Genomic DNA, 68,443 nt, shown 5'->3' with positions numbered 1-68,443 from the left:
AGCTACCCGGCCAGGGCTAAGCCCATTTTTACAGATGGACAACTGAGGCTCAGAGAGCTTGAGTAACTTGCGTCTAAATTCACACAGCCAGGGATGGGAGAGCTGGGATTCAAACCTTGATCTGAGTGTGAAGCTCCCTGTTTTCTCCCACGAAAAGAAGTAAGAGTTTGTAAAGGAAAAGGAATTCTAAGCATTGCATCTCAGGTTGACAGGAATCATGACTTTGCCAGCTGAAGACTCAGAGGAGCCCTGAGCACCGGCCTTTCAGCTCTAGGCAGGGCACATGTGTCAGCCAGCAGGCTGAGCTGATAGCGGTGACATCGTGGCCTGACCACCCTCCCATGCCGAGTCAGCCATATAGAAGCTGGCACTACCTCAGACGAGATAAGCAAGGAGTGCAAAAGGGAAACTTGCACACACACACAAAAATGCATCTGGCTCAGGCTGTTGCAAACTCCCAGAGGCATAAAAGCCAAATTAATTAACGGGAAATGCAAAAAAGAACAGCTCCTTGGAGCTGCCCTAAGTTCATTTATTGTGCCAGAGCTTGTGACAGTGATCCAGGTGACTTCCAGTTGTGGTCGAGTGGGGCTCACCTTCTCCCTCGAAGAATGTGACCTACGTGACCAGGAGACTTAGACTGTCTGTTCTGTTCCAGCGTGTTTCTTCTTTCTCCCTGGAATCCAGAAAATCCTGGCGATGAGCAGTGTGAGAAGGCAGCTGGCCAGGCAAGGCTGCTGGAGCCAGGTCCCGGGGCCTCTCCCTGGTGGGGAAAAGATGCCTCTCAGGTTGCAGCTGCAGAAAAAGGGAAGAGACTGAGGGGACAGGAGGTGAGCTGTGGAGCCAGTGGATTGGACATCAGCTCCCTGAGTCACGCCCCGGGGCAGCTTTTTCCAGGAGTTGCAAATTCCAGTAATAGCAGATCAGGGATATCTCTCGGGGGACTTTCGGCCAATCACAGGTGCCTCTTGCTCCATCCTGGCAGTTCAGTGTCCGAATCTGAATGGCTTATCTTCCAAACCAAATCCTGAAGGATTTCCTTGCTATGGTCCCTGGGCCTCCTGAAACCAGGAGGCTACTCAGCCCTGAAGTTGGAAGAATCTCATGATATCCATTGTCCTGGACACTACACCCGGGCATGGTCCCCAGTCCAAATAGGGGTGTGATTTGCCTTTCCTGAGTCGCGGAGGTGAGCCTGGTATCTAACTTCCCTCTGCCCCCCCAGTCTGCTCTCTGGCCTTTCCCCCTGTTCCCTCCCTGGGCAGGGTGACCCGTGGTCTCCATCAGTGGGCTCCCTCCGCTTTGGCGTCTCATTGGACCCGGCCCCTGGGAAACTCAGCAGAAGATAAGAGGGCAGGGAGAAAGTGAGGCCGTTCCCCCAGCTCTCTCTTTGGGGGTCCCACCAGCTGCCTTATAGGAAGAGCAGGGTTCTCTCCCAACAGTCTCTCTAGCCCCAGGCTGCGGTCTCCACTCCCTGCCCCGTTCCTGGCCCGTGGGAGGCCCAGCTGTCCCTGGGTACTGCACCATCCTAGAGGCGTCTGGACCCTGCTCGGCCCCTTTAGTAAACCCTCCTCAAGTGACCCAGTGGGAGCGCACCACCTCCCGTCCTGGGCCCCTGGGCGATAGTGAGCATTTAGGTAGGAGCCACCCTACCTGCCTCTCTCCCCCCCTGCTGTTCCTGCCACCCGAGCCCCCCCTAACCTCCCCTTGAGCTGTCCACAAGCCTTGGTCAGGAGCCTTTGCAGGTGTCTAGCGGAACCCACATCAAGCCACTTCGAATTAAATAAAACCCAAGCTCCTTTCCACGGCCTCAAAGACCTGAGCCAGCTCTCGTCGCCCTGCACGCGCCCTGTCGTCTGTCCCCGCCACCAGGGCGCCTGCCCGGTCTTCAGCATGCCAGGCTCGCTCCTGCTCTGCGGCGGCTCCTCCCCTCCCCCTGCGGGCCACCAGGCCCCCTGGGGGCAGGAGGGGGGCTCCGGAGGTTGTCAGGTTCAGTCCGCACTCCTGTGAACTCCCCGAGGAGGGCACCGCTTTTTGCTTTTTTGGCACCATCATGTCCCGGGAGCTGCAAAGCCAAGTGCCTGGGGAACACGTCAGGTAACGTAAACAAGGCCAGTGGCCAAGGCTAATAAAAATCATTCAGGCCTCCCGGTCTGGCTTTTGTTTCCCTACTTTTGACAGCAACGTGGAAGCAGAGAAATGTTTCCTTACTATAAACACACAGGCACACAGCTCCGAAGGAGTCAATGATGGTGGCAAGTGACAATTGTCCTTGGTGTTGGGGAGTGATGGGATGTGGGTGGAGACTGTAACAAACCTACCAGCCAATCTGCTGTTTTGCAAAAATCTGGCCCATTGTGGCCCGATAGTGCCATTTTTTTCAAGAGAAGCTGCAAATCCAGAGTTTTATGTGCTGTCTCCTCATTTTTACATGTTGACAATTTTTTAAATCCCTGTAAAGGCCACACTGAACATGTCTGGATTTTGCTGGACTTAACAGAGGCTGCCAATACTCATCCACTGTTCGGTGGGTACATATGTATGTTCAACAGTTACGTGCTGAAATGAATGAACAGTCCTCCCAGCTGACTTCTCAGGCTTTAGGAGTAGTTGACAAGCAGTGCGACCCCCTGTGTGGGGAATGCAGAGAAAGTGAGTTCAGAATGGGAGGAAGCGCCTCCATGCTAGCTGGGAGCTTGAAGATATGTCTGCTCCTGGGCTCAGACATAGCCTGTATGAAATGTCATTCAGGTGAGATCTCTATACCCCTTGGTCTGGGGCTGATGTGGGTCAGCAGGCACTGAAATGGCCATGCCTGTTTTTTATAGTCTGCATCCATTCTGATGTTCGGTGCCATGATGTAGTGGTTATTAAATAATTTTTTAATATATTTTTTATTGATTTTAGAGGGAGGGAGGGAGAGGGAAACATTGATGAGTGAAACATCACTCGGCTGCCTCATGCACGCCCCCTGCTGGGGATAGAGCCAGCAACCTGGGCATCTGCCCTGTTTGGGAATTGAACCGGTGACCTATCAGTGCACTGGACAATGCTTAACTGAGCCACACCAGCCAGGGCTGATTATTTAATAATTTTAATACCATCCCCAAACAGATGCAAAAATGGAAAGCTATCATGGCTACAGTCTGCTGCCACCAAGAAAGGCTCTTGGAAGTGAGAAATGAATGTGTTGTCACAATTCGACCTAGTTCCTTCAGGGGTGGAGTCCTATTCCAGGGTTAGTGGAGGGCTGATCCTCTTAAAGATCTCGGGAACCTGGCCATGCCTCTCATGTCTGTTTTCCCAACAGAGAGACTTAGAGGTTCTCACACCCACCTTCCATGCCTGGTTCAAAGCTATTGCAAAGCTTCTAGAGAACATGGAATGAGTGGAGTGGTCCAGATAAAGGTAATGAGCCAGATCAAGTGCGGGGGATGGGGGCGGGGGTAACCCAGTGGAAGGCAGTGGCAGAAACAGGTGATGGCTTTGGGAGACCGCTCTAATTAATTCACTTGCTCGAATGTATAAAGCAAGCTCTCCTGGGCTTCACAAGCAGCAGGCTCGCGTCTGGTTCTGCCTATTTGCACGGTAAGCAGGAAGTTCGTCGTCTGTTCAAATGCTGAGTAGTTGCTAGCAGCACTTTATTGGATCAGCTCAAGGTGATTCAGGTCCACTCTTGAAACACATTCAACGTTCGATAACACGCGAGCGCGGCTCTGCTTTCTGGATAGAATTACGCATCTGTATGTGCTAACCAACCGAAGTGCGTTATCCAACGTGATACATCCATTTGGAGAAATATGCCAGCTTATTCCTTAGACTATCTGACTCAGGCTTACCCTGATATATCCCAGAGAAAAGCTTCCCAATTTTTATTTGGTTTACAAACTTATTTTAGCCTTAGGATCTTTTTACCACCCATTTTAGTCAAATGCGTTTGTGTGGGTTCTTTACAAATGTTGTTGTTAGAACCAATACTGCCAAACTGCTCCGTAGTGACTGTACCAGGTTCTTTTCGCACGCCAATCAAGCATCTTCTCAAGGGTCTACGCGCTTTGCCTGCTGACTTGCTGTGACTTGGACTGAGCCTCGCAGGCTTTCTGTTTGGACCCCCCCCCCCCCCCCCGTGACTCCATCTGCAGGAGGAGGAAGCTGGGTGGCCCCCAGGAGCCCCTGAGATGGCACAATGACAGGCTGTACAGCCTCAGGGCGGGTGGGCATCGGCTGCCCTAGGGAAGGCAGCAAGGGGGGGGCAGCTGAGCTGCAGGCAGACAATGCAGATGCACGTGGCCCTGATCTCAAACCCTCCCTCCGTGCGTGATCATTTATCTGGAGCTCTCACCCCAAAGCCCCTCTGCAATGCGCGGGTTCCTTTCTCCGGGGGTACCCACCTCCTAGACTCTCCCAGAAGAAAAAAAAAAATGACAAGCCAGGCTGGCAAAATGTGTGTATGGGAACACGGCCCCTGAACAAATAAATACTTCTGACAAGTACAGAGCGATTTAATTGCGCGGCTCAAAGATAATTACAGGAGTTGGAGAGACAAGATTAATTCATAGCGGGTTACAGGCGGCGGTCCAGGGTGGAGCACTTTACGCCTGCGCGGAGAGCGGGTCCCTCTCGGTCCGGGTCAGTGCGGCGCCGGGGCCGAGGCCGAGCGCCTTTGGCGAAGTCGCCGCCCAGCAGCCTCGGGGTGCGGGGCCGCCCCCGCCCCGCTGCGCCCGCCGGCTCACCGCCGAGGCCGAGGAGACCGTCGAACCCCACGCCTGCGGGTTACCCGTGCTTTGCGCAAACCGGGGTGCACTTTGTGGTTTCTCGATGCATTATTTGTACGCATTCGGGCTTATTTCAGCAGCAGAAGAGAAAACACAGTTCTGCCCCCTTCGGGTTGAGAAGAGGGATGAAGTCACGGGACAGGGAGACTCTCGACCACCTGAGACGTGGATTCCGAGCCGTAACGGAGGTGGGTTCTGGGTCCTGGTAAAAGCGGGCGCTGCGACGGGGTGAGGCGGGTTCTGGGACCTGGGATAGGGGGGGTTCTGGGACGGGGGCGCGGTGGATTCTGGGACAGACGAGATGGGTTCTGGGACAGGGGCGCGGTGGATTCTGGGACAGCGACACGGTGGATTCTGGGACAGGGACCAGGTGGATTCTGGGACAGGGATGAGGTGAGTTTTTGGATCAGGGACCAGGTGGATTCTGGGACAGGGACCAGGTGGATTCTGGGACAGGGATGAGGTGAGTTCTTGGATCAGGGACCAGGTGGCTTCTGGGACAGGGACGAGGTTGGTTCTTGGATCAGGGACGAGGTGGATTCTGGGACAGGGACGAAGTGGGTTCTTGGACCCGGGACCAGGTGGCTTCTGGGACAGGGACGAGGCGGGTTCTGGGAAAGCAACAAGTGGCATGTGAGACAGGAACAGGTGGGTGGTGGGCCGGCTGTCGCCCTCCGTGCTCCCAGAAGCTGCGTGGGCCTAGTTCCGCAGGGGCCCTTGACACGTCCCAGGGCCGCTCTTAGCTTATTTCTCTCGCATAGGCCTCAGCTCAAGCCTCACGTCCTCAGAGCGGCCTCCCTGGTCCCCGTTACACACTCTCCTCCTGGCCTGTCCAGGTACTTTCTCGTCCTCCTGGGGCAGCCGATTGTCGATTTATACCGGTGATTGCCTGGGCATCGCCTCCTCCTGCAGGGACAGCGACTCCCTGCCCGCGGGGCCTCGTCGGAAGCGCTCAGCCCGGCGCACAGGGCCAGGCACACGCAGGTAGCCTCATCATCATTTGTATTGAACAAACGCGTCTTCCGTGACACTTAAGGACCCTGCGTGACTGGCGGTTTCCTTCCAAGTGCCCGAGAGGCCTTATGAGTGTATGTTGATCAGTCGTAAAGGAAGAAGGATGTTAGGGCGGGAGGCAGGGAAGCAGGAAAGATGGGGGAGAGAAAGTGAAAGAGACTGAAAGGAGGAAACGGAGGCGGGAGAGACCCAGGGAGCCCGAGCTGGCTGAGGAGCGAGAGGAGGAGAGACGGAGGCTCCGAGGCAAAGGCGGAGCGAGTGAGTTAAGGCCCGCGAACGAATGAATCCCTGATTAGGCTGCAGCGGGAAGCGGCCGCTCCGGCAAAAGCCACCTGGGCGGGCGGCAAGAGCCCGTCCTCGGGTCACCTGCGCAGGACCAGCGAAGACGCGCGTGGGGGTCGGGATCCCAGCGGGCGCCCCCGCCCCCCGCGCCGGCCCCGCCCCGCCGCGCGCGGCATTGTGGGAGTTGTGGTCCCCGCGGAGCGCAGCGCCGCGTCGGCACCGCCGGGGTTCCAGCTCGGCTCCCGCTCGGGCTCCCGCGGCGTGGGCCGGGCAGCGGCCGGGCGGTGGCTCCGCGGCGCGGGCAGGGGCGTCCGCGCGTCCGCGCCCTCGGGCGGCGGAGTCGCCCCGGGCCGCAGCCGTCGCCCCTGCCGCCCGCGCTCCGGGGCGCAGGTAAGCGGCGTCTCTGGGGGACGGGAGGGCGGCGCGGCCGGGCGGACCCCGCTGCAGGGGGGGAGGCGGGGGCCGGGCGGCTGCAGGCCCGCGGTCCCCACGCCCGGCGGCGCGGCCGCTGAGGATGCTCTGAGACGCCGGCGCCCGCCCGCGCCCCGCATCCCGGCCCGGCGAGGGGCCCAGCCGCCCGGCGCTCCCCCGTGCCGAGCGCCACCGCCTGGTCTGTGGTCGCGGCCGGGGTCGGGCATCACTCCTCCTGGCCCCTGCCTCATCGCCGGCCCCTCGTTAGGGTTGATGCCCTCCCATATCACCCTCCTCTCCCGGTGGCCGTCTTCCTCGATCCCTTTCCTTGCCACCCCCTCCCCCCCAGCCCTGAGCATCACCCACTTCCCATATTTTCCATGGTGACCCTCCTCCTCTGTCCCTTGAGTTATCACCATAAGCCTCATTCCCTACTCTTAGCTGATCGCCTACTTTTCCTGTCAATAGTCACCTTTCTCTCGTCCCATCCCCCTCTTCCCCTGACCTCCTGGTGGTCACCATCTGTATTAACCCATCCTCTGCCCTCCCCTTAACCCCACTCTGCGGAGTGAGTGGATGCTGAGAAAGCTGGCCAAGAAAGTGAGGAGGGAAGGTCTCCAGATCCCCACGGGGGTGCGCTGGCCCCAGAGCGGCTCCTGGCTGCTGGCTCCTGGGTGGAGAGGGCAGCTTGCATTACTCACCTTGCTCAGCACTCCCTGGGGGGTTTCTGGGGTGACCTGGCCTCACCCTGAGAATGGTCAGAAGCTTTTGAGCGTTGGGCAGCCCTTTGGTAGTGTGAACGAGACTAACCAGGTTAGAGCTATAAGTCTGGCCCCCAGGTGGGTGTTCATTGTATAAGAAGCTGTATTTGATTGGACTTGCTCACCAGTTGGCCATGAATTTGGACTTCATTCCCCAAGCTGACTAACCTTTAAGATCTGGAATTGGATTGTGCAGAGCTGCATTGAGATGCCCCCATCCCTAATGAGGACAGGAGTGAAACAGATGAACCTGAGCAGATGTGTGAAGGAAGCTGGAAGTTACTGTGGTCCCTGAGACTGGGGGTGGGGTGGGGGAATTCACCCCCCCACACACACACACACACTGGCTGTCACTGGGTACAATAGGCCAAATATTTGAAACAGCATTTAATAAACTGCCAATCACCCTGCAAATGTAAGGGTTACTTTTCCTGTCTTATATCAGCTGTGAGCTTGTTAAGCCACCTCTGGGCTCAGGAGCCATATCAGCTATGAGCTTGTTAAGCCACCTCTGGGCTCAGGCACCTGCCTGCATATTTTGGCTAAAAGTAACTGACAGGTCCGAAAAGTCCTGACTTCAGCTCTCAGTGGTGTTTATGATCTTGTGAACAGGGTCCAAACCTGGAGCTCTGGGGTTCAGGATCTTTTGTTGCCTTTTGTTTATAGCTCAGTCTAGGGAGCGCTCATGGCTGTCATTGCACAGGATGACGCTTCCCGGAGGAGGGGGTAAGCTGCAGGGGTGTTCAGTGGAGCGATTCCTTCATCTTCTATGCTGTCCTCCATGCCTTCATTTGATTGAGTTGAACTCTAGCGCTTAGCAGGGCTCAGGGGAACTAACACTTAACAGGTGTCTGGCAAATTATCACCATCTCACTCTTAGAACATTTAAGGCAACCTCTCCTCCTGAGAGAGGGAGTTTAAAAGTTCCAGCTGGGAATTTAGCTCAGTGATGGGGGAAATCCTTTTAGTGAAAGTGCTTGTTATTATGAAGGTGATTGTTTCACACTGAAGTTCGGGAATCCTGGGATTTTGCTTGGGAGCTGGCTTGCAAATAAAACACCCTTCACTCAAATTTTCTTTCTCTTCTCAAGAGGAAACAGCTGCCAGTTACGGTAGGACTGAGAGAGAACCAGAGGGGTCTGTTTCCATCCAGTGGGGCCCAGCCTTTTCCTCTTCTCCCAAATCTGTGAAGAAATTGAGAGCATGTGAGAAAAAATTTAGCTTCTCACCTCCCCACTCTTGTATTTTTCCTTGAAACATAAAAACCATGCATGAATATTCAGCATGTGCGCTTTGGATTTACTGGACACAATAGTCAGGCGATTCCTTATTCACTGTAAACTGGAAATATGCAAAGAGGCAGTTAATGATCACCTAAAGTTTCCCTTTCGTTTTTAGCTCTGCAAGTCTGGGGGCCAAAAAACAAACAAACAACCACTTGAGAGGTGTGGCAACAAAAGTGTCCAGAACCTACCTTTGGTTTGCTGATCAAGGAGGGATGCCACACGTCATAGCAGTCACCAGCACATATTGAATGCTTATCATGACCTGATCGTAAGGGCTTGACAGCTGTTGCTCACCCTCATTGAGTGAGATGAGCGTTACCCCATGTTATAGATGAAACTGAGACTTAAGACGGGAAGTGACCTGTCCAGGGTCGGGATTAATACTCAGTCTAGCCCATCTCCAGTTTGGATTCTTAATCTCTCTGCTCCACTGCAAGAATTTTCAGGCCACATTTAGTCCTGAAAGGTGAGGGTCCAGCTTTCCCACTTCTTTCGTTTCCTTCTTATATTCCTGAGAGAGAAGAGAGGGCAGAGTACAAAATGAATTGTCTGAATTATTTTGCTCCTTGAGATGAGGGGATGTATTAGAATTATAGTAGAACATAGGCCTGGCTGTTCTCAGCAGGCTAGAAAAAGCAGGGTGGGCAGAGGGTTCCAGCTGGGAAATGGCAGGGGCTTTATAGAATGGGTAGTATGACCACTGAGCTACGATCATACCTTAAGTTATTACGATAATCAGGATGCTGGACAGTGGCCCTGACCATCAATAAAATACACGGGAAAGCACATGTGTCTGTTTGGAAGACAGTCAGAACCTGAAAGGGCTTTTATTTCCATTCTGTCTCATCATGTCACTTTCATAACCTCATGACAGAGGCCAGTAAGTAGTCTCCCAAGGGGGCAGATGGAAGTGCCCACTGTCTGCCATTGCTGTGGCCACAGGGAACCCACTTTCTTTTCCGGTTTGATGTAAGCCCAATCCACGTCAGAAGGGCAAGAGAGATTCAGTAAGAATGATGGAGGGCTATAAAAACAAAGTAAAACAGTTTTAAAGTTCCCTTGCCATTTTTAAAATGCGTTTGAACCACCCCCCCCCCTTTAAATCAGGGGTGGGGAACCTTTTTTTCTGCCAAGGGCCATTTGGATGTTTGTAACATCATTCTCGGGCCATACAAAATTATCAACTTAAAAATTAGCTATGATAAAAGCTCCTAGATTTATTGAATTTCGGACCTACAGTTTCCTTAGCAGGACCAGACCAAATGATTTTGCAGGCCGTATACGCAGGCCAGACATTCCCCATTCCTGCTTTAAAGGTACAGAGATTGAAGGAGAGTAAGCATTTTTTAAGTATCTGGTATGAAAGAGGATTGCAAAATGGGTATCACTTTGAAGTCAGATGGGATTTGTGTCCCTGCTGTGGCTGCATGAACTTGGGGGAGTTATAGGGCCTCCCTGAGCCTCAGTTTCCTCATTTGTGAAATGGGAACTAGAGCAGCGCCTAAGGATGGCATCAGATGGCTGGGATTACTGCAATTAGCAAACAGTACTTGATGCTGATGAGACACCGCTGGTCTTTTAGGAAATGGAGGTGGTGGTAAAGTGGAGAGAGAATACACAAGATTGAGAAGTGTGTCCCCTACCAGCAAGGACCTTACAAAATGATCTGGGACTTTCCATTTCAGCTGAGGACTTCTCCAGGTATAAAAATTTATGCTGGTTTGTGTGTTGTTTTTCCATCTCAGGTTTGGACTTCCTAAAAAATCATTTCAGTGACCAACAGCACTTGCTAACGTGACATAAAGCAGCTCCTTCTGCTTTGCCCACGGTGACTTTTGCCTAGAGTGGAGTGGTGGGCACAGGCGGCCGCACTGTTCGTCAATGCCACCCCTGGCAGGACCTGAGGACCAGGGGCAGCCATGCCTCCCCCCGTCCCAGCTGCCCCATGCTAACCTACAAGGTGTTTGGGGCCCCAGAGGACTGACTGACTGAGCTCGCTTCACACCCAAAACAACTCCCCCAAGATGTCGCTCGAGTGGCTGGTGGGCTGGAGCTGGTCGCTGGATGGCCTGCGGGACTGCATCGCCACGGGCATCCAGTCCGTGCGGGACTGCGACACCACCGCCGTGGTCACCGTGGCCTGCCTGCTGGTCCTGTTCGTGTGGTATTGTTACCACGTGGGCCGGGAGCAGCCGAGGCCCTACGTCTCCGTGAACTCCCTCATGCAGGCCGCAGACGCCAACGGGCTGCAGAATGGGTACGTGTACTGCCAGTCCCCCGAGTGCGTGCGCTGCACCCACAACGAGGGCCTCAACCAGAAGCTCTACCACAACCTGCAGGAGTACGCCAAGCGCTACTCCTGGTCCGGCATGGGCCGCATCCACAAGGGCATCCGCGAGCAGGGCCGCTACCTCAGCAGCCGGCCCTCCATCCAGAAGCCCGAGGTCTTCTTCCTGCCCGACCTGCCCACCACGCCCTATTTCTCCCGGGACGCCCAGAAGCACGACGTGGAGCTGCTGGAGCGGAACTTCCAGACCGTCCTGTGCGAGTTCGAGACCCTCTACAAAGCTTTCTCGAACTGCAGCCTCCCGCAGGGCTGGAAAATGAACAGCACCCCCAGCGGGGAGTGGCTCACCTTTTACTTGGTCAATCAGGGGGTGTGCGTCCCCAGGAACTGCAGGAAGTGTCCACGGACGTACCGCTTGCTCGGAAGCCTTCGGACCTGTATTGGTAACAATGTTTTTGGGAACGCGTGCATCTCCGTGCTGAGCCCCGGGACCGTGATAACGGAGCACTATGGACCCACCAACATCCGCATCCGGTGCCATTTAGGTATGTCGCAGGGCCGGGGGCTCCCGGCACCCACCCTTAGTAGTGTTGGCCTGACTTGTGGGGATCCACACACAGAAAGCTCAGTAGCCAGAATCATCCTTTTTTTTTTCACATTCCTCACTGTATTTCTATTACAGACTGATGAGCCACCTGTAAGCAATTTTGACAGCAGAAATTGGGTCAAAAAAGAAACTCGTGATCAGTGTGAATCTAATACTGACAAAAGCTCTGTCCAAAGGGAGCTTTCTGCGCTGGTAGAAACGGTCTCCGTGCGCACTAATACAGTAGCCACTAGCCCCACGTGGCCGTTGAGTGCTTGAGATGTGATTAGTGCAACGGAGGAGCTCAATTTTTAACTTAATCAGAATTAAAATATAAATAGCAACATATAGCTGGTGGCTACTATGGAGTGGAGCTCTAGAGCCAAAGACTATTACGGTGATTACGGAGGTTCATCATGATGACGGGTGGCTATGAAAGATGCCAGTGCCTTCTGAATATTTAGAGAGAAAATGATGCTTGGTGGTGACTCTAGGGAAATGGGGAAAGTGTGTGTTGTGTGTGGCAGTGATTTTGAGAACAGGGTTGGAGTCAGATTGCCTGTGTTTGCATCAGGGCCCCACCTCAAGCTGGCTCTGTTACTTTGGGCAAGTCTCTTTACCTCTCTGAGCCTCAGTTTCCTCGTTTGGAAGGTCGTCTTTTATAGAGGTACTCTGAGGATCTGGTAAGAGAATGTGTGCGTTGTAAAGCATTGCTTCACACAGAGCATGATAGAGAGGGACGACTTAGTAGAAGCAGGCTTGAAAATGGCTTGGAAATAGGGATATTGGTTCCCCAGAATGCCTCGTTTGCTCCTGGTGAGTCACAGTGATGGCGTGGTTGCCAGTGCGATGGCAGCACCTTAGCATCCCGGCCTGGGGGAGCGCGCTGGGGAGTTTTCAGCGCTGCCCGGGCGTCAGGATGGAGGAAGGAAAACACATGAGGAGCCCAGGAGCCTGATGTGGAGCGGAGCAGGGTCCATAGGGCCACATAGGAGCCTTGGGGGGCCTGAGTGGGCCGCCCCATGCCCTCCCCCCCCGCTTCACTCTCCCAGAGCCCTCTGCTTCTCATGTCCTGTCTCGGGATTCTGAGGCAAGTCTGGCTTCCACAGAGGGCTGCACTGCTTTAGAAGCCAAAAGGAACTGGGTTCGAGCAGTGGGCACTGAGTATTTCAGGAGGAAAGGTTGAGGCTCTGGAGGAGGTGGCCTGGCTTCATGGTCAGCTGGGTCACTTTGGGCAGGTAACTGAGTCTGTCTGTGCCTCAGTTTCCTCATGTGTAAAATGTGGAGATAGTACTTATCTCGCGGGATCATTAGGGGATTAAATAAAGTAATATCCCTATGGCTGCTCGACACAGTGCCTAGAGTGTGAGAGCATTCAGTAAACAGTTGCTGGTAGCTTTGAGGATCAAACACTATGACAGACGGTGTAATAAAGAGACAAGGTCCATGAGACAAGGTCTCTGCCCTCAGGAACAATGGGAAATGAACAGACGGTGGAAGCAAACGCGCCTGGGCTCAGACCTGTTAACCCCATTTGCTGAGTGACCTTGGGCAGGGCCCTAAAACTCTTTGAGTTGCCACTTTCTCCTCTGTCAAATGGAGATGATGATACTTCCCTGGAGTGCTGGTTGGAGGATTAGGCTTCTTAATGGCCTGTCATTCTTTCTTTGGCCCCGCTAGTTGCCACCAGAAAAAGTGGGCCACGTCATGTTCCCCAGACAGCAGGAGGCCTTGGATGACATCCCGTTGGAGCGTGGCTAGTCCCCACAGCCAGGGCAAGCACCAGGGTTGGCTTTGCTCACCGTTTCCTCCTTTCCACTGTCACGCCCACATTCCTGTCCTCCCACGAAGGGAATAAAGGTGTGTCTGAGTCACGTGACCTTGAGTGTTGACAGAGAGGGAGTCGGGAGCAGGGCGAGACTGGTGGAGCCTGGTGCATGTCTGGTGGTCACACTGCCCATTACACATGGCTGAAGGCGAGGGAGGTACCTGTGATTCTTGAAATGCCAACCCTTCTCCTCCTGCCTTCCGTCTGAGTTGTGACTGGTGGAAGTGTCCCTCCAGCAGCTGCAGCCCCGGCGTGGTGTGTGGGGCTGGGTCATCCCAGCCACACTGCCACGGATCTCCAGGAAGCCATCTCTGACGATTACCAGGCAGGTGTCCCTGGGGAGGCAGGTACCCATCCAAATGGCTGGCCCTCAGGGAAGGGAGATGAAAATGCACCATCGTAGTGTGCCAATCCTCACTAAATAAGCACAATCCCACCCTCATTTTCCGTTCATGCATATGCCGTCGGATTTCTGGGCCGCCAAGCTGTGTGGTACCAGCACAGCAGCTCGTGTTTGCCTTGCCCACCCTGAGTGCCGGCCGCCAGCCTCCTGAAGTGGGGCCACTGGTGGACAGAGCCTTTTCTCCACCCTTCTCCTGCCTTCCTCAGTGGTTGGTGGGGACAGAGCAGCAAACCCTAACCCAAAGAGGGGCCTGGGCACATGGGACTGGCTGAGGCCATGTACGGGACCTGTCTCTATCCCCAGGAGCCACCCTAATTCTGTTTAGGGGAGTATTGATTACTTGGGCCAACTAAATTGGTTTGTGGGCAAGAGGCAGGAATGGTGGGCTGCTGGAGGCTGGAGCAGAGTGTGGGGGAGGCAGGGGGCTGGCAAGCTGGCAAGCCAGGCTGTTTTTCTGTTGTACCGTGGTGGGTGGCAATCAGTTATTTAGTGTCTCAGAGAAGGGGATCTTCTTTCTGAAACCGGGGTAGACTGTCCCTACAGAGAAGCACCTGTCCCAAAGGCCTCCTCCACGGGCACAGCCAGTGCGGGCATGCATGAAGGGGACATGGCCCTGGGGCTCTCTTCATTCAAGCCCAGGAGCGACGCTGAATCCCTTTACAACCCTAGCCCCCTAGCAGTTGTCAACAGTAGTGGGAGGTCCTGGTTTCAGAGTCAGAAGGACAGTCTCAGCTGATTCAATGAAATGTGCTATTGATGGTTGAAATTTACATTAACTGCAGGAAAATCAACAGTCACTTAACTACCACTGCTAATGTAATAACCAGCATTTATATCATGCTGTCCAGTGTTGTAAGATCCTATTCTTTGGAGCCAGACAGATTTGGATACAAATCTCAACTCCTACAAGGACTAAACAGTGACTTCCAGCAGGTCCCTTAACTTCTCTGTATCCCAGTTGCTCCATCTGGGCAGTAGGTGAGGTGGTGTCTATAAAGTGTTTAACACAAGCCTGCTCACAGTCAGGCTTCAGTTCTTAATAGCAAGGACAGTGGTCGGTCGCTTAGCACTGGCAGGTAAGTACGCTAATGTCCCCTCTTTACAGAGGTTGGGTGCTTGCCCAAAGTCACACAGCAGATAAGTGTCAGAGCCAGTCATCTGATTCCAGGGCCTCGTCCTTCCCAGTGCTCCACGCGGCCTCTTAAGGATTCTCACTGCATTCATCTTCCTAGAGCCATCCATCTCTGGCCCTGAGAGTGCATTAAAATACCCTGCCTGTTAGAGAAAAAGCTGTCTCATGTTCGTCATAAGAGACAGTGCCAACTGTCCCAGGGTCATGGTTGTCACAGTGAGTCACAGAGGACAGATGAGGACACCACAATCCCAGCCCCTCTTGCAGGGCCCCCTTCCTCCTGGTCCAGTCCTTCCACAGAGCTGTCAGGCTGGCCCAGCCTCCTGCATCTGTAGTGACAGGGCCCAGTGTTTCCTCAGACTGGATTGGAGGCGGGATGTGAGCGCATGTGCGGCAGCATTTCCCCCAGGCCCCTCTCAGGGCTAGGCACTGGCATGGGACTCGCCACTGGCACATTAAGCATATGGCTCCTTACAAAGGTGTCATTCCACATCCTCCTGAAGCTCAGGCATTTCTTAGGCGTGTCCTCTGGTTTCCCAGAATGAGGCCAGGAAACTTAGATTAAGGACATGCCATCCACGGGCTTCAAAGTGGACTTAAGGGTTGGAACCCAAAGAGGAGGGCACTGTGTGAGCCTTTACATCTTTAATCTCACTTGAAACAGCCCTAGAGACGGGACCATAGGAAACACAGTTATTGAAAGGCTGGGTTCTGAACCTGACTCCCTCAGTTTCCCTGGCTGGGCTTCAGGAGTCTTAAGTGAAGGGCAAGCCTCAGTTCCTGGCTCTAATCAGAGGAGCCCGTGACCCAGAGCAGATTAAGCCACTGGAGGAATGAGTTTTCCCAGGGAATACATTGGGATCCAGGTGCCTAGCCTGTATTTGCCCTACTGAACTACCCCCCAACCCCAAACAGGGGCCCTGAGGGGTGAGGTTAAAGATTGGAAGTTGAGAGCTGCCCCCAAAGCACCCACCCCCTGACTTCCAGCCATGCCTGATCCTGCCTGCCTTTGCCTTCACTCTCTCCTCTCCTTTCCCCCCAAGGTCTGAAAACTCCAAGTGGCTGTGAGCTGGTGGTAGGGGGAGAGCCCCAGTGTTGGGCAGAGGGCCGCTGCCTTCTCTTTGACGACTCCTTCCTACACACCGCCTTCCACGAAGGTGAGTGTCTGGTTCTCCTATTGCCGCTTTTAAAAATTAACTTTATTTCTAGAGCAGTTTTAGGTTTCCAGAAAAATTGAGCAGAACGTACACACCACCTCCTTCACAATTCCCCCTTTTATTAACATCTTGCATTAGTGTGGTACATTTGTTATAATTGATGATCTAATATTGACACACTGTTGTTAACTAAAGTCGATGGTTTACATTAGGGTTCACTCTCTTGTACATTCTGTGGGCTCTGACAAACGCGTAATGACATGTGTTGACCACGACAGGAGCACACGGAATAGCTTCAGTGCCCTAAATACCCTGTGCTCCTACCACATACCCCCTCCCTCTGCCCGTTTCCTGTTAGGCACCCTGCTCGGAACCTCGGACGCCAGGCTCACACTCCTGATCAGAGAGGGGGAGGTCTTCCAATCTGTGCGTGAAAGCTAACGTGTGGGTTCCAGCTCGCGTGGGTCCTGGGTCCTGGCTCCGGGCTGCCCAAACCTCTCCTCTCTTGCCCTCCCAGGTTCAGTGGAGGATGGCCCCCGGGTGGTGTTCATGGTGGATCTGTGGCACCCAAACGTCGCTGCAGCTGAACGGCAGGCCCTGGATTTCATCTTCGCTCCCGGCCGATGAGAACACTTCCCGCGCTGGGGTCGGCGAGAGTGGCCTCGAGTCGGCCTGGACAGACAGGGGTGCAGCCCAGCACCCACGTGTTTCTATTCCATGCTCAGAAACCTGCCTCAACAGAAAGCTCTTCTCCGGGGGTTTTGTACCATGTCGGGTCCCTCTTTCCTTTCGTTCTCATTAGTGGGAAGTTTTTAGCTTGTATTTCCTTAGGTTTTTCCCTCCGTTCATTTGCTTCTGCAATTCGTTTCTGCCTAATGGTGCATTCCTGTGCCCTGTGACCAGAGGCTTGGTGCCCCTGGTGTCTGTGTCACATTGCTACTTGGTTTTTTTTAGTCATCTGAAATAGAGTAATCAGATGGTTCTTAGTGTGAATGTAACAACGTAAAACTTGTGGTCACCTTAAAAGAAAAAACAAAAAACACTGCAAACCAGACGCTGGAGAACTTGGCCTTTGCTGCTGTCAGTCACACAGGGGACCCCCTCAACCCTCCAGGCAGGTGAGAGTCTGCAGTCCCTGCACCTGGCTGGCTGCATTGGCAGGGTGGACATGGTCAGGGGCAGTGCACAGGGTCACTGCGTGGGGAAATGTCACCATCCACTCACCCACTGCAAACCCTGGCAGGTCTCTGATGGCAGAGAGCATTTGGCTTCTGGGACTGGAGGCTTTTCTGTACCATCGCTTCCTTCAAAGCTGAGGCTGGTGTCATCTTTGAGGCTCCCACGGATCAGCCACTGAACACGTAATGCACTTACCTCACTGCCTACAGAAGCCCCACTGCCAAACCGGGCCTGGACAGTCCCCATTTTAGCTATTTTGATGATGAACTTTGAGACCACCTGGTTGGCCAATCAGAGCTGTGGCGGGACAAGATCTCACTCATCCAGTGACGTTGGCAAAACTGGAATTGTAGATGTGACCCAAGTGTGTGTCTCGTTTGGAGTTCTGTTGCCTGTGATTTTTCCTTTGTCTGTACATAAATGTTCAAATGCTGGACTCAGACAGTGAAGAGTCAGCCCTGTGTCCCTGTCGTTGCACAAGCTGTGTGCTAAGTGATGGCAGCCTGAGCGAACATGTGAGCGAGGACACTGGAAAGACTGACAGACCCAGAGGACCTGCAGTCCTGGAGCTGGCCTTTCGGTCTCCTGTGAAGGACGTGGCCAGATGGAGGCATGAAGTCTAGAAGCAGCTTCCTATTAGCTGACGTGGCGGGCAGCCTCCGGCCCTGCTGGAGATGCCGATTTGAACGATGTGTAACGGCAGTGTCAGATCAATAGGCCGAGGTGCCGTGTGGAATGCACGCTTGTCACCTGTGCGGGTCCAGTGTTCTGCCAGAATGGAAGCCAGCAGTTTCTGTGACAAACAGCTGTCAGAAATAAACATCCGAAATCCACTAGGCAGTTACTAGCAAGTGTGCAAAGAAACGTGTCTACAGTTGAGTAAAATTTCTGCAGGATATTTTTCAGCGATTAGAATGCAGGAAAGGGCAGACATCTCAAAACACCTGAAGTCTTTTTCCTCGTTAAGTGTTTGCTAAAGAACCACTGAGGTGCATGATTTTTATACGTACCGACCGCTCTACGTTTACAAAGCCAACAGCCCGCACAGGTACCTGGCTGCCTGTGCTCGTGTGACACGATCGGGGAGCAGGAGAGGAATAAAAGATCTTGCTGAAATCAGAGTGAAAGGGTAAAGTCTGTTGGGAGGAAGACGTGACTTGGGGAGAAGCTCTGAGTGGGGCACGGGAGTTGGAGGCTCTTGGTTTTTGGATCGTGTCACAGCGACAGGCGGGACCCTAAAAGGGATCCCGTATAGAGACTGAAGCAAAATGTTCTAAAATAACAGGTGTGGGGCGGGAAAAGCAAGAGCAGATCTATGGAATGGTAAGGAATTGCCAGTGTCACCCTGGCAAAGAATAGGGACGTCGGCTGGAAGCTGACTGCCAGGCCTCGGCGCCAGGCGCTCGTTTCACAACCTCGGGCAAGTCCGGAGCCTCTGGGAGATGGTACCTGGCACCTAAGGCAGCGACGTCGGTTCCCTTCCTGCCACAGCGGTGGCTGGTCCTAAGCAGTTACCGAAGCAGGTGAGGAGGGAGAAAGCGGGAGGAAGAGCTGGGTAAACACGGCCGATCGGGGGGGGGGGGGGCAGCGGCGGCCCGGCGGCCAGTGCTCCTGTCCGTTCAGGCCCCTCAGTAGCCGCATTCTGAATTTCTCCCCTTTGTCTCAGAAGAGGGACAGGTGGTGCTGGTGGCCTGGAACTGAGGAGCAGCCTGGCTGCCGGGCGTTTCCCCTGCCAGCCCGTTTCCAGCCCGCAGCCCTGGCTGGGCTGCCACAGCACCGGCTGGGGACCGCGATGCCTCTCGCTCCCCTAAAGTGCTTCGCCAGCTCGGCAGCTGAAGTAATTTATATGCTCCCGCTGGGGGTGCTCCAGGTGATACAGGGGGGCCGGTGCGCCCGTGCCCGTGCCCGTGCCCGCCCAGCTCAGCTGAGAAGCCCTGCCCCTGCCGCGATACAGCCTGCGTCAGCTTCAAGGCCAGACTGCTCAGGGTCACACCCCAGATCTCCCGGGCACCCGCTCGTCACCCCCAAACTCATCTAGGTTGTCTGAGCCCCACGGTGACAGTGACCACACTTGCGACATCGAGCACCCTACCTCTCATAGTGGGGAGGGGGTACTCCTAACTCACTAGTTCTTTGGCCACACAACACAATCACCTGGGGAGCTTTTGAGAAATACTGATGCCCACGCCCACCCCAAAGCATCTCATTTCTTGGTTCAGGGGTACGGTCCAAGTCCCAGTATTTGTTGGAACCCCCTTCCTGCCCCGGTTCTAACGTGTGGCTGGAACTGAGGGTTGCTGCCCTGAATGGCAAAAATAGAGAAGCCTTTGAAACCAGCCAGCTTGAGATGAGAGTCTGGGCTGCGCCCGTGTGAAGATGGGCAGGCCACCCAACCTTGGTCTGTGGGGGATGTCAGTGTTTTAAACGCTTCTCCAACAGCACCCCGATGAGCCCCTCGCAGGACCCTAACATCCCTGTGCTCAGCCCTTGGGTTTCCAGGAAGGGACCCAGTCCCAGGTGCAGGGCTTTGTTCATGATCCAGACCTGACCAATCCGAGCCTTCCAACCTCCTGGCCACTCAGATTGTGCCAAGGCTGCCACTGAGGGGCTAGGTCAGGGCTGGCACATGACCCTCACTGGGCCAATCAGAGCCATTTAAACTCTGGGCACTCAGATTGGGTCCTGGCACATGATCCCAGTTCCTTTGCAGGGACCATTGAGAAAGTGAGGCAACTTTTTTGGGGGGGAGGTGGGGAATCTAGTGTGAAGAAAACCTGAGAAACCCACAGAGGAAATCAGGTCCCACGCTGTGGACATCATCTGAGTCCTAACTATAGTTTTTCCGGAACCAGCTCTACCTCTGGACTCTTCAGTTACACGAGCCAATAAGCCCCCCTCTTACCCTTAAGCCAAGTTTGAGTTGTGGTTTCTACCCCTTGCCACCGAAAGTCCCAGTCCACTCTGAGCCTCATCTGCAAAACGAGCCCGGTGCCTACTCGGCTTAAAGGGAGCTTTGAGTAAAATATGTCTCATTCTGGGTGGATTGGGTGTGCTCCACACATTTTTAAAATGTAAATACGAGAAGCCAAGGCTAAGTACAAAATGCCGCCTTAAGGACCACCACGCCCTGCTGCCGGCCTCCCCAGGGCACCGCCTCCAGCTGAGTCCGCGGAGCAGCTGCAAACCGAGCGGTAGGGAGCAGGGCCGCGTATCCCTAGCCGCGGACAGATGGCGGCGAGGATGCTCGATGCTCCGCAGATTGCGGGTTAGGTGGCAGGAGGCGGTGCACGGATTGATTTGCTTTCTGCCGCCCTCCCCAGGCGCACACATTGGTCCTGGTTTCTGGTCACCGCCCCCTCCCCGTTTCCACACTCCCGAGGCCTCAGCCGCCCTGACTCAAGGTGAGGGTGTTCCCTTCCTGAGTACAGAGAGCGCCCTGAACTCTAGGGGATCGCTTCACGTGTTACCACCCCACCGACACGGGAGCCACACGGGGGAGAGGAGGGACAGGTGCGCACATTGAACACGAGAACAGGCTCCGAGCGGGCAGCTGATGTGACCAAGGTCATGCTGCTGGAGGACGGGGGCAATTAGAAGCCAGGTGGCCAAGTGAGCTCAGCAGTCTTGACCTCTAGACACACGTTCAGCCTCACTCTCGAGGCCTGCAAAGACCCCCCCACACACACACACACACACACACAGGGATGCCCTGGAGCCATTTGCCTTCTCAGGACACCCACACTGAACTGTTTTCAGAGGGTCCACAGTATGCTGTGTCTTTAAATACATTCCGTCTCCCCCCCCCCCCCCCCCCCCCGTTCTAAAGATGATACTGGGGCTCAGAGAAATGAAGTAACTTGGATCAGTTTCCACCGCAGTGAGTCGCAGAGCTTTGGACCCAGGCCTCCGACACCAAAGCCCACAAGCTCCTGTTGCCCCAGAAACCGTGTGATCTGGTTGGAGATGAAGGACAGACATTCCAGACATTCAGACTCAAGTGCCTTTTTACCAGCACATGCAGGAGGTGGCTTGTGTCACCCTCCTCCTGCCCACAGGCCCCATGGTCAGGACCCCAAGCCCTTCCCTGGGTGCGCTGGGCCCAGCTGATGAGGAAGGTGGGGCAGAGCAGGCCTGGCTCTCAGCGTGGACACAGGCAATCAATAAACGGCCTTTTACCCTAGCAGTTTTGGCTCAGTGGTTAGAGCGTCGGGCCACAGACTGAAGGGTCCCAGGTTCGATTCCAGCCGAGGGCACATACCTCAGTTGCAGGCTCGATCCCTGGCCCCAGTCAGTGTATGTGTGGGAGGCAACCAATCGATGTGTCTCTCTCACATCAATCTCTCTCTGCACCCCCCTTCCACTCTCTCTGAAAAGCAATGGAAAAAATATCCTCGGGTGAGAATTTAAAAAAATAGAAAGTGGCCTCTTGGCTCTTGGTGGGGTTCAGAAGGCACCCTGGGTTTGATTCCCAGGAGAAACAGCTGTTTTCAGTTTAGGACATTATCATAAACAGCAAGGAGGTGTCTTTTCTAACCTCGAAGCCCTTAGGACCTTCCCAAATTCTACCAATATGTTGAGAAAAGATCCAGAGTATCTTCATTTCCTAAGCTGGGTGGCAAATGATCTTACACTCGCCCCCCCCCGCCCATCTCCTCCCAGAGGGACCCAGGAGCAGGGGACAGGAGCAAGCCCCTCCGGCTGCTTTCCCAGGACAGTCAACAGGTGAGGGTGGGGGCTGTGCGCGTGTGGTTGGAGGGGATGACCATGCACTAGTACCGCACTCAGTTCTAGGGCATCGATTTTCAACCAGTGGACTGCAAGACTTTTTAAAGCATGCGGTAACTGGCCATTTTGTCAGGGCGCTGACCTCTTCCCTTAGAGGACAACAGCCTCACGTCGCCTCCTCTGTGTGGCCGACATCCCTCTGCTTCTTATGCGCATTCAGGGCCCACTAAAATAACCCGCGTCTCATGAGCCTTAACTCAATCGCACCTGCAAACCCATCGGCATCTGAGGCACACAGGTTGCAGGGATTAGGGCCTCCAACTGCATCCAAGTGGGGCCCACACAGTGGAGGGCCTGTTGCTACTCCCTGCAGGATGGGGTGTTAGGGACGCCGGTGACTGGAGGCATGAAGAGCAACTCAGCCAAGTCGGAAAGGACCACCGAGGGGTTAACAACTCGAGAGACACCAGAAAGGGTGACTTCCGCCAAGACCCAGTCCCTTGCTACGCTGGCCAGGTGACAGCAGCAGAGGAGCCAGATGCTTCCCTGCAGGGGAAGCGGGTTGATTAGGCTCAGCTGTCCCCCTGGGTGCCTTTCCCAGCGGGATCTAACTGCCACTATTAATCACTCCACGGGGAACTTGGTCCTCGCTGTCCGCATGTGGCAGACACTGGTCCTTTATAAAGCTGGCTTCCTTGGTCTGATACTGGGGGACACTGGTTGGAGCCAGAGGGCAAAGTGCCAAAGCAGCCACAGCTCAGCCTGGAGGGCTGAACTGGGATCGCGCAGGTTCCAGAGGCTGGGGGACAGGGGCGACGCAAGTCAGCCTCTCTACAAGCTGACCCCAGCTACTTGACAAGAAAACAGGTGAGGGGACCGACCCTTTCCTCCTCCCAACTGCCTCTCAGGGCCCCAGCATATGCATCCTAGGTCCAAGGAATGGTCCTCAAATTGCAGGGGGAGTGTCCCTGTCACCCCTGGGCTTCCGACACACCCCTCCCAGAGAAGCTGGGTTTGGCGCTAGGAGGGCTGGGTGTCGGGGCCATGCGGATGGGCACCCACTCTCAGGTGAGGGCGCCCTGCTTAGAGGCACCCGGGGCGCTAAAGAATGAAGAGGGGATAGGGCCAGGCCCAGAGGAAGCAGAGGCCCAGCCGGCCATCGATGCCAGGCTCTGGAACCCGTGGGGAGAAGGGTGAGGGGTGCTTATCTTTATTTTCCGTAGTTGCCCAGCCCAGCTCTCCAGGGTGGGAAAGGAGGTAGCTGGGACCAGAGACTGATGCTTGGTCTAGCATTTGGCTGAAGAGACCCTATGCCAAGGTTGAAAGGACTCCAGCTTAAGGACGAGACATGGGCAAGCAGGCAAGTGCATTACCTACTGCTGAAGAATGGCTTAAAATGTACATCGACTATCTCACACCCTCGGGGCTGGGAACTGAGAAATGGCTGAGCTTGACAGTTCCGGCTGAGGTCCTCGCAAAGGTGCTGTTGGGGCGTCGGCAGGGGCTACAGTCATCTGAAGGTTGGACCGAGGCTGCAGAACTCACTTCCAAGAAGGTCCGATCGCGCGCTGTCTACAGGGGCCTCACCACAGGGCTTCCCCTCAGGGCTGCTGGAATGCCAGCTCCCCCCCAGAGCAGGTGACCGGGGGAGAGGTAGAAGCTCGAATGTTTTATAAGCTGCTCTCAAAGCTCACGATGCCATTTCCCCCACATTCTATTCATTAGAAACAAGTCACTAAGTACAACCCACACTCGAGGGAGAGGAATTAGGTCCCTAGTTTGCAGCAGAGGGTTTGTGGCCATATTGAAAGCGACCGACATGTGCGCTCTGCACTCCGCCGCGCTAACCACGTGCTCTTCATTCGATTGTTAAGACTCAAAGGGAAGCACCTGCTGCCTGGAGCTCTGACTCTCAGAAACAAAAGCATTTTGTATTGAGAGCAGTTTTAACTCAACAGCAGCCCTGGGAAATTAGATGGGATGAGAGGTTTCTGACACAAAACAAGTAAGATTAAGCTCTGCCAATGGCCTGACATCAAGGGGAGGGCCCAGTGGCAGCCCAGTGACAGAGCCCATGTGACGAGTCCTTGGGCCAGACGGTTAGTTGAGATCCTGGCAGATGGATGAAAATGGGTCCAGGCTCCAAACTGTCCGTGTTTCAACACATAACAGCTTGTAATTCCACCGAGCTCGACTCGGGGGTGTTGCGATTCTGGAGCACCAGTGAGCAGCAGGAAAAGTTGGGCTGCTTAAAAATACCCCAAAGAGAAAAGAACAGGAACGGGTTCTGTGTAAGTTAGTCATGAAGGTGCCTTGCGTGGTTGGCGGGGAGACTTGTAATGGATTTTTTCTTGGAGAATTTGGCAGAGAAGTAGGAAAATATATATTTATCTTAGCTTGAGGTACAATCCCCTCTGTCTGGGAAGATCGGCCTTCTAGGCTAGCCAGTGGCAGGAGGATGAGGGAAAGGAGGACAAGGACCAGCCTTGCCAAAGCTGGTGCTCCTTGGAGCAGCTGGCTGGGACCCGTCTCCCTCACAGAGAGGCCTTTCTGAAGGGCTCCCTCCCTCTCCTGGCCTCACTGGGTCAGGCATGGAAAGGAGAAATGGGTCCACGCGAAGTATGTGTACACACGCGTCCATGTGCACACGTGAAATACCTTAACCGGCACCTTAACTTGGTCACTAGAAACGTTACTCTTTAATTACTCAGAACTCAATAGAATTTTGGGCTATTTTATTTTGGCTCTTGGAAACTTGTTTCAAGGAAAAGACACTAGGTCATAAACATAGATGTTTGTTCACCAACGTGGAGTTATTATCATCACAGTTTTCAAAGGGGATCTTTGGGTAAACATTCGGTGAAGACCGGTAAGCAGCTTCAGCCTGCGATGCACACAGCACCACAGCACGTCTGTGACGGGACAGCTAATTAACGCCACTGGCCAGAAACACGTGAATGTGGTTCCCTCTCACACAGCCACTGAGATGCACAGTTCTGCTTTTGCCCCAAAACATTTTGGGAACTCCCATTTAGGGACACTCACTGGAGAGGAAGCGGCATACAGACCAGATCCAACCAAAGACGCAGAGTCTGGACTGTCATCCCCCAATTCTCTGGTCTCGGCACCCGGGGCTGTTGGTATCACTAAACCCCCGACTCCCTTCCACATGATCAAGACTGGCCCCCGCTGTGGGTGCTGCTCAAGAGCAGGATCCTAGTTTTGAGTCTAGTTCCAGAATTCAGACAAGGTGGCTCCACCGGACTGGCCCAGCCCTCCTCCCAGGGGGACCACTCGGAAGACATCTAACCGGGAAGTGATGTTCCGGGCGGCTTGCTAACAAGCCCCTTCTTGCCCCTGTGCGCCCAGCTCATACCGCACCCCGACAGGGCTGGGAAACACGAGGGACAGCTAGGTTCTAGAGCAACCGCCAACCTGAAGTCGGTGGCGTGCGTTCAGGCTGGGAGGGACCAGCAGCAGGTGTCAGGCGCAGTGGCCAGGATCTAACTGGCCCTGAAGCTCTTTGGCACAAGGAGCCGATGCGCCTGTCCTGGCCCCAACACTGCCGATGTAATAAAGGTCCTTATCATTCGCTCCAGGTCCGTGGACCGGAAACCAGCCCGTCCCACTCCAATCTGCAGACGGAGTAGCCAATACTCAAATATCCTAACTTCCTAAAAGAGGGAGTATTCCCAGGAAAATAAAACAGGGTGTTTTCTGTTTAAAGGGGCAGGGCTTCTGTTGCTGGTACTGGATTCGACAGTCACCTCCTGGGGTGAGGACCTTCCTGCCAGGGCCAGGGTCAAAGTAAGTTCACCCCGTGCTTCAGCAGCTTCTGCTTGGCTTTGCCCGGGAGGCCAAAAGCGCTGTCCTGGGGACTCGGGAAGCCGGAGCTCCGCGCGGCCGACGCCAGCTGCTGGAAATAGGTTTCCTGGACAGGGTTGCAACAGGCGTACACAGCCGTGGAGGCGTTTCTATGGGAGGAAGACAGAAGGTAAGAGTCCGACGTTGCCTGAGCAGATCACAGGCCACACAGAGACCACACAAGGGGCTCAAGTGAGGCCGCACACCAGGGGCTGCGGGGCAGCTGGCGCGGCTCTGGGTCTACTTACTCACCTGAACTTCAGGTTCCGTGCCAATAACCATCTCCCGACCCTTCCAACTCACTGGATGGTAGGACTGTCCACGGTGGGACTGTCCACAGGGTCTGAAGTTACACTAACTGAATAAATGAACCGATGGCTGCACATTTGTTGACACAGTAGCAGCTGTGCAAAATGGTTTTCACGCAGCCTGGCTCACTCCTCATGTGGCCTCAGGCAGCGGTGGCATCACCCCATTCGACAGGTGAGGCCCTGAGGCTCAGAGGCGGGGGATGCCGCCGGGTCCGGCCTCTGTGCCAAGTGCTGCCAGTGTCGGGGGCGCTAATCCTCCACACACACTGGGGCAGCTGGGTGCGGAGGGGAGCGAGGGCACACGAGTGGGATGTGGAATGAAGTGACAGGAAACCCGAGGACACAGGAGGAGGAATGAGGGTTTGGTGCAAACAAGGACCCACTGGAGGGGAGCCAACTCTGGGGCCAAGCAACCTGTTGGTTCCTGGATCCTGTCTCCAACGATTTCCCCCTGGGCCTCCGTTTCTCCAAATCCAGTGAAAGAGGGTGGAGTCAGAGACCGCTGAGGCTCCCTCACTAGGTCTCTCCTTCTCTGTAAGGGGAGAAGAGGGTCCCACCCTCTTCCTCCGGCCTCTCCCTCTGGGGCCTCAAGGGGCCAGGAGCGCCTGCTGGGATAAGTGCTTTGTGCCGCTCACTGGGCCAGCAGGACACATCACTACAGCCGTGAGGAGGGGCACTGTGGCCTGGTGGCTATGAGCTAATCCCAGCCCTGAGCCCTAGCTTTCTCATATGTAAAATGGATCTTTAACAGCACAGTCCCTCACTGAGATTTTTAAAGAGATTAAATGAGTAGGAATATATGTAAATACATATAAATTGCTCAGCACATGGTGAGTTTTTAAGAAATGGTAGCTGTTGTTTCTGTTACTATTCTTAAAATAAGCTACACATCCCAACGCTAAAACCTTCTCAGCTCCAAGAAAGGTGAAACACTGTAGGGCCACGAGGTGGCTGATGGATCAGATGCTGACACTTATTTCCATCACTCACAAAATAGATTCACACCCACCCACCCACCAAAACCAGTTCCCAAACCAGTGAGCACAGATGCAGACAACGTCTAGGTTGCTGGCCGGGGCAGCTCTGACTTAAAGCCAGAAGAGACACATTGTGGAAAGATACACTGAAATACTGGCTGGCGATGGTGCTGGGCCGCAAGAGCGCCTGCACTCCAGTGGGCGCTAGAACCTCATCACGATGGCCCAGGCTCCAAGGCACATCTGTGTGAGTCCAGAGCCCACACCCTTCCCACTCAACACACTGCCCCTGAAACTGGAAATGTGTGGAAAGAACATGTACTTTAGAGTCAGAGACCCGGGTTCAAAGCCTGGCTCTGCCACTCAACAAGGACGTGACCCTGGGACAGATCACTTCTAGTACTGTGCTTCAGTGTCCTCATCTGTAAAATGAGGGGAAAATGCACTTGCCCAATTGCCCCCGGGACTAAATGGAATGTTCTACACACAGCACTCCCCTTGGACCCTCTAACTTGCCTGATGTTCTGCTGCTGGTTTCACAGAGAAGCATGGAGGGAGAAAGAGGAGAATTCAGTTGGTTAAATGCTACAAATTACAGTAATAATGAATAGAGCTCTCTACTAGCACTAAGGCGTTTAGGATACACAACGGAGTGGAAAAGGAACTTGTAAAACAGTACATTAATGATCTTGTTTTCTAGAAGACTATTAAAGTAGAAAACACTAATCATCTATATTTTATATACAAAAAATGAAAACGAAAAACAAAACTTGGAGTAAAATATACCAAGCTATCAACTAAGGGTATCTTTGGGATGTAGATGGCTGAGGGAGGAAACGGTTTACTTCGTGGATTTGGGAGAAGACTGAATTTCTTATAATGAGCATGTATGCTTGTTAGGTTGGAAGACAGTAGCATCACTTCAGCACCCTTACAGGGAGACAGAGCCCCTCCTTCCCCGGATGGTGAGGACCTCCCTTGTCCTCATTGTTGTACCACAGGGTCTAAAGGAGGTCTCAGCCCCAGGATGGGACCCAGAAAATACACAGAAAAGCAGGAGAGTAGATAACGGGAGCCACAGGGTGAGTACAAGAAGGCCTTAAAGCCGGTAACTGGAATGTTCTCCATTTAGTTATGAGTAAGGCTCTGCCCGGGCCCCCTGGAAAGGTGGCTCAGGGGAAAGCTCACCTGAGGGTCATCTCGTACAGCGAGGGCACCTGGGCGAAGTCGGAATGCATCAGGCTGACGGCCTGCAGGAAGCGGCGATCCTGGGCTGTGGCGGCCTGGGGCAGACTCGCTTCCAGAGGAGGACACAGAAGTTGTAAGTAGCGGACTCCTGCCCACACCTCCCCAACTTAGCACTGTCAGCTGGGACCAGCATGGCTCACAGCCACGAGTGCGGGTGCCAAGGGCGGGATAAAGGCCAGCCCAGGGTGCTGGGCCCTGCCAGCTGCCAGCAGCCAGCAAGCAACGGCACACGCACTGTCCCCGATCATGAGCAACACGGGTTTGTGCGTTGAGTATCACGATTTTGAGGCAGAGCCTTATCACAGGTACTTGGACATGCGTGTGCTTCTCTCAAGCACTGGAGAAAGAGCCAAAAAAAGACAACTGAGCAAGGAAGTGTTTGCTAAGCAAGTTCAACACGCAGCGGGAGCCGGGCTGCGAGAGGAAGCAGCATCCTGGCCGGCTGCACAGCACACGCTCCCGCCGGGCGCCCGCCCCCCGCCCCCCCCCCCGGAGGTGCCCGGCCTCACGCTGCACAGCGCGGCCCCTTACCCGTCAGCACGTTCTGCACGCGGTCGTAATGCGTGAAGTTGTACGTTCTGCTGGAGGCGGCGGCCTCGTCCCTGGGCAGCGTTTCCTTCAGGTGGACCTCCAGCCCATTCAGGGATGCCAGGCTGCTGTGGTACTGCAAAGAAGGCGACAGGCACGGCTGCAGGTCAACCTCGGCGGGCCCCGCGCCTAGCAAATGCGCATCCAAAAAACACCTGCGCGGCTACACGATTTAGCAGAAAGGACTCTGACCAATGTTTTTACCCATTTTCAGAAGAAATGATGCCGTGACACACATTCACTCAGAAGCACCGGTTTCACGGGGAGGGTGCATTCTCATATTTCAGGATGACACTCGTGCACTAACCTCAAGCCTCATCTCAACTCAGTGTCCCATCTCGGCCATGAAGAACTGATGTGGTCACTCTATCTGAAGGTCGGTGAGAGTACCTTGGGCTTTGAGCAGGAAACTATCAGTGGCTCTATGCTGCCCCCTGGTGTGAGTCCAGTCTGTTCCCTCAGAGCCCATTCCATCTCTGGGGCTGCTCCCTGGCTCAGCCCCTTCCACTCACCTCCCGGCCACCCACCCTGGGCAAACATAAAGATATGGCAGGTGATCCACTGAAAGACAAGATGGCAAAATGACACCAGGGTGCCTCGGCCGTCTGCGACCTAATCAAGGAGCCCTTTCAAGGGGAGGTGTGCTCACTGTCACATCTGAGCGGAGTTTCCCATTCTGCAGGGACTTGCTTTTCTAGACAATAGCGGGTGAAATGTGGGGCAAAAAGGCAATAAACGATCTTTCCCCAAATTATAAAATAGACAGCCTTTGGGTCTGGTCATCCAACCCCACTCTCAGAGCAGCAAGCTGATCAAAGGTAGTTATGCCACCCTCCTTAGAAAAGGGGAGTCGTTCTCTGTGAAGCTGCGTCCTCCGTCCTGCCCCCTTTATGTGACAGCCCATGGTGACAGCTGTCCTAACAGGGATGGGCTGTGACAGACCAAGTGACAGGCGCACATATCCAGAGCCACAGAAGGCAGGGCATTTCCTCTTCTCTTCTCTTCTCCTCCCCACAATCACGCCATCCTATCACTAGGGGACAGAGCAGCTGGGGTAGGGGAAGTGAGATAAGCAAGAATTCTGGACCCACCACCTGCATCAGGTCTTTCAATGAGGCCGTTTTCTTGCTGCTAAAATGGGTGTTACAATGCCTCCCCCCAGAACTGCTCTACAGCTTGGCTAAAAGAACAGTTGTGAAGCAGTTGGCATATACTGAATGTACAGAATACATCTTAATTTACTTCCTTCTTTAAGGGCAGCCTGAGCTACTCTTTCTTTTTCTTTTGGGGGGAAGGTAAAAGAGGGAGATCACATCTATGTCATTGCATCCAAACACCGGACCTTCAAAATAAATCTACAGCCGGAGGGGAAGCAGAGAAGACCATGGAAACCAAGGCCTCAGCAGGGAGATGAGATGTATAAACCTGCAGTCGTTGGGCCCTGTGCTGTTAAAGGAAGGAGGTGGAGACATCACTCAGGGCTATGGTGAAGGAGGGTATGGAAGCAAACAAGCCACCACTCGGTGATAGGTGACATGTGTCTGTGGAGAGGGGAGAGGCAAGCAGGGCAGATCCGGAGAGGAGCAGTCTCTTGCCTAGGGCTCTGAGTGAAGGGAGCTGCCATCCCTCTTCCTTTAAGCTCCAAGGTGACTTGCTCCTTTATGAGGATCACAAGTCCTACATGCTAATGAGACTTGCTTAGAATAATATAGATTTAAGAACAAAAACAAGGCAAGCCCCAGGACACCATTCTCCCTGCCGCAGTTTCAACCTCCTGTTCCTACTGTTACCACTTCCCTGCCAACTACAGCAAGGCTGTTACTATAGCAACTGCATCTCCAGGGTAGGCTCCAGAGAAGGCACTGCTGGAAGTGGGACAGGGCTGGAATGGGTTAGTTAGGAGGAGCCTTCTGGAGCCAGTGAGGATTTCAGATGTGCCAGGCCCTCTAGGAAGGAGCCTCAGATCACTGTGGTACAGTGGAGGGGCTATGCAGGGAAGCAGGGGCTTCCAGAGAAGTCCCAACACCAGCTGTGACCATGCAGAGGACAGACCCCAAAGACTGATCCTAGAGCTGCCTAGGCTCAGAAGCGAGGCCCACAGTGGCAGCAATGGCACAACGACACCGCGTCTGCATGACTGCACTGTGTCTGGAAGGGCAGAACCTGTCAACACGCCCACACTGCTGACAAAGAACCGGAGGCTCAGGAGGGCAGAGGCCTGTGTGCCTGGTCACACAGCCAGAACCAAGAATCCAACTTGGTCTCCCTCGTCTTAGAAACTGGCAGAAGCAGGAACGTGCAAAGCAAGCTGTGCACTGGACTTGCTCTCACTCACCCCACAAATGCAGGAAGGCAGGCATGCCACTGCCCCATCATATAAACGAGGACGTTTGCACAAGGCCACGGGGCAAGGTGGAGCACTTGTCCCCTCCTGCTCTGCGGCAGTGCAGTGCTAAAGCGGAGCACCCTCCCCACCTGCCCACGTTCCCAGGGGGCTGGGGTGGGTCTGAGCACACTCACCACCTCCTCGATGGCTGCGCTGTCTCCCAGCAGTGGCTCCTCGGCCAGCAGGGACAGCACCAGCCCTGTGACACTGTGAGTGTAGAGGTTCATGCGCACAAGTCCTCCCCGGGATGCTGGGGTCGCCCTGGAGTCAGTGCTGCCTACAGAGAGGCCATCGTCTGAAGGGTCTGCAGAGCCTGAGTGGCATTCCAGGCCAGGGGCTGAGTGGCTCTCATGAACCCCGTGCACACACCACTCTGTGCCTTCCTCCCCCACAGGAAGCTTCACTCCTCTCTGCCTAGAATCTAGGTGGGGCGATGACAGTGGCCAGCTCTTCCTTCTGGGGAAGAGGTCTTCCCTGGGTATGGGGGCATGGCTGCTGTCCCCAGGAAGGTCTTCGTGTGGCTCCAGGGCTCCATTCTGGGTGAGTGAGTCAGGAGGGGAGGGAGAAAGGAGGCCTTTGCTGACTGTGCCTACAGGCAGAGCCTCGGGTGGTTTGGGTTCCAGGTTGTCAGAGTTGCTGACAGATTCCTTGTGACAAGGACTACCACCATCTGGGACACATGCATTCGAGAAGGCAAAAGAAGCTGAGGATGTTCCCATTTCCTGAGTGTCTGGAATGTGGAGTTCAGACAAGTCCAGCTCCTTGTTCCCTCTGACGTGGTGGAGACCAAGACCCTGGTCCCTGGCAGCGGCATGCAATCCTGCAGGCTGGATGCTCTCCAGATCTCGGTCAGAGAAGTGTCCATTCTCTCCCCTGCCATTTGGCCAAGCTGTGTCAGGGGACCTGGACTCAGGGCCGGTTGCCCACGTCCAGGCCATGGCTTCCTCATGCCTACTGGAGTCTTCTTTCAGGGAAGGTGGGCTCCAACACTTTGGAGGATGTTGGGCAGAGTGCTCCTGGAGTCTGGCTGGAGATGTGGGAGAGCTGGAGAACAAGGGACATGTGAGGGACACAGCTACTGAGTGCAGGGCAAGTGTCCCTCCCCAGGGAGACTAAAGCACCGCCATTGGTGACCTGTGGGTGATGGAGGCCGCAGAGCCTAAGAGGCCAAACAACCGGTATAAAAATAAGGCGATACCTGGCTCTCGGGGCTTCACACGGTGATCCAGGATCACCTACTGGAAACGGCAGGCAACACTGAGTAAGTCACCCACACTTGGAGGTCTACTGAGTCAGCCCTGTACTGAGTACCACACATACACTCTTTCCAACTTTCACCATGAGTCCATGAAGTAGATATTACCAGGTCCATTTTATTAAAATTAAGGCTCAGGTAGTGAATGGACTTGCCCAAGGTCATACAGCTGGTAAGCAACAGATCTGGGTTTTGAAACCCACACTCATGTCACTATACCAGCTGCCTCTTATCTCTACACTGAAGTTCCAGAAGCCCCTTTCAGGGCAGAGCATGGAGAAGATGGAGTTAAGGATGGGGTGTTCCAGGGGATTGCGTGGATAAACCCATGCGAGGGACTCCCTAAAGCATGGTTTCAGGTGAACCCCGGAGCTCCCTTACCTGGTCATATGCTCCCGTGGGAACTCATGGAGACTGGCAGCTTCCTCTTCTGTCACGAAAACGGGCATGATGTGGACATTCGGGGGCAGGATGGCACCTAGAATCACAAAGCAACATGGACAGGACCCTCCCCTGGACCAGAGGAGAGAGAAGGGCAGTGACTCTTCCTGGGGTGATGCATGGACCCCACGGGCCAGCTCAGAGAACAGAGCTGCGGTGCCCTCCTCAGCCCAGACAGAAGCACAGAGCTGCAGCCACGATGTCTGTGATTAGCAGGGAAGAGCCCACGGGGGCACCTTTACTCCCAGCTGTGGTGAAGGGTGGTATTTGGTGGAAGAAAATTTAGTGGCGCTTAAAAACAAGATGCAAACTGGGGAAAAAGCAGCTCTGACAAAAGGGATGTGCCCCAACTTTTGCTTCAAAATAAAACAAAAGAACCCTCTTGGGGGCACATTCACATCCTGCACAAGGTCTTTCCGCACCTGCCATGTGTCTTACCCTCCTAATCAGGATCCCCTGGAACTTGTTTGAGCCGTCTCATTATAGAGACTTAAGGGGGATCTGAAAACGGGGATTTATAAGGCATGCTAATACAATGTAATACACAGATAACTTACTGTAGAATTGTACTGTATTAACCAATGGTTAACATTATTGACAAATGTCACCCAATTAATTAATTTTTAAAAAGCTATGCCTAAAATTAGTTTTATTTACAATAGGATTTTGATGGCTAACTCTGTACTTAGAGCTCTGTTCCATCTATTGCCCTAATCTTCCAAGCAGATGAAACCACCGCATGGGACGACTTTCACAGGACGTGCAGAGACGGGCAGCACTCTCAAAACGGGACAATGCCTGTCACTACTTACCACGCTCCTGCAGGGCATCCCCTCCTGTAGGTAGTCTCTGAAATAAACACACACAAGTTGGCGCTGGGTACCACACTCTCCTCCTGACCTAACCATCAGGACTGCCCAGGGCCATCTGTTCATAAAATAAGATTGTCCCAGAACGCTTGTCCCCTCCACATGCCAATAGCGAAGCAGATGGAAGAGAGGCTCCCCCTAGCTGCCTGCTCAACCCCGTAGAGCCTCGCGATCGTTCTAAACGTCCACTGATTGATTAAGTGCAAAGAACTAGCCCTATGATACATTTAAACCTATGACCTCATACGCTAAGGATAAACGAGTAAAACAAAAAAGGAAAGGACTGGAGGAAGTATGTCTGATGCTAACAGTGAGCATCTCTGCACAGTGCAACTGTGGGAAATTTTATTCTCAATGAGCATGTGTGCTGGTGTTTTTCATTACAAAAGCAATTAAATAGATATACAATGGAAGTATTTAAAAATAGTTTCTGATTTCCAAAGTGATTCTTTAGCATCTCTAAAAATCCAACATCTCTTTGACATAAAGCCTATCGTTAAGGAAAGTCAAATTCTCATAGTTCCACTTGGATTGAAGGAAAACCAACTATCCAAGTCGACCACACAAAAAGGAACCTTTTCTTTTAGCCTTGCTGGTGAATTCACTCTTGAGGAAAATACCACCGACAGGCCCGGGGTCCTGACAAAATGAAGGGAGATGACAGCCCCACAGCCACCTCCATCCACCCACCACAGGGATCGGCCTCGCCAGGGGCCACCTGGTGCAGAAACATCCCACCCAGGTGAGAGGACTGTATTATACCTGGTCCCGAGGTGCAGCTGGACGAAGCAGGACCTTGGCCGTGAGGGAGGGTGGCAACTGCGTGCTAACAATCCTAGGAGGTCAGACACAGGAACAAGGACAGCGTGAGAAGAAATAAGGTTCCTAACACCCCATGTTGGACAGGATCTTGGGGACACAGTTGGTGAAAAGGTGTCAAGTGGTAAAGCCCTTATGGAGGGCACTCTGATAATTTCTATCAAAATTTTTAAATTGTACCAAGAAGTATGCAGAAGAATTTTCATTACAGAGAAAAACAATAAAATCGTGTAAAAAAATGGGTAAATAATTTAAACTTCTATCAAAAAGAGAATAGCTAATCATTTAACTATTCATGAAGAGTTAAATTAATAGTTAAATCAACCAATAAATGTGCAGCTACTATAAGGTGGACCAAGAGGGGTTGAGAAAGAAATCTCCACTCTGTACATTAAGCTGAGGAACCATATGATCCCATTTACAAGGAGAACAAAAATAAAATCAACAACGTGTATGTGCAGACGTGTGAAAACAAAGAACAAAGGAAGGATGCTCGCCAAATGCTAACTGCGGAATAGGCGGAGTAAGGGAGAGTGGACAGGAACCTCTAACTGTGCTGTGTGTTTCTCTCTAGGTTCATTTTTTTACAACGAGAATGTGTTCATGCATTCAGTGTGTAATTTAAAAATGATAAAGAAATACAAAATATGGAAAGGAAAAAAATTCCATCTCTGACGGCCATGTCACTGGTGAGCCTGGAGGCACCACGGGCTGACTCAGAACCATCAGAATGAAAAAAAGGGGAAATGGATCCACTGGGAACCAGGGACTATGCTTGATCCTTCGAAGTCTGTCACATGATCTCATTCTCTACAAAGTGCCTCTATTTCCAAGAAGAGAAACAGAGATGGAGCAAGTTGTTCAAGGTCACACGACTGGGAGAGAGAAGCCAGGGCTGGGAACACAGCCTACAAGACCCCTGAGACCCCAGGAGCCTGGGGAGTTATTCTAGTTGCACATCCCTCTGGCCGTCAGAAATCTCAGGGCACTGTGCTCAGGCCCTGCCTGCCCCTGGGCTGTAAGGGCCAATCTTCCATGAGAAGAGAGACCTTGGAAGATGCATGGAGGGCCTCTTAGGCACTCAGACTCATGGAGAGGCCCTCCAAGTATGTGAAGAGGCATAGAGAGATCTCAGAGGCCATCCAATAGACAATCTAGCCAAGAGGCTGGCAGGAGCTGAGGAGAAGCACTACTGATGCTTTGCAGAGCAGAGCTGGAGCGGCAGGAGGAAGGGCACAGCAGGCTTCCACACCCCCTCACTTATGCCGTTGCTGGGGACCTTGGGGCTTTGCATGTGCGTTACATAGACTGGCAACTACAAAGGCATGCCCCATCCTGAGAATTAGAAGGATCTCTTTAAAATTGCCTATTCTCAGGGATACATGGAACAGACGTCAAAGGGGAGGAGGGAAGGGGGAATGCATGAAAGAAGGTGAAGGGATTAGCCAAAAACATATATACGCACAGACACAGAAACAGTGCGGTGATAGCCAGAAGGAAAGGGGGGTGAGGGGTAGGTGGAGATGGGCAAAGTTGGGGGAAATGGAGACAGAAAGAGACTTTTCTTGAGGCAGTGGGTGCACGATGCAGTGTGCAGATGATGTTTTGTTGAGTTGTACACTTGAAACCTGGATGGTTTTGTGAACCAGTGTCACCCCAATAATTTCAGTAAGTAAATATCTGGTTTTCCTATTCCTATTTTCTGGACACAAGAGTTTCCAATTTCCAGCTTTGCTCAAAAACAAGTACATATTTTAAATCAAATCTAAACTACCTGGTATTTGCCAAACCAGTTCACTTAGAACTGGCCCAAAAAAGAGCTCCTGCCTATGATCTGGAAGTGGCCATGACTGGCATGGCCAAGTCTGTGGCAGGGGAAGGGGGTGAAGGAGAGAGCTCTGGTGTTACTCACTGGCCTTTATAGAGGATGCAGCCAGCTAGAATGTGAGGAGAGCGCTGGCAGGTCTGCAGGATGAGGGCTGCCTTCAGCAAGAGCAGGGGTTCCACCTGTGCAGGGCAAGACGCATGCCCACAAGTTAACATGCTGACAATCAGCGAGGAAGGGAAGGGAAGGGGAGATTGTGGAACGAGTGACAGGTCATAACCCGGAGCCTGGAGAAAGGAGACTGTGTCACATGGTATAATCGTGTCCTCTCTGTACGCAGAACTCCTGACACCAAAGAATGCCCAATTCTTGGAACGGGGACAGGTAGACTAGCCAGGAGACCCTATCAATGCTAAGACGAGCAAGCAGTGAGAGAGGAGGCCTACAGGTCTCAAATGCAGGTCATGGTGCCAGTTGAAAGCCTCCCCCACAGCCCTCACTGCCCTGCCCCCAAAGCACAAGCCCCAAGGTGACACAGCTAACTTGATGTCTGATCTGGGCCCATAACTCTGTTCCATGACATAGAGTGAAAACCTCATGGGTTTGAGTGAAAACCTCATGGACTTTCACTCAGGATACACCTCAGTTCCACCTGCCTTGTAAGGAGTCTGTTGCCGAAAGTCCCTAAAACTACCTGACAATGAGGATGTGATGTTCACCAAGATCAAGGCCACAGAGCAACAGGCAGCCAGGCAGTCAGGCCGGCCACACAAGCAGCCTATGCGTCTCTGGATGCCAATGGCAAATGGAGTGGCTCAGAGGCAAAACACTTCCCAGCCACTCCCTCCCAGAGACAGTGACCTTGTTTGCACAATGTTAGCACTGGGTACTTTTAATGTTAAGAATAATTAAATCATATATTAATATCAAGCGAGAAGGGGACTTTCCGATTACCAAGTTCAACATTTCTTGCATTAGCAGGATAACAATAATACCCTTATTGAGTATTTACTTTGTGTCATTTAGTATTGTCTCATTTCATCATCAAAACAGTTCCGGGAGGCAGGTATTATGACCCCATTTTATGGATGAGAAGAGTCAGGCTCTGAGAAACCACCTGACTTATCTGAGCTCACAAAGCTAGTGAGCAGCAGCATGGAATGTGAGTGCAGGTCTTAACCACCTTGACTGACACATCCCAGTCACCTCTTGATATACAGGTCATTTAAAGGGGAAAAGACAAGTGTCCAGAAGCTCAATTCCCATACATGAAACAAGAAAGGGGGAGGAGAATGTTACTTTCGTCCGGTCCAAGTTCCAGAGGGAAGTGAAGATCTTATGCAGGTCGCTGGTGTTTTTCAGAATTTGCTCAATGAAGGTGTCCCATTCGGCGCTCAGTTCTTCCTGAGAACAGCTCTAAAAGAGAGACAGCCTGAGATCAGAGCTGAGATTCTGAGACACACTCTTCCGCACACAGGGAGCTGGCAGAAGGGAGGGTGAACTTTCTATAAAGCTCCTACCCTGACAACCTCCCCACCACAGACTCAGTGCACCTGCTGGGGGAGGGTGGCAACTAGGCCCTGCTCTTTCCAGCTGTCCCCGGGAGGAGGAGATGGAGATAAGAATGTGGAATGAAATGCGACCTACGCCACTGGGGAACAAGACATCTGAGACGGACTCTAGGAGTCCTTGACCTTGTCCTGGACACGGTGTGCTTAGGTAGAATACACAGACCCTAGAGTAAGTGCTGTGTTCTGGCAATATCGATTTTGCTCAAGAGGCCCCACACTGACTCCTCAACGCTCTCCTCATACCTCGTAAGCTAGAGAAACAGGTCCATTGTAAAAATTAAACAATCCAATTAGCTGTTCCAGAAACTGCTGGCAGCTGCTATCAGGGAGCTCCACAGCACAGCCCAGCACCTGTAAAGAGGGAAACCAGGAACACAGGCATTTTCCTGTATTGAGTCCAAGCTCCGAATCCTGGCATCCAGGGCTCACTACAGCCAGACTGCATAGCTCACTGACACTGATCTACTGCCCAGCCCCACACCCTCCACTCCAGCCAAGCTGGTCTCCCAGAGAGCAATGTGCTCATATGGCCCAACCTGAAGGGCCCGCCTCCTTCCTGCTCATTTGCCCAGGCGCCCCACCCTCCACCCCCTTCAGTGCCCATCACAGGTTCTGGCACCTCCAGGATGCTTGTTCTGATCACTCTAGCCCACACTGACCTCTTTTGGGACCCCTAATAGTGTTAGGCCTGTTATCTGGACACTGAATGTCTAATATGTGTTTCACTGAGAGCACTGGGCTCAAACCGTTTCATGAACAGCCACGTCATCTCCCAAGCTGGACAAAGTGCTTTGAGGACAGAAACTGACTGAATCATCCTGAGTCCTAGAGCTCCAGAATGCTGAGTGTGGTGTTTAGTTCCATGAGGATAAACACTGGCTCAGTTAGAACACAATCTAGCCATATGTTCAAAGAGCCTGACAGAAGTTCATATTCTTTGACTCAGTAATTCTACCTCTAGGAATCTCTCCTATGGGAATCATGAGAATCAAATAAACGAACAAACCCTGACGATAATAAAATGATAGAAATAATGCCAACAAAGCTGAATATTCTTCCTTACACTTAAACATCCCTCAGCTCAGGAATTCTTTAAAATTAATGCAGGCATGGGAAAATAGCACTTTAGCGTATATGGTACCACTAGCTGTAAAGAGTGGTTTTTCTTTTTTTTTTTAATGGGTCTTTGAAACCTGATATACATGCATCAATGTCTTAAGAGTGTCTGGGTCACTTACCCAGGAAGTGTGGAAGTATAAAGACTATAAAGAAGAAAAAATGAAATTAAAAACTCAATTTGCATCACAGAATAAAGAGAATTTCTGTAGGTTGGCTTCAGTCATTCAAAGGAGAGGAGGAACCATGGTGCATGAGCAATGCTGGATATGTCAAAAGTGTCTGGAGCACTCAGTTCTGATGGGCACCTGCAGGTTGACAAGAAGTGTGGATGATCCCAGACACAGGACACGGAGGGAGGGAGGAGATTTCAGGCTCAAGAACTAGAGAGCATGACTCTCATCATGATACTAATCACCCAGACAAACGACTCACAGTAGAGGCACTGGCTGTACCTGTTAAACTTACCCAAAGGAAATCTTCATCTACCTTGATAGCGAACTTAAGTTTCCGCAGCCGAATGAGAGTGGGAGGAGAGCCAGAGATGTCAGAAATACAGTGGACCACTCCAGCAATCTGGCCACAGAGCAACTCCTTTTGGTCAAGCAGGGTCTAAGGGAAAGCAGCAAATTCCAGACAGGAAGTTGAAATTGCTGGGCTCTTGTGTCATTCCTTAGGGCAGATATAGTCTGCAGGCCAGATCGAGTCAGCAGCCTATTTTTACATGGCCCATGAACTAAGAATGTTTTTTTAAGGGTTGTCAAAACAACAACAAAGGAGAATATGTGATGAAGACCTTATGTGGCTTCTTACAGAGCCTAAGATATTTACTCTGGCTGTTTTTAGACACAGTCTTTGGCCCCTGCCTGAGCACCACAGTGAACACATAAGATGATTCCACAGAACCACATTTCTGTTCCTAGGATAATGCCCTATAATTGAACCCGCGCGCATGGGCAGAAGCACGAGCCTTTCATCCCTGTTCAAATCCCCTGCCGAGTGGCCAGAGCAGCCTAGATTAATCCCAATTATCCAAGCCAGAGGGTAATCACATGAGCAAATTTACAGACCTCCTAATCAATCTTAGCATTAACTCCACTGTGGCGCAGCCAGACATTAGGTGATAAACAGAAAATGTACAAACCGCCTATGAAGAATGCTTGCCTAAAAGAAATGAACTTGAACCTAACCAAGGCTTTCGGTCTTATCACTATTTAAGAGAAATGTGGTGGGTAGAATCCATTAAATGACACCACTGTGAGGAAGTCATCAGCTAAAACCAGAGTGTGGGCCATGCTCAATTCTACTGCACAGATAACCTGGTTTCTTCAGTAACTCAACAGCACAGGGGGGATAAAGGATGGGTGGGTGAGGACTGTCACACAGTATAAGTGACTAAACACACAAAATAACCAAGTGGAACAGTGAACCTTGCTTGGATCCTGATCAGGAAAAAGAGAAAGGGGGAAGGAAGGGAAAAAGAAAGGAAGGTAGGTCTAAGTAACATCTAAGATAGTAAGGCAAAATCTGATGACACTAAGGAATTATTGTTAGTAATTATTATAACTTTTGTTAGGCATGATGTTAAAATTTTTTTTAAAAAGTCCTTTTCAGTTAGAGATGTTACTGATACTAGTGAGATGACACAATGTGTAGGATTTGCTTCAAAATACTCCAGAAAAAAAAAAGGAGGGCAGAGAGGTTAGGCTGGGTTATATAATATTGGCAAAGTGTTGACAACTGTTAAAGCTGGTGCCAAGCACCTGGGGGTTCATGATACTCTTCTCTCTACTTTTGTATATATTTAAATAAAACCTTTTTTTTTTTTTCTTAAATGAGTTGATCAAAAATTGGGAGCAACGGGGGCAGAGAGAAAATCATGATGATAACAGAGAGCCACAGAAGACGGAGGTACTGAGCTGCCTGGGGATTTTAAGGCCAGAACAAGAAGAAATAGTACAACTAAGTATAAGAGAGTAGAAACGTAAGAAAGCAGTCCCGGTGTAAGCCCTATACTTTTGAACAGTCACCACTTTGAGGTGTACATTTTTTCCTGGGGATCCCCACAAAACAATAAACAGCATGCTGGGGGGGCTTACCTGGGAAGGGTAAAAGTAACAAATGCCAGCTCTAGTTGGGTCTCCTTCTTCCTTTACCTTTGACCCGTCATAAAGGAAAAAATAATTCCACCTGGCAAGAGAACAGAATGGAACCGAGTTTCCTTCCATGCAGGGGTCAGATCAGGGTGTCTGGAAGCACAGCTCCCTATTCCCAGCCCGAGGAGAGCTCATCACTCAGTGTTTGCAAAGCCTCCCGGTGGCCCCAGAGGAAGAAGAACCCAGTGGTTACAGATAAATAAAAACCATTTCATACGTGCAGATGAGTCGAACTAAAAATATGCCTCTATCCAGCCGTCAAACTGTCTGTGAGAAAGACAGACAGGTAGCTAAGGAAACGCGGAGCGCCCACGATGACGCCTCTTATTTGAGATACTGAGCCTTAACTACATAACCACATGGTTTGGTAAGCTATCTTTCAAGGCCCTGACATCAAAGTAAGTTGGGGATGTCCCAGATGCACTCCTCATATCTGCTGGGCACAACGATCTCCCGAAACACCCCTTCTACCAGGAACTATGGATTCATTTAACAACCATTACTGAGGGCCTAAGTGTGTGTACTGGGGTCCCAGCGATGAAAGGGATCCAGTAAACTGCTTGTTTCAGTGAAGGGAAAAATGGGGCCTTTTAGAGATCACAGAGAAACACCGAACCTCTCTCTGCCTATCAAACCCTTGAAGGATAATTCAACCACGATCCCTCATCAAACTGCCGATCCCCAGGGGAATCCCTCTCCTTGATTTCCATAACCCTGTTCTTCCACCAAGTCTCAGTCTGCTCTGCAACATAATTATAACACCCTCTTTAAGACCACAAAGGCCAGACCTGAGTTTTACTTCTAAATCTCCTAGAACACACCTAGCAGGTTAGAGCCTAAGGAGGAGCTGTGACCACTGTCACCTGTGCTCTTCTCCCCTGGACTCCCTACCACCCTCTCTGGCTCCCACCTTATCTTCCTGATGAAAAGCTCTAACTCAGTTTCTAGTCCAATTGCCTTCCTTAGTTCCAGATGTGCAAGTGGCTTCAGGGCAGGTCCAGGTCAAAAAGCCCCCCAACATGTTTCAGGCTCAACTCAGACACCCCACTGCCGGGCCCCGTTCTACCCTTTCCTGTGTTTTTGGGGTCTCTTCCAAATGCCCACAAGAAAACCTGGATGTCATTTTGAACTGCTCTATCTGGTTGACTTCCACACAGGTTTTACCAGGCACTAACCCTGCTCAGTCTACTTAAACCAGGCCTCTCACTTTCATCTCCTCCACTAATGTTTGCTGAACCAAATTACAAGAGAGGCTCAACTCACTTGGGGTTGAGAAGAAAATGGAGCTGCAGGAAGACATTGTGTGATACCTTTCAAGAGCTAAACTGAAGACTGGCCAAACCTCTCCTCATGGTATAACTCTGCAGTGCAACCATTTCTTGTGTTTCAAAAGCGAAGACTCCACCGCCCACATTATCAAAGCCAGATGCATGATCGGCCATGACTATCTTTTCTACAGTCTATCAACGCTGGACTCGTTCGACCACTGCAAGAAGCTTGCAAAGTTACAACACATCAGCTTTGGTGAGAAACGGCTCACATGTTTAATTCAGCTGCTCTGAAGAAATAGCTTTTTTTTTTTACCCCCTTAATAAAATCAAGACAATGTGGCTGGGTCTTCAGTTAACCCAAAGCACCAGTCCAACAACCGGCCAGGAACTAAACCACAGCAGACCTCGCTACTCACCAGGAAGCTGACTTTGTCTCTGTTGAGGTAGAAGCTGACTTTGTCTCTGTTGAGGTAGAGGTGGCCATTTACTTTCCAGTCGCTCTCATTCTCTTTATTTGGATTTTCTTTTCCAGTTATGGCCTCTTTCTCCACAGCAGTGACTGTTCCTGTGTCCCCGATCCAGTGAATCCAGACATGGGAAGTTTGAGTGTTTTCAGTTACAACTGTCACTTGTTTAGTTTTCATTCAGCATGAAAGTGCTACTTCCCTCCTGACAAGCCCTTGGGTTCCATGAATACCCCCATGCCTCTTAGAACCTTGGGAGAGAATATAAAAAGGCCAGAGGATTCTACCAGAAAAGTCAGATCCACTAATCCGGTTCTGTGAGCATCAACTCTCTGGCTCACTACAGAACGACCTCTTCAAAAAGCTCACCAGGAAAGCCCAATAGGGGAAATGCATGCTGAAGGCGCTGTTCTGGGGCGATTTCTAGCTTGTGTGGTTCAAAGCCACTCTGAGGGTTCTTTTAAAAGTTTTGAAGCTTCCTGTTCAAACATCAGTGCCTTAGCCCTAAAATAAACACAAGGAATAGATTATTTCAGAAACCCACAAGAGAGCATGTGACCCAGCATGGTTAAGCAAATGGTGTACTTCAAAAGAGCTTTCTAGAAAGTCAAAAACAGTTGCAAAATAAAAAAGAGAGGGTAGCAGGACTTCAAATCTTTTAGTTTCTTGAACAGCAATGTCTCAGAAGAATAAGTTAAATAATTAAAGAAGCTCTGGGTGCCAAGAACAGCTATGCAAATAAGGCCATTGCTGCAGTAATAATGGGAACTCAAATTAAGGAATTGTTACCTTGACAGCTCAAAAGTAATCTGAACATGTAGAAGTGTGGAGTTGGGAAAGTCTCCAAAAGACATAGTGAGAATTTAAAAAGTGGCTTTCGAACTCCCACAAGAGACAACTCACACTATCAGGGGATTTAAGAGTCTGAACGGACGGAACCTGGCATCATTTACTCTAATACTTCTCTCTCGTAATCTTCAAAAACTAGCTGGACTGGCCCTGGCCCGGTAGCTCGTTTGGTTAGAGAGTCATCCTGATACACCAAGATTGTGGATTCAATCTCCAGTCAGGGCACATACAAGAGGCAACCAACCGATGCATAAAAGGGTGGAGCAACGAGTTGATGTTCCTCTCTCTCTCTCCCCCTTCCTCTCTCTCTCTAAAATCAATTAAAAAAAAATTACATGGACTGTCTTTGGCTTACTCTCTCCAGAGATAGGCAGGGCACAGTGTTAAATTTATCTTTCCACCAAGCTAAAACTGGCCTCCCAGTAACCTCTACACACTGGTCTGCATAACACTCTCCAGGGAAATTAAACAAGGTCTAATCCTTCCACAAGACAACCCTTTGGTCTCTTCAGAACTGTCTGTCTATTGTCACTTTCTCCAAGATTAATGTCCCCGGGGACATGGTTTCAAATGCGTGCTCGCCATCTGGCATCCTCCTTGGATCACAGTAGAGTTCTTTAAAGCTCCTTTGGTAGAGAGAAATCCCTAGAGAGGACCCCACTGAATCTCTGATGGCCTGTACAATCTTTATCTATTCTCAGCTCTCAATATCTTGGGGGTGGGCCTTCTCATGGTTTCTTTGAAGCGTATCTGGAAGCCTGTGGAGAGCATCGAAGCTCTTGGAACCGCGGACAGCGGCCTGAAACCCCCTATCCCTTGTTCCCAAAGGGCTGGGCCCTGCACTGCCAAGGCCCACTCTCTTATCTCTGAAAGGTCCAGGAGAGGCGGGTAATGGCCCTGGGATAGAGCAGGGGTTGGAATGTGACCACAGAAGGCTCTGGCTGCCCGCGAAGTGGCAATAACGGCAGAGGAAGTCAAGAGTGGCCAGCTATGACCCGAGGGGGGGTGGTGGTGGTGGTGTAGGAAGTGGCCTCCGTGGGTCAGCGGGGCAGGAAAACAGGCGCTAACGACTGCGAAGGACCAGGAAGCGATCGGTTACCGTCCAGGGCACTGGGAAGCGTCTGGCCTCGGCGCCAGGGGGCTGGGAATTGGTTGGCAAAGGCGCAGAGGTCAGCCTGGGCCGGGTCACCGCGCACGGAGGCCGCGATGAGGCGCTCGCGGACGCGGTCCCTCCCCTCGGCGTCCCCGCGCTGCCCACCTGCCGGAGTAGCCGGGCAGCCGGAGGACCGGGGTTCGGGACCCGCAGGGCGGGCGGCAGCGGGGCGCCAGCGACTCCCCACCCCGCCTCCGGTACCTACGCGCGCCGCGGAGAGGCCCCAGGGTCACGCGCCGCCGGAAGCTCCCGCCCCCTAGAGGTTCCCGGGCGCCCGCGCGCGCCGATGACGTAGCCGCAGCGCGCCGCGCTCCCGTGACGTCAGAGGCCAATGGCGGCGGCGGCGCTGGAACCCTGGCGGGCGGCTGCTCCGAGGAGGAGGCGCCCTGCGGCTCGGCGACCGCGGCCCAGAGCAGCGGCGGCGGCCCGGGGCCCGGAGGCGGAGCCCGAGGTGGGCGGCGGAGTCGTACTTCGTCGCATCCGGGAGGCGGAGTGAGTGTCGGGTCCGCCCCGAGTCCGAATCTTCTTCACGCCCGCGGGAGCCTCTCGGAGCCTCAGTCTCGCCATCTGTAAAGTGGGAGGGCGCGCAAAGCCTTGAAGGGGTTATTGCGAGGATTTCACGGAGGTAAAGGGCGCCTTAGAGCCCGAATTGCAGTAAGCGCCCAATAAAGGCGGTCGCTCCTCTTATTGCAATTACAGCGGCGGCCCAAATGGCAACATTGCATCTTTTTCATGGCCGAGTAATAGTCCATCGTCTGTGTGTACTGTATTTTCTTTAGCCATGTGTCGAAGGATACTTAGGTTGTTTTCATGCCTTGGCTGTTGTAAATAATGCTGCAGCGAACATTGGGGTACACGTATCTTTACAAATTAGTGTTTTCAAAGTTTTCAGGTAGATACCCAGAAGAGGTCATATGGCAGCTCTATTCTTACATTTTTTGAGGAACCTCCCTACTGTGTTCCATAGTGGCTGCACCGGTTTACATTGCCACCAACAGTGCGAAAGAGTTCCCTTTTCTCCGCCCTGCCTCCAGCACTTGTTGCTTCTTGTCCTGTGAATGTCGGCCACCTGTGTGTCTTTGTTGGAAAAGTGTCTGTGTTCAGATCCTCTGCCCGTTTTTCAATTGGGTTGTTTGTATTTTTGTTGAGTGGTATGAATCCTTTATATATTTTGGATATTAACCCCGTATCAGAAGTATCATTTGCAAATATCCTCTCCCATTCGTTGCTTGCTTTTTTGCTTTGTTGATGGTTTCTTTTGTTGTGCAGCAGCTTTTTTGCTTGGTGTATTTCTGTGATATGTTATAATAGCTCTGCGTTTCATTTATTTATGCTCTACTCTTTGTTTTTTCCTCCTTTCTACTAACTTTGGGCTTAGCTTTGTTTTAAAGCCTATTTTGGCTGATAGAAGTATAGCTATCTCAGCTTCCTTTTGGGTTCCGTTTGCATGGGGTATCTTTTCCCATCCCTCCACTTTCAGCTTGTGTGTGTCCTTAAATCTGAAGTGAGTCTCTTGTACGCAGCAGATCGATGGGTTTGGTTTTGTTTTTTAATCCATTCAGCCACTCTGTGTCTTTTGATTGGAGAGTTCATTCAGTTCATTTTAATTCACTGTTGACTATGTTTTGCTCTGGGTTTGTGGAAACCAGTTGACTTGAATAAGGCAAGCCCAGACCCTTGGTTTGTCTCTTTTTATGTTCACCTTGGAATTACTTATAATAACAAAGGACATTTATTGAGTACCTGGTCTGTTTGGGGCACCGTGCTGAGTGTAAACCCATTTAATCCCTCCTGGAACCCTCTGTGATAGGTATGATTCTAATCCCATTTTAGGGCTGAGGAAACTAAAGCACAGATTAAATCTGCATTTAACAACTATTTATGGAGTTGCACCTCTCTGCCAAGCTCTGTTGTGGACCAAGGATACAGGACAGACCCAGACCTATCCCCGGGAAACGGGGCCTCTTCCAGGAAGCCCTCTCTGAGCCACAGCAGTTTGTGCTCTGGCTCTGCACATGTTCACCATGTACCCTCCTCCTGTCACTCGAGGGTGGGCTCTGCGTCTGACAGCACTCAGCATGCTCCCCACGTCCAGATTATGGACAGGAGGAGGGTCCCTGTTAGGGCAGTCCTGAGAAGAATGGGAGATGACCATGCCATTTTCTTCCAACAGGGAAGACCTGCTTATTTCTGATTTCTGGAGTTCAGCACTAGGTGAGTACCACCTCGCCGAGGCTGAGAGGGCGGTAGGGGTGGGAGGAGGGCCTAAACATGGGCAAAGAAAGGAATCCCACCCTCATTTGATGACATTTTGCATCACAGAGCGCTGTACATGCTTGGTGCTAATTCTGACTGACTTCCCCCTTACAGCTGTGTGTTTTTGGCTCGTAACTCTGACCCTCGGTTTCTTTATCTGTGAAATGGAGATGGTAGTACATATCCTGTGATGTAATTTTGAGTATTAAATGAGACTGTTTAGTTAAGTGCTTAGAACGATGGTTTCTGGCTGCATAGGAAGTAATGAATGTTAGCTGTCATTATCGTTATTGTTGAAATTTATATTTATCCTGCTCTTTTTTCTTGAGACTGCAGTGTACACTTTTTTCCCCATGCAGTTATAATCTCTTCCTAAACATTATGTGTGGGAACATAAATATTAATACATGGAGTAGACTTACAGTAGTTGATTTTTATTGAGGGTCATTGAGTTTGTTTCCTTTGTTTTTTAGTTATAAGTTCACAGTGAGCACCTTTATGCATAAAGCTTTTATCAAGTTTAGGTTGATCTTCTTGGGATATACTTCCAGAAATGAAATTATTCAGTGAAACGTTGTCTAGTTGTTTTCCAAAAACCTTTTACCAGCAAGGATTAAAAGAGCCAGTTTTTCATGCAACCTTTTCTGGCTGGGATCTTAAAGATATCTTTGCTGGTAAGTGAAAACTGGTATCTTCTTGTGGGAATGTATAGCTTGTTGCTTCTTGCTTTGTTTTGCATACAGATTTGTGCAACTAAATTCAGCACCAGTATAATAAAGGAGAGACGAGAGAACCCACCTCTGTACGAGATTTAAAGAGGGTGTATTTCGTTAGACTCCAGGAGCCCCGGCCTACCTTTTTTTTAACTTTTTACACATTAAATATTCCTACTCCCAGCCATTATAGTGTGATGTTGAGAGCTCTGTTCCTCTATTCCTTGTTACAATAAAATAAAATAAAAAGTTGGAATTTCAGGACATAATCTTCATTTACCAGGGACCTCCTGTTAAACTAGAGTGAGTTTACATTAGAGTTTTAGATGGAAACTGTGCCCATAAATGAAAGCTATTTCTTCTTGAAACCTTCTCTGAGGTTGTAGGCCACGGGGTCCAGGAACCTGGACAGCTTGTCACTTTTCGGTGGCCACAGCAGCATGCCCCAGGCATGTTGGGAGTGGAGCCGGCAGCCATTCTGAGGAGCTGAAGCTGTTACTGCCCTGCTCCCTTCTCCCCGCACCTGTGGGCTGCTTTTGTGGGTGGTCTGGTTCACGGGGTCAGAGCATGCGCTCTGACCATTTGGGGGCGTGCTCTTTCAGAAACCATCAACAAATGTCTTATGAAACATCTGGAACAACTGACTGCCCCTGTGGGGACTCTTTCCGAAGCCATTGGAAACCTGCACCTCGACTCATCACTAGATGAGTCAGATGTGGCCCCTGGCTCCATCCCAGGAGAGACCCTGGTCCCGGGGCCCTGCGGTTGGAAGTGTGTGTGTTACGGCATTGGCAACTTTGCCACCTGCGTCATAGCTAGAAACCAGCTAACGTTTTTGCTTCTTCTCCTGGATAAGTGCCAGGTACATTTTGGACTCTTCTTTATTGCCCCTCCCTTGGTCTTGCACATGGTGTGCACACAGGCATTCGGGTTGAAATAACTGCTTCCCTCCTGCAGATTCCCAGAAGTCACTGCTGGGTGTATGACCCCTTGTTTAGCCAACTCGAAATTGCAGTTCTTAACACCCTTGGGGTGACTGTCCTCAGTGAGAATGAGGTGAGTGGTTCAGGAAAGGGGAGCGGGGAGGGCCGTGTAACTGCCGAGAGCTGACCCTGGCTCTGTCCCGTGAATGCATTTCCTTTGAAACAGTAGCCCTTCCTTCCCTCTGCCTGCTGCTGTCCCAGTCAGTTACCCACATTTTGCCTGTTGTGCCCATCTGAGAAAAGTAAAACTTACACAAATGGCATGAACCAGAACATGTTATGTTTACAAAATTTTTATGAGGAGTCTTTGTCCAGAAATCAGGCCAAGTTGGTATTTACTGTTGGTATAAAATATTAAAAGGGCACACAATCTCAGTGCCTTAAATGAAGGCTTCCTGGTTGAACTTCACCCTGTTCCAAGGGAGGCAATAAAAGGGGACAGAACGTCTCCCCTCTTTGGAGCTGTAGTCAGGCACACCCACAGCATCTGGCTGAGTTGTGAAGCCTCAGTCCACCCCTGCATACCCTAAAATAGCTGGGATTTAAAATTTCTTGAGACCTGGAAGAAAGAAAATAATTTTAAAAGCAGAGGACTGAAGCCAGTGTAGGCAGATACGTCTGAATTTAGTTTTGTATTTGTCTTGGGGATTGAAATAATCATTTGGTTCTTCTCTGTTCTGAAAAACTGCCTTTCCGTGGCTTATTATGAAACATGAAAATTAGGCCCAGCTGAGACAAGAGAATTGTTTGCCAGTGTTGGCAAGGTCGGGAAACACTGCCATTTCATTCAGATCATCTCTTCTGAGTGCCTGTTCTATGCTGGGCAAGAAGCTTTGGGGAGACCAAGGTAAACAGGAGCCAGTCCCTCTCTTCAGGGGTCATATCAAGGCGTGTGGCATGTAAACAAGTGAATGATCAATTGGACAGCGAGGTGGAACCACGTACTAGAAACTGAAATGGGAAGGAAACGTGTTCTCTTTAGGGGGATGGAGGAAAGTTTCCTGGGTCTGAGCTGGGATTTGAAGGTTGACCGGGAGAGTTTGCTGGAGGGCCAGGACCAGGGTTGTAGGCAGCCTGTGCCGAGCTGGCTGCTCAGGAACCACTGCCAGTGTGTTATTAACAGGAGGGAAGCTGCAGGAAGAGTGGAAAGAGGAGAGGCCCAGAGGTAGCAGGGGCCAGACAGCAAATGGAGGGCCTTATGTTCCCTGCCAGGGAGTTTGGCTATGGAGCAATAGTTGTGATAGGGACCTGCAGAAAGTGGCACAGGAAGCACAAGAGATCACTAGACACAGTACATGGGAGACAGTAACCATTGCCACCCCTCCTGCCCATGCTGTCACGGACCCAAGAGGCCTTTTCATTGACCCAGAGCTGTGTTCACGGGTCATCTGTTAAGTAAACATGAGTTCCTTACAGACACGATCTCCTGACTCTGTTCCATGTCATAGATTTCACAGTCATTGCTAATGTGACGATTCCAGTGGAATGTAGTTTTCCTCCATTTCATTCTTCAATTTGCTGTCCTCTCAGCTCATTTTCCCCGAGCTGTGTTGATATGACACACAGAATTTCATAAGCTTAAGGTGCACAACGTGATGCATGCATACTGCAGAATGATGACAATAAGGTTAGTTAACACATCCGTCACTTCACATAATTCCATTGTCATTTTGTGTGTGTGGTGAGAACCCTTATTACCTCTCCCTCACCCCGTTGTGCGAAGTGTTTACATGCGTGCATATTCACCCCAGGAAGGCAAACGGAGTGTCTGCGGTGAGCCCACCATCTTCTACATGCTGCACTGTGGGACAGCCCTCTACAACAACCTTCTGTGGAGCAACTGGTCAGTAGATGCCCTGTCCAAGATGCTCATCATTGGGAACAGTTTCAAAGGCCTGGAGGAAAGGTAAGCCTGAGAACGCTGAGCTTCGTCAGGCCTTGGGGTGCGCTGGTCCGAGACCCACAAGCAGAACGCTTTTCCAGGACTGGTCCTTGGAAATGCATCTGCACCGGAAGCTGGACAGAGGGCAAGAGAAAGATGGACCCTGCAGCGCGAGTTAAGGGGTCCTTGCCAGGAACTCCTCCCTTCCCTTACGGTGGGCAGGATTTTTTTAATGGGGAAAAACCATTAACAACATGGATTTCTATGTGTCCTCTTTCACGATGCTTAGGTTTCCGCTGTCATTTCTCCCTTGATGAAATGGGTTGTTACCGGGACAGTCACAATTCTATTTACTGATCACCTACTCTACATCCCCAGTTGTTAAGAGTTCTTGCTATATTTAAATCATTTTCTCTCCATATGTCTAAAGTTGGATAAAACCACTCTTGTACCTCCTAGTCATGCATTTAAAATTTTTATTTCTAGGCTACTGACAAGGATCCTGCAGAAAAATTATGCCTACGTTGCCAAGGTATCCATCTGGCTGAAGGGGCTGGGAGGGGAGAGGGTGTGAAGTCCTCCTAGTTCTCCGTCACTGACGAATTCTGCCCTTACGCATATAGGCAGGAGCTCACGGGACTAACCAAAGGCAGAGTGGGGTTTACTGTGACTATCAAGCTTATACTTTCTTACTTTGAATTTTTCTGCTCAGATTTCCAAAGGACTGGAGGAGCAGGAGTTTCCCCAGACTTCACAGTACATGGACACATTTAATGACACCTCTGTCCACTGGTTCCCTGTCCAAAAGCTGAAGCAGCTCTCCACAGACACCTGGGCATTTCGGGAAGAACCAGAGTATCAGGACTCTGAGGACCTTGAGATCATCAGGAACAAGACAGGAGACCCTCCAGCTACTGGCTCAGACTTGCCATGACGTATTCAATGCTGGCTGAGGCCAGACACTGAAGGGGAGGCTGCCATGGAGGGACTGCAGGGAGCTCCTGTCTACAGTGGGCCAGGTTTGGAGAGGACAGGAAACCCCTCAGCTTGGCTCTCGTGTGGAGAGGACTGCAGAAGAACTGGTATAAAGTTTTATGCACTTCTAAAGCAGCGTTACCACATTTCACAGCCTTTCTTGGTGACCTGGCCTGGTGGGGAGTGGCCACTAAATAGAGAAGTTACTTTCAAAGGTGGTTTAATATCATTTAGTCAGAAATGTGTCCCTCTCAGGTGCAAGGTCCGGCCTGCGCCAGGCCTGCCAGTCTACTTGGCCATGTCAATCAGGCTCTGCAGGGAGGTGGGCACCCAGGTCTTCTCGCCCTGGACGAACACCACACCCCGGTCGATGTAGATGACGATGCGGCCGAAGGTGTAGAGCTGCTTCCCTTCGTGTCGCTTTCCGATGACAGGCATGAAGACTATGTTGTGCTCCTCAGCCTTGGTCTCAATGAGGTCCTTAAAGTTCATGGGCACAGAGCTGGCGGCCACGCCAATGCCCCTCTGGGCCATGTTCTCGGCCTCCCGCCGCTCCTGCATGGCCTCATACTGAAAGTCCTTCCTCCGCTCTGTGTGGGTGAGGTAGGCGATGTTCTCCCGAGCTCCGGGCTGCATGTAGGCACCTGGGGGAGAGGGCGGGGTGAGGAGAGGTCTCTGGCACTCACGGAATCTATGTCGGGAATCTACGCCAGGACTGGGCTGCATCTGGATGTCCCACACGTGCCATCTCTATGAGACCTACTTGTTCCTCACTGAAGGGCAGCTGTGCCTCAGACACACAAAGCACTAGGCAGGCGAGCAAGCCCCTAGACGCCTGGCTGGAACTGCTTAAAAACCGGCCTGCAGGTTTCTGGCTAATACCTAGTGGCCAGATTCCATTCCCACCTCTTTCTTGGTAGTTTTCACTACACAGCCCAAAAGGCAAACTGTAGAGCCTAGAAAACAGGTGGCCTGTACTAGTTACATTTTTAACTTACCCAGACAGGCTCTGGCCCTGGAAGAATTGTAAATGTATGTGGGAGCTGACACATAGGTGTTGAAGGGCAGATAACACAGGACCATAAGCGCCCAGTGCTAGCAGAGGGGACAGGGGGAGCAGTCCAGGAGCTTGGGGCCAGGAGGCTGAAGGAAGTATCTAGAGTATGGAAATGGAGACGGCCCACTGATGTCCCCTAAGGACCTGGACAAGTAGAGAGCATGGTACATTTGCCTCATTAAGCACAGTATATAATTAAATCTATGAATTGTAACCCTGTTTTCATGTAATAGGCTTAGTAGAAAGAATTAAAGACTCAGGAAACAAATTCCAATCACAGCTGCCACTCCTAAACTGTGACCTTGAACAGGCTCAGCCCTTGTTGATGGTTAGAGGAGATGCTTTGAGAGGGGAGCACTGTGACACAAATGGGCTGAGGAAGCTCCTGGAACTGATCGAGGCAGAGTGACTTACCTAGAACTGAGCAGTAGGGGAATAGGTGTTAAATGAACAGTCAACTGTTCTGACACAACAAAGACATCTACTGAGCGCTATATACACCACTCCCAGTAACTCAGTCCCTTTAGGTTTTTAACAGAACCTAGAAGGTCAGTATTGTTACTGTTTCACAATTAAAGAAAATGTCTTGAGATTAAGCAACTGAGTTTGACTGTGCCCTGACTGCACACTGTGAGCTGTTACATTTGAGTAGCACACCCAACGCTGGCTGAGCAGACGCCACTAGTGAACCCTAAAAAGCCCACAGCACAGTGGTTATGAAGGTGGGCCCTGGAGGCAGACCCACACAGTGTGAGTCCTGCTTAAATCTGTCTCCATTCTGGGACAGATGCCCTCCCAGTCACAGGAGAGCTGGTGGTGGGTGCCAGCTACATAACTCGGCCTGGTGGCTAAGAGTCAGTGTCTGTTGGAGGGGAGGGTACATTACACTTGAGTCAGCCCACAGGCACCTGAAAACTATTGTGTCATTTACATGCTCAGAAACATGAAGCTCAGGGCAGGGATACCCCACACAGAACCCCACTCACCAACGTTGGAAGACACCGCCCTGTTCATGATGTCAAGTGCTTCATTGAACTTGTCCTTGATGGATGGGTGTGCCAGCACTTGGTCTGAGAACATGGACTTCCAGCCCAGGTACCACTTGGTGATCTCCTCATAATTTGGGCTGTTACTGAGCCAGGAGCACAGCACCTGTCAAAAAGGAACAAATAAGAAACTTGCATCCACAGTGGCAATAAATGGAAGCAAAACGTCTAAAGGGGCCGTTTTCTTTTAATCCTGGTCCTACAAGCTGGTGCCACTTATGGGGCAGGCACTCAGGAGTGTGGAATATGGAGTCAGCTTGGTGGCTAAGTGCCTTCTCCTTGCACGTAAACTCTGAGCCTCAGCCTCCTGTCTGTACAACAGGGATCACAGTCCCTACCCCAAAATGATACAAATTAAGTGCTTAGAACATCTGGCACATGGCAAATGGTCAATAAATGGCAGCCAGTTGTTATTGCTCAACTCATTCCTATCCTCCCATGTAACTCATTTTTGTATGTAGTCACAGCACCACTGTCTGACGGTTATCCAGGAATTAAGTGACTCTTCCCTTCCCTGCCTCCATCCCACCCCCAAAAAGGCAGAGCAAAAGACCTGGAGCCACTTGGGGAAGAAGTGCTTTTCAAGAAGCCCCACCAGGCTGGAGACAGACACCATCCCTTCCCAGTCGATGGCCCAGTAGAAAGCATCCATGTGCTGCTGGTGGGGGTTGATGACCAACTCTCCAAGACACATACCTGCAAGAGAAAGCCAATCTCTAAGGCAGGGTGGGGAACCGTTTTTCTGCCAAGGGCATTTGGGTATTTATAACATCGTTCAAGGACCATACAAAATGATCAACATAAAAATTAGCTATGAAAAAAGCTCCTAAATTTATTGAATTTCGAGTTCCACCTGCAGTTGCCTTGGCGGGGCCAGACCAAATGCAGTACAGGGCCCAGGGCGGACGTGCCCCATCCCTGCCCTAAGGCAAAGCCACAGAAGCACAAAGTGCACAGTCTTCACCACACAGTGCTAGTCTTTGGTCTGCTTTTAAAGGTCCATTTGAAGTTCTTGACACACCAATTCTTAAAGGTCATCTTTTTCTCTAACCCAGAAATAATTCTTATATTTAGAATCAAACACCACGGGAATTTCAGAACACCAATGGCTATCCTGTTACCAGAAGCCCAAATCAGACCAACCAGAAACCAGGAGGCATGCTGAGTCTGACAAGGTCACCACAGCCTTTTAGTCACTGCCTTAAGGACCCTGGTTTCATTTACATTCAGCCTCAGTGCACAAAAATGGCACCTCTCTTACAGTGAAAAATGCCATGTGCTAAGCTTTGTCACACAGTCCAAGGCCTTGTTTTAAGAGGCACAATCACTAAGCTGGCCCAGAGATACCAACGCACCAAAGTTGCTGGACTGGGATGTCCCTCCCCACTTCCTTACCCAGCTTGGGCACTATGTTCTTGACCATGAATGCTTCCCAGGAGCCAGGGGTGAAGACATCTTTCCAGGGCTGGAGGATGAGCTTGGCAGAGGAGTCACTAGGATGCCACTTCTGCAGGGCACTGGACAGCTTGCTACGGATGGGGGAATACAGTGGCTCCAGGCGCGCCTGCATGAGGGGAAGCCACGGGTGGATCCAAGAGTGGATGGGGACGGTGTCCGTGAGTGGATTCCAGTTTTCCACCTGCAGGAGAAGGGGGGGGAACAGTTCACACAGCCTGTGGGGCAGTCACATGATGCCCTGTGTGGTTAATGGCGAGGACGCCATGTGCTCTCTTGGCCAACATCTAGTCCTTTGCATGTGTGGGAGACGTGGTCTTTGTTTTATGGAGGGACACATTAGGAACAGAGGTAGCCAAGGTGCTTGGTAGGCATTTTGCACATTTCCTAAAACAGAGACACTGACCCACAAATAAATACTCCCATGCAACTGTAGTACATCTCAGAAATGGCAGTTCTAATTTTAAGAAAGAAACCAAGGAAATGAATTCCCAGTTCATGGGGGCTTTGGGGAGGAACGTGCTGATAAAACAGCCGAAGTTAAGGCAGGACAACAGTTGTACTGACACATTCTGTTAACTGCAGGCGCTTTAGTAGCACTGAGATGAAGAGAAATGCTAAACGAGTCCACATGGTCACGCATGAGCTCTTTCCCAGGCCCTGGCCCTACCTCTTTCTGCAGCTTGGGGAAGATAAGCTGGTCCAGTATGTTATCCAAGACCCACACGGGGACAATGTGCACCCAGCTGTCCAAGAAGTCCACCATCGGCTCACAGTTCCTGGGCTGCCACTGGTTGACAATATTCCGAACAAAAGGCATCCAGACTTCCCATATCAGCCTACGGGAGAAAGACAGAGGGCAGGCTGGGGAACTGCTGACTGGGTTCACAGTATGCAAAGTACACCACACGTGCTCCTCTAAACAGAGAAAAGGGCAACAGCCTGGAAATCTAGGCAGAGAGCCATCAGCCCAGGCCCCACGCTGATGTGCACAGCTGATACCTCTTACCCTTTGGGTTAGATTAAATGTCACCCCAAGACCTCTGCCTCAAACCACCCCCTAGAGGTATACACCTTCGTTAGTCTCTACCGCTGTGCCCAGATTGCCCCTAGGGTTTATCTGTCGACTGCTTACTCCCGGCCTTTTCCAGTTCCTGCACGGCTGTAAGGCCGCCTGCTTTACTGCCAGGGTAAGCCTAGCGCACATGTGACCCTCAGTAGGCACTTGACAAGTGTAGGGTGAAACAAATGGAGGAGGGTGAAGCTCCCAGGGTAGTGCCACAGGGGCAGAGGGCTAATAAAGGCCAGCGCCCCACACACTTCCTCAGCAGGCAGTGCTTCCCCTTCCCAGTCCCCTGGAAGACAGTGGCAGGAGTGCCTCGCCCTCCCTGCACGCAGTACCTGTGAAAGGCATCTGCTGAAAGGTCCTGCCCACCGTGGGACAGCAGCTGGTCATTCTCAAGGAGGCTCTTCCACTTGGAGATGATCTCGGTGCCATAAGTACAGTCCTGAGGAGACATACACAGTGGCTGGGAGGCAGCAGTTTGCAGCCCTCCTCGCGCCCCCCCCGCCCCCCGGACAATCTTGCAGCCAAGGTACTCCCCCCAAAGCAGAGGCGGAGAAGCCGACTTCCCTGACTCACTTTGAGGGGGTCCCACTCCTTGAAGTACTCCTTCATGAGCGGGTAGACGATGGCCACGGCGAGGTCCACGCGGTCGGACATCCGGTACTCCTCGTAGTACTTGTCCTGCAGGGTTTCGAAGATGCGGGCGCACTCGTCCAGGGTGAGGGGGTGGCTGCAATTGGGCTGCATGCGCCGCTCACACTCCTCCACCATCTCCAGGACTTTGCTGAGGTTGGAGATGGCCCGCTCCTCGTGCTCCAGGACCTCCGACATCTTCTCCAGCTCGTGGGACAGGTTGACCACCATGTCCCGCTCGTACTGGAGCTGCCGGTCGTTTTGGATGATCTCCTGCTCCGTGAGGTCGATGAGCAGCTGCAGGTTGTGCTCCAGCTCGGGCAGCGCAAAGCCCGGGGCCTTGGCCTCCTTGCCGGACTGTGGCAGCTGCTGTGACTGCAGTGGCAGCCCGTCATCGGGGATGTTGTGCTTATGGCTAATCTGGCTGTAGCTATAGTAGACCTTCTGCTCCCGGCCGGTCATGTCGATGACCTTGGAGAAGGGCAGAGGGGACAGGTTAACACTCACTACTGCTGCCCTATGAAACAGACACCTAAAGCCAGAAGACACGATGCAAGTGGAAATGTGTGGCACACACTATTCAGAGCTGGACAGGGGCAAAGGGGACCATGCTGCACTAGGCTAGATGAGGCTCAGGGTCCCTTTGGACAAAGCAGATGGAGAAGACTTTTTAGGAAAATTGATGAAGTTTCAATACAGACTAGTTGAGATGGAAATCTATTTTCATGGAAAAGTAGAAGCTGTTCTGATCAAAGCAGGAAATACAACATATACAATCAAAGTAACATTTTGGTAAAAAGCGTGCACATTTAGGCAAAGATCTGAAGGATGTACATCAAAGTGTTAAAACTGGGAAGGAAGAAAAGTCATATTTTTTTATATCTCCCCTCTGTATTTCCTAAATGTCTAAAATGTACTACACACTGTTCTATAATAATAAGTTTTTAAATTTAAAAACAAAACAAAACATGCAAAAAAACCACTCAGTTACTAGCCAAAGGCAATGAAGGAAATGAGCTAATTCCAACATTTCAAGAGAACAGGAAAATCGGAACGTGGACTAGACTGAAACAGAATGACTTATCCTCATGCTGGAGTGTGGTCCAAGCAGCATCTGCATTAGACTCACCCAGGGAAATGAACAGAGTCCTAGGGGCCAGTCTAGACTTGCTGCTGCCTCAAAATCTCTGGCTGGGCCCCCAGGTGATCTGCACAACACCCTGACATGGAGAACCCCACTTGAGACTGAGCTCTGTGACACATGCACACTCTGTCCCAGAACAGATTACCACAACTGTCACCATTGTCCTTTGGCTACTTGGAGGAATAAAGGAAAACCTAAGACTATGCACGTAACTGTGTGAAAATGTAATCTATTCTTAGAAAATATTCAGTGCTGCTATGCCCTGGGGACTGGTCAGAGAGTGAGTGAGTGCTCCCTTTCCAGTATTTAAGAGCCTTAAAGACCATCCTGTTCTTTAACCTGGTGATTGTACTTTGAAGAATCTATCCTTAAAAAATGAAACAAAGATATGACTTATGACCACTGTTCAAGGGCCCACATACCTTGACCTGAGAAAGCTCCTTCTGGGGAGCGGTGAGCTTCTTACTAATCCTGCCCTTGGCCTTCAACTCTTCCACTGTCTTGTATGAGTATTTGGGCTTCTTCTTGCTTCCGCTGGGGTCTTTTCTCCACTGGCTCAGCTCCTTCTGAAACTCCTAAACGAGGGGGATACAGTCTGTCACACAAGAAAGCCCACTTTTTACAATAAGTGGGGCCACTGAGACCATTAACAGACATTGGCTAGCGACTATCTTAGACTTTTACAGGTTATGCTAAGGATTGTGCCTGTGACACCAAAACCATCTAGTGATTGATACTCTTCGACACCCGCTCCCCTTACAGATGATGAGGTTCAGAAGGCAGGCACACGGACTGGAGAAGGAAACAAAAATAAACAGAGGCAACATTTCCTGAGCACCTACGATGTCAGCCAAGTTTACTGACTGACTGCCCACCAGGCTCTAAGCCGCTCATCATGGTACACCCACCCTCCTGCACAGTGCCTGGCACACAACCTGTGCAGTAACCATGTGAAGACTGACAGTGAATGAACAAACGAACAAACAAACATGGCCTACACATCACCCACCAACGCCCCCCACTCCTGATTTCCAGCTACCTCTTCTGCTTCTTCCTCGGAGTCAACCACAGGGAAGTCCTGCAGGGACTGAGTGGTCCGCTCTGAGCCATAAGCTCCCACGGCGCCTTTTCCTTTTCTCTGCTTGGCTTCGATGGGGGTAATGATACCTGACAAATTCCAGCAAAAGAATTAGAGGCTCCAGATCACAGCAGTTCTTGTATGTGACTAAACCACTCAGTGCAACTGCACTCCCTTGGCTCTCACACACAGTTACGCACGGCCCAGGAAGGAGGGCTCTCCTCGGCCCCCAACCACTGCTCATGTCCTGTGCGATCTAAACCAGCCTGTGGCCATGAGGTCATTTATGTCCTGTGTGCAGATTTCCATTTCCACATGGATGAGAGCAAGGAGAAAAATTCATTTATAGTTGGGAACTCAGGCACACAATCCTACGCTCATCTAGAGGCCTTTAATATGAGAAGTGCAGTGATTCAGATAATGGGTAGAATGTGAATTACAGAGACTACTGATTAGATCCTGACTGCCCCTGGCAATAGCTCCAGGACAAGGAAAACAATCTCCTGCAGAAAGAATGCACCTGAGTGGTCTGAGAGGCTCTGGTATCAAGGAGATAAGAATGTGTGAGAGGAGCTGTGTCCTCATGGGGCGGGGAGAAGGGACAAAAGGAGACGGTGCTCCTCAGTGAGGATGGAGGTAGCAAATGCAGGATCTGCTCAGCCAAGTTTATGGCTACATGTCTCTTGCTATTCAAAAAGCTATACACAGTCTGACTGATATTCCTGAAGGACAAATGGCTGTTTTTGCAAAACTGGAACTCTTGTGAGCAGGACCACTTAACTCGCATGCTTTCAGGGCCCAGGCAAATGAATGAAAACAAGTCAAATGGGTTGGGGGAGACAACAGGGAGTGGTGGAGACTGCTTCCAGGAGAAGGCCAGGTGCACTGTCCTGGGGCAGCTATGAATCAGATGAAACAATTACTAGCAGGCAAATCTAAACCTTTAGGAGAGAGTGTCTGATTTTTAAATACTGGCCACAAATTCAACTTTTTTAGGAACACTAGACGGGCGAAAACGAAGCCCATCTTTAACCTGTGAGCTTGTAGCCTGTTTTAGACCCTAACCCTTCTCCTCCTGCTGAAACAAGCATTTTATTTGAGTCTGATAAAGCAAGGTCACTTAGGAGCACAACTTGTCCTGTGCTGGACCAGGCTCAGGAATTTAAATACTTTCAAAAAAGAAAAGCAGGCACTCTCCTTTCCTCACACGAGACTACAAGGGCAATGGTGCCATACCTTGTGCATTCTTCCCGAGGCCCCTTCCAGGGACATAGCCCATCTTCTGAAGAAGCTTCTGTCCGATTCCTTTTGTGTGTCTCTCCCAGCTGCCAAAATCCATGAACGACTTGGTTCCTCCTGCAAAGCCTTTCTGGCTGGGTTTAAAATTGCCACCCTGAAAACAAACATCAAAGCTTAGTTGATGGAAAAAGAAAAAGAAGGAAAATCTAAAAAAGCAAGCTTGGAGGATGGGAAAACGTCCTGGTAGCAAGAGCATTATGCAACATCATACAGACCAAATCTATATCTGTGATGTGTGTTAGGAAAGAAAAGAGACTGTGCTGCACACTTCACACCTGTAAGCAACCGGCCACCACAAGGAAACACCCACACCAGACTCCAGCTGAGCCCCCACTCCCTAGGAGATGCCTAGGCCGCAATGATCTTCCAAGGATATTACTAAGGTCACAGCCCTTCATAAAGACGCTACCGTTTTTAACTTCTTTGGTCCAAAATCCTTAGGAAATTCATCCTGCTTAACAGGTTTCTCTTCATCATCGGAATCTTCCAGCTCCGCCTCTTCTGCCGCCCCTTTCTTGAGCCCGGCACTGATGAAGTTGACTGGCGCAGAGTAGTCCCTGGCCCTGCAGGCAAACACAATCCCCATGGGGTAGTCCTAAGTCAGTTATAAACTTCCCTTATGTGAGCTGTTGATTAATGCCTATCTCCATCCACTAGGATCTTCGTTCTGGGCAATGACTGGATCTCTAGCCCAAAGCCCTACATAATTGTTCAATAAACACCTATCAATGATTAAATCAGCCCAAAGACAGCACTCTAGCCTAAAGAGGAAACTGGGCCTCCCTAGCTGATATCATAACTCAGGGACTCAGTAAGGCTAGGAGAGTAGATTTAGTGGGTATCTCCCCATATCCCACTCTGTCTACCCCATCCCCTTCCCTAAAGCAAAAGGAAGCAGCCCCAGGCCAGCCAGTACCGTTTGCCTCCAAAGCTGGGCCTCTCTTCATCGGAGTCTCTCTCTGCCCACACTCCGTAGGTGGCCTCTTCCTTGGTCTGCCAATGCCGCTGCCGGTTGGGATTGAACTCATTCTGCAGGTCCCAGTCAGTGATCTCAAAGTTCTCCCTCTCATCATCATCATCATCCATGTGGCCTTCCCCGTCCCGGTACAAGTGGGACAGTGACATCGCCAGTCACTAATGGGACAGAAAAGGCACAGTCTGTGATGAGTTCTGAGAGCATCAAGAGAAGACTTCCTTGGGAGTTCCTACTCCTACCTTCAGAACTTCCTGCAAACTCAATCCGTTAGTCATTGTTACCATCTAAACAAGCAGGCATTAAAAACATATTTTAGAAAACAATTGGCCCTAAAACAGGTAGAACGAAGGCTAGTCCCAAGAGCCTGTGATTCTTAAGCATGTATTCCCTTGTCCTAGTGTCATAAAACATCTCACACAAACCACACAAAAATTAAATTATTCTATAAATGATGATTGCCTAAGAAATTGTGTAAACGTCATCCCAGACTCCACATTTTGTTATTTTTGTCTACTGTTGAGAAAAGAATTATATCTGGATCCTTGGCAGTCCCAGGAAGTGGTTTCTTTAGAATATACTTTCTGAAACACATTTCTTGTTGAGACCCCAAAACTCAATTTTACCCCCCAAACACGAACCAACCTCTTCTAATGAGCTGGAAGGTAGTCGTGATTAAGAACACGACCTTAGCACTCTTGGTAGCTGGGTGATGAGATTCAGCTGTCTCTTAAATGCATTAACTACCACACCAGCCTTAGACAAGGCCTGTAAGGCAGAGTCAATGAGATGGTACTTTAAGAGCACTTAACTCAGAACAAGTGCTCAAGGAGCAACAGCTGTTCTGTAGTCCCTGGATTACGGAGTCCCAGAAACATGGGAGTCAATACAACTGCTGCCTGCTTCCTTGGGCCCAGGGCAAGGTAATAATCACAGAGTGTCACAGGTTTAAAAAGCCCTCGGCTGGTGTCAAGTATTTGCTGGGCGCTTCAGGGCGTCATTCTAATGAAAGCAACAAGACGCTTCTACGAGATTGGTACTTTTGGCGTTTCCATGCTCTGGGTAAGAAACCTGCGACTCAGAGAAGCTGGACAGCTTGCCCTAAGTAAAGCCTGAAGCCAGGTGGGCTTCACACTAAGGCTCGGGCGTCTCTCTACCCTGCAGTCCAGGCTTCGCGGTGCAGGTTCGGTTCCCAAGTCGACCCAGGCCCAGACTCCCCGGTAACCCCGGGCGGGCCCGCCCCTCTCCCGGCCTCGGCAGAGCGGTCTGCGAAATGGGAGCCCACGCTAGCGAGGCCGACACCTGCCTCCCGGGCACTCGCACCCACTCCCCCTGGGGCGGGGCTCCCCGTCCCTTCCACTCCGCGGCCGGGCTCACCTCGTCCAACGTCCCAAACACAGCGCCCCACTCCGTGCGAGAAGCGCGCCGTTCCGGAAGTCGGAGCCCGGAACCCGGATGTGCTGGGCCCCGCGCGCCGGAAATGACGTTGCCCGATAGCGGAAACGGTGCGCTGGTTGCCATGGCAGCAACGAAAGGCTTGAGAGGCTACAGTTTAGAGCGGCGGGGCTGAGATGCTGGGAGGGAGGCGCAGATTTTCAGGGCCCCGCATGGCTGGAGCCGGGAGGGGTGTCCCGGCCACGTCGGCCTCCCTGCCGCGCCCGCTTCGGGGCGACGCCCAGCCTGTAATGAATGGCGTGGACGTCACCGAGCCTCCTTGGCGGGCTCCTTTGCCAGCCTGAGATTCTAAATCTGTAAAATGGGGCTATAGGACTAGTTCATGGGATAGCTGCGATTGTGCGAGACACCAGGGGGCCGGCACACGGCCTTCATATGGGAATAATGAAGGTCAAGGCCGGATCCTGTATCTTTTGGGCCTCTTAGTATAAGCATCGGGTGGGCACAGAGCCTTCCTTATACAGGAGTTTGAGGGAATGAAGGAAGGAATGAGCAAACTCTAGAAGTCCCAAGTATTCCCTGCAGGAAATCTTCCCATTCTCCTTTCCAACAGGTTGGTAAATAAATTTCATTCATTCACTGATCTCTAAAAATGCACCGAATGCCTGCACTGTGCTAGGTTCAGAGGATACAATAACAAAGTCAGCAGCCCTCCCAGGGAATCCCTGACCAGCTGTGGGCTCTGTGTAGGTAACACGGGTCCTGGAGTTCCAACCGCAGCTCCGCAGCTTACCAGCTGTGGACCTGGGGCATGTCAGTACATCCCTCTAAGCCTCAGTTTTCTCTTCAGCAAAACGGTTGAAAATTCAATGAGATAAAAATATGCAAGTGATTAAAACTGTACCCAGTACACAGTAAGTGCTTAGGAAGTGTTAGGTGCGAATGTTTGCATGTGTTCTCTGTCTCTCTCCTCCCAAAGATGGAAAGATCCGAGGGGCAAATATTGGCGTGAATGAAGGGCACTGGACTTAGAGTCAAAAGACCTGGGTCCGACATTCTCTGGTTGGTATTAATACAATGAGAACCTGCAGGAAGTCAAATGCCGGCTTCTTGGGAATGGGGGCTGTGGTTTAGTCGTCTCTGTATCACCAAGTGGCATGTAGTGTCACTGTGCCTGACACAAAGTATGTACTCAGGAAAGAAACTAGAAAGTTTCTTTAGTAGAGGTTTTAGTAGAGGGAGAGTGGGGGGTGGGAGGTGGAGGAAAGAGTGTAACAGACCAGACTGAAAGGTCCACTAAGGAGCAGAGTGAGGGAAACAAGGAGATGAGATAAGCATTTCAACTCTGAGCCTGAAAATGTATATGCATCTGTTTATAGCCCAAAGCCAAAAATATAAGCTCAGCTTGGTTTCTCTGAAGCCGTGTCCGTAGCTTTACACTAGACTTTATGGAGATTCGGTTACTTTGATCATGAGGAACCAATGGATCTGCTGTGCCAAATGGACCCCACGATGTGGCTTCTAAAGAAATCTTTGTGGACTATGGTGGAGTCATTAAGAATGCAGGCTCTAATCGGGTGACCCAAGTGTGCATCCTCAGGAATGGGAAAAATCACAATCACGTACCACTTGGTAGGATGCCCTGAGAAGATCGCAGCATCACTCCTGTGACAGTCCTGCCAAAAATACATACCCTGAACCAAATCACGAGGATACATCAGACAAACCCAAATAAAGGACATTCTACAAAACAACTATCCTGTAATCTTCAAAAGTGCCAAGGTCGTGAAAGCCAAAGACCCTGGAACTGTTCCGTACTGGAGGAGACTAAAGAGACATGGCAGTTAAATGCAACACATGATTCCAAACTGGATCTTTTTGCTATAAAGGAATTTATTGGGACAACTGGCAAAATTTAAATAGAGTCTGAGGTTTCCATAATAGTGATATATCCATGTTAATTTCCTGATTTTTATAGTTGTTTTGCAGTTACATTGGAGAATGTCTTTGTTGGAAATACTAAAGTACTTGGGGGGTGACAGGACATCAAGCAGGCAACTTAATTTTAAATAAGAAAGAACTTTTTTTCTATGTATTTAGAATTTTTTAAAAATGGAGGTTCTGGAGTAAAACCTCAAGGATCCCAATCTCCACTTTTCTGCTTCTTAGGTTTGGGACATGGGCCAGATTGTTTCGCCTCTCTGTGCCTGTTTTCTCACCTCTACAATGGGGATAATCACAGTACTGCTCTAAAATGGTGGTTTTCAGAACAAAAAAAGGGAGGGATAATTGATGCACATAAAGCTCCTGGAAAAATAAGTGCTTCATACATGATTATAGTTATTTTCATTTAAAAGACCCAATCTCGTACCTTTGCATGGGTCTCTCAGCCTTAAAGGTCAGTAGTGTTTCAGGATCTCTGGCTTCAAATGCCCAGACTCAGGGAAAGCAAGAAGAGAGGCAGCCAGAGGTTTCAATTCAGGATCTCGTATCCAACCTGGCCTCTAGTCTCTGCCCAGAGAAACCCTTGCCTGGAACTCAAGGACGTCCAGGCCTGTGTTTAGATTCCCAATGAGGTACTCAGACATGTAGCCTTCCCAGAAGGGGTTGCCAAGCAACAAGACTCCTCTGTAGGAGCCTGCCAGGGCCGTGGGACACTCATGGGTCCATCCCTCCCTTTCCACAGATGAGGCGATGGAGGAGGCCATGCCACAGGAACGTGCCCAGGGCTACACAGCTAGAATAAGGACAGAGCCAGTTCTAGAACCAGGGGTTCATACTTCCAGGCCAGGGCTTTCTCTGCTATTCTATGCACGGGGCCCCCACACCATTTCTGCCTATTGAGCTAATACTTCTAGAGTGATTCCTGCCTGTTCAGGGTCACAAACAAACCCTCTGCATACGTCATCTCTTCAGTTCCTCAACAGGAGGTGGTTTCTATTACCAGCCGAGTCCACACACCTAACCACCCCTTTAGGCCTGCGCCATGCTGCACTGTTGCCGTTCTGCCTTCAAAAGATTTGGGGAGAAAATCCCTGCTCGGTTACAACCTGAAATAAGTTGATACCATAGAAACAATCCGCAAGTGGCATTTCAAAGTGGATATATTTAAAGTCTAGCACAAGTACCTTTTCTAGGACAGTGACATTATACAGTTGCACATGGCTTGTTCTTATTTTCAATCTTGTCACAAAAATATATGTGTCCAGAATGGAAAATCCCAATCAGCTGGATTAGCAAATTTGCTTTCCCTTTAAATGTTCCTTACAGATGGTTTCTACCCTTTCAAGAACTTGGGAACACTCTATTCTTATATAGAAAGCTGGGACGTGATGTTCTGCAGGCCTGAGGCATTATCCGTAAAGCAGGCGTCCTCAAAAGCACACAGGTGAGATGAGGAACCCCAGCCTTCATTCATTCATTCATTCATTCACTGAGTCACTCACTAACAAACAGTCAGCTCCTATGTATCTTCTATTGCAGTGTTAGCAATTACCTCCAATCTGAGCAGCTGGAAAACAACAGTAAACATTATCTCTATTTCTTTGGGTAGGAGTTCAAGAGCAACTCGGCTGGCTTGTTCTGACTTGGGGTTGCAGTCAAGGTGTCAGCTGGGACTGCAGCCCGTGGTAAACTTGACTGGAACTGGAAGATCTGCCTCTAAGGTGATTCACTCACATGGCTGGCCGGCTGGTGCTGGTGGGCAGGAGGCCTGAGTTCCTTGCCACGTGAACCTCTACATTGGGTGCTGAGTGTCCTCATGACATAGTGACCTACCTCCCCGAGAGTGAGTTGAGTCAAGAGATAACAAGGCCAAAGCCTCAAGGATTTTTATGATCTAGCCTTGGAAGTTGTATAAGATGTCAGCACTGGGGAAATTGTGAGAAATGTTTGTACTACTTCTGCAACTTCATATCAATCTACAAGTAGCTCAAAATAAAAAGTTAACCAACGACCCATTAAAAAACCCCAGCTGTTACCCTAGAAACCAGGTTAGGTGAGAATAATCCAGACTCGTGGAAGGGCTTAAATTGGAGTTGGGAGCTTGGTCAAGAGCATGCCCGGTGGGCGGAGCAAGGGCTTTCACATGAAGGAATGGAATTCTCATTGTTAATTATCCTGCGAAGTGTTTGCTTAGAAACGAGGAGGTCAGAGGGTAGATGTCCTCCTGGTTCAAGGCCACATCTGGGCTTGGGGAGACCTGGAGGAGCTCCATCAGTGGGAAGAACCATCCACGGTCCAAGGCAGAGGCTGGAGTTTTGGATAACCTAGCTTTTGGGGGGCCTGGAGTTACTACAATTTCAATAGTAAAGGGAAAATATGTCTTTATTTTGCACCCTAATTGAAGAAAGGGAACATCCGATGAATTCATAGGTTTATTTGATGGCCTGCAGGTAAGGCTGATCAATTGTTTTTTATGATGACTGTGGCCGATTCTGTTTTCCAGAGATGGCTGCAACATCTGTCACCCCTCATGCTCTTCTGCATCATGGTCTTGCCTCATGATCTTCTGCATCATGACAACATCAAGAGTCCATTTCTCTATGCTGTTGAATGTGGGAGAGCCCTGTGACTGTTTGACAAATTAAGTGTGATACTGGGACACTGGGCCAGTTCCAGGCATATCCCTTACCTGACTGACTGGCAGCTGTGCTGCTTCCAGTCTCGTGCCATACTTGCTCTGGGGAGAAGCTGGCTGCCGTATCAGAGGTCTGCTGGTCCTGAGACCGCCATGCCATGATGAAGCCCAAGCTAGTTGTGTGGAGAGGCTACATGATATAAAGATGCCCCGTAAAAGCCTCTAATGCTCCAACCAGCCCGGCCCAGGCACCAGACATGTGAATGAAGAAGCCTCCAGGTGAGAGAAGTCCCAGCCACCATCTGGCGGTGAGAGCCACCCCGCCCATTCTAGTAAACTCCCAGAGCTGAGGGACTTCACAATCAATTGTGTTAGGTCACTAAGTGTTGGGCTGGCTGGTTTCACAGCAAAAATAAGTGGAACAATGAACAAGGCTGGATGTCCTCTGCTTCCCAGGGAGTGTTGACCATGAGCGTCCTGTGCTCGTAACTCCACCAGCTGCCCACCTCACCGCAGTCTCAAGATCAAGGAGGGACAGGCACTGTTTCACACTGCGGGCCCATCACACCCTGGCACCGCTGCTCTCGTCACCATCAGTCCCTCCTAGTAAACCCGGACAGTTTAACTTCCCCATTTTACAGGTGAAGAAACAGTCTTGAGCCACGCAGCTGGTAAACTGGCCTGACTCCAAAACCCCATGTCCCAAAGCCTGAGTCACTTCCTTCCCAAGGCTTCACTGTTAACTAATCTTTAAAGACGCAAAACTGTTCCAAGCCCAGTCGATCTCTCAGCATTTGGGGGCTGAGCAGTAAAGGGTTAACTCAGCAGATTTGGAGAGTTCACACCCTGCATATGCCAAAGAAAGGCCTGACCCTTGACCAGCTCTGGGAGATCACCTCTAAGCTCTTGGGATATTCTGT

The 68,443-nt window shown here is 51.1% G+C and overlaps 4 protein-coding genes across 12 annotated transcripts; 2 read left to right on the top strand and 2 right to left on the bottom strand.

The window, feature by feature from the left end:
* The first annotated feature begins 6,402 nt into the window (after window positions 1–6,402).
* Window positions 6,403–18,213, top strand: ASPHD2 (aspartate beta-hydroxylase domain containing 2). The gene is made up of 4 exons (XM_087828708.1): window positions 6,403–6,461; window positions 10,275–11,361; window positions 15,809–15,922; window positions 16,440–18,213. The coding sequence occupies exons 2-4, from the start codon at window positions 10,554–10,556 to the stop codon at window positions 16,547–16,549; spliced, it is 1,032 nt and encodes a 343-aa protein (XP_087684834.1). The 5' UTR covers window positions 6,403–6,461; window positions 10,275–10,553; the 3' UTR covers window positions 16,550–18,213.
* A 7,287-nt stretch (window positions 18,214–25,500) lies between these two features.
* Window positions 25,501–45,212, bottom strand: HPS4 (HPS4 biogenesis of lysosomal organelles complex 3 subunit 2). Of its 7 annotated transcripts, XM_087828666.1 has the most exons (14): window positions 45,095–45,188; window positions 42,940–43,491; window positions 39,565–39,708; window positions 38,224–38,331; window positions 37,709–37,825; window positions 36,497–36,591; window positions 34,528–34,600; window positions 33,709–33,745; window positions 32,837–32,933; window positions 31,335–32,244; window positions 28,758–28,890; window positions 28,167–28,275; window positions 25,607–25,800; window positions 25,501–25,573 (listed from the first exon to the last, which is right to left on the bottom strand). In XM_087828666.1, exons 2-13 carry the CDS (start codon window positions 43,165–43,167, stop codon window positions 25,629–25,631), a joined length of 2,223 nt encoding a protein of 740 aa, XP_087684792.1. In that variant the 5' UTR covers window positions 43,168–43,491; window positions 45,095–45,188; the 3' UTR covers window positions 25,501–25,573; window positions 25,607–25,628. The 7 variants fall into 7 exon arrangements, with proteins under 7 accessions (XP_087684792.1, XP_087684793.1, XP_016064207.2 ...); XM_087828667.1 differs by lacking the exon at window positions 45,095–45,188 and adding an exon at window positions 45,195–45,212 and having other exon boundaries at window positions 25,529–25,800; XM_016208721.2 differs by having other exon boundaries at window positions 25,529–25,800.
* Window positions 45,213–45,320: 108 nt separating this feature from the next.
* On the top strand, window positions 45,321–53,451 carry SRRD (SRR1 domain containing). Its single transcript, XM_016208704.2, has 7 exons — window positions 45,321–45,481; window positions 47,163–47,203; window positions 48,561–48,820; window positions 48,916–49,014; window positions 50,693–50,847; window positions 51,310–51,355; window positions 51,536–53,451. The coding sequence occupies exons 1-7, from the start codon at window positions 45,321–45,323 to the stop codon at window positions 51,755–51,757; spliced, it is 984 nt and encodes a 327-aa protein (XP_016064190.2). The 3' UTR covers window positions 51,758–53,451.
* TFIP11 (tuftelin interacting protein 11) lies at window positions 49,144–62,983 on the bottom strand. Of its 3 annotated transcripts, none has more exons than XM_016208718.2 (13): window positions 62,927–62,983; window positions 61,493–61,710; window positions 60,986–61,139; window positions 60,514–60,670; window positions 59,239–59,366; window positions 58,622–58,774; window positions 56,999–57,526; window positions 56,758–56,864; window positions 56,027–56,195; window positions 55,297–55,540; window positions 54,455–54,597; window positions 53,842–54,007; window positions 49,144–52,442 (listed from the first exon to the last, which is right to left on the bottom strand). In XM_016208718.2, exons 2-13 carry the CDS (start codon window positions 61,699–61,701, stop codon window positions 52,087–52,089), a joined length of 2,514 nt encoding a protein of 837 aa, XP_016064204.2. In that variant the 5' UTR covers window positions 61,702–61,710; window positions 62,927–62,983; the 3' UTR covers window positions 49,144–52,086. The 3 variants fall into 3 exon arrangements, with proteins under 3 accessions (XP_016064204.2, XP_016064205.2, XP_087684734.1); XM_016208719.2 differs by lacking the exon at window positions 62,927–62,983 and adding an exon at window positions 62,195–62,703; XM_087828608.1 differs by lacking the exon at window positions 62,927–62,983 and having other exon boundaries at window positions 61,493–61,942.
* Between the last annotated feature and the right edge of the window lie 5,460 nt (window positions 62,984–68,443).

This window comes from Miniopterus natalensis, chromosome 20 (assembly GCF_054644295.1).
Source record: "Miniopterus natalensis isolate mMinNat1 chromosome 20, mMinNat1.hap1, whole genome shotgun sequence".
Lineage (NCBI taxonomy): Eukaryota > Metazoa > Chordata > Mammalia > Chiroptera > Miniopteridae > Miniopterus > Miniopterus natalensis.
Note: the sequence above shows the minus strand (reverse complement) of the source record. Positions and strands in the feature narration are given on the sequence as shown.

Excerpts from the sequence above, each read along its gene's own strand:
- ASPHD2 (XM_087828708.1), top strand. The coding sequence starts at position 10,554 with ATGTCGCTCGAGTGGCTGGTGGGCTGGAGCTGGTCGCTGGATGGCCTG. Across the intron at positions 11,362-15,808 it reads CCGCATCCGGTGCCATTTAG|GTCTGAAAACTCCAAGTGGC; the intron begins GTATGTCGCAGG and ends TTTCCCCCCAAG. Across the intron at positions 15,923-16,439 it reads ACACACCGCCTTCCACGAAG|GTTCAGTGGAGGATGGCCCC; the intron begins GTGAGTGTCTGG and ends TTGCCCTCCCAG.
- HPS4 (XM_087828667.1), bottom strand. The coding sequence starts at position 43,167 with ATGAAAACTAAACAAGTGACAGTTGTAACTGAAAACACTCAAACTTCC. Across the intron at positions 33,746-34,527 it reads CAGCTGCACCTCGGGACCAG|AGACTACCTACAGGAGGGGA; the intron begins GTATAATACAGT and ends TGTTTATTTCAG. Across the intron at positions 32,934-33,708 it reads GGATGCCCTGCAGGAGCGTG|GTGCCATCCTGCCCCCGAAT; the intron begins GTAAGTAGTGAC and ends TTGTGATTCTAG.
- SRRD (XM_016208704.2), top strand. The coding sequence starts at position 45,321 with ATGGCGGCGGCGGCGCTGGAACCCTGGCGGGCGGCTGCTCCGAGGAGG. Across the intron at positions 45,482-47,162 it reads CGTCGCATCCGGGAGGCGGA|GGAAGACCTGCTTATTTCTG; the intron begins GTGAGTGTCGGG and ends TTCTTCCAACAG. Across the intron at positions 51,356-51,535 it reads ATTATGCCTACGTTGCCAAG|ATTTCCAAAGGACTGGAGGA; the intron begins GTATCCATCTGG and ends TTTTCTGCTCAG.
- TFIP11 (XM_016208718.2), bottom strand. The coding sequence starts at position 61,701 with ATGTCACTGTCCCACTTGTACCGGGACGGGGAAGGCCACATGGATGAT. Across the intron at positions 56,865-56,998 it reads AGGAGTGGGACCCCCTCAAA|GACTGTACTTATGGCACCGA; the intron begins GTGAGTCAGGGA and ends ATGTCTCCTCAG. Across the intron at positions 54,598-55,296 it reads GAACATAGTGCCCAAGCTGG|GTATGTGTCTTGGAGAGTTG; the intron begins GTAAGGAAGTGG and ends TTTCTCTTGCAG.